Source organism: Somniosus microcephalus, unplaced genomic scaffold (genome assembly GCF_052327205.1).
Source record: "Somniosus microcephalus isolate GS21.2 unplaced genomic scaffold, FLI_Smic_1.0 unresolved_chr5, whole genome shotgun sequence".
Taxonomy (NCBI): Eukaryota; Metazoa; Chordata; class Chondrichthyes; order Squaliformes; family Somniosidae; genus Somniosus; species Somniosus microcephalus.
Window position 1 is genome coordinate 46,228,727 of NW_028225183.1, and position 72,089 is coordinate 46,300,815.

The 72,089-nt window shown below is 43.9% G+C and overlaps 1 protein-coding gene across 1 annotated transcript; it reads right to left on the minus strand.

Annotated features, from left to right (window-relative positions):
* Positions 1–19,496: 19,496 nt before the first annotated feature.
* LOC147088129 (putative G protein-coupled receptor 139) lies at positions 19,497–32,934 on the minus strand. Its single transcript, XM_085977792.1, has 2 exons — positions 32,820–32,934; positions 19,497–20,398 (listed from the first exon to the last, which is right to left on the minus strand). The coding sequence occupies exons 1-2, from the start codon at positions 32,932–32,934 to the stop codon at positions 19,497–19,499; spliced, it is 1,017 nt and encodes a 338-aa protein (XP_085833918.1).
* Positions 32,935–72,089: the final 39,155 nt, after the last annotated feature.

Consider the following 72,089-nt stretch of genomic DNA (forward strand, 5'->3'; position numbering starts at 1 on the left):
AGGGACAATTTGCACTACAAGTTGATCTGTGTTATTTGATCTGCGTAAATGGTATGTCCCAGATTCACTTCTCATGAGGTGTCCGGTCGGCCACACACCTAGTTGGCACCGGAAGGTTGTAAGCCTGGTTGAATGGCAGGTGCAGCAGTTACAGTGGCCCAGTATTGATCAGACTGTGAATGATATAATTAATGGAAGCCTCACCTGTGACCAGGACGATCCTGGCATTAAAAGGCTCTCCAGCCGAGTCCCAGCATCCATCGCCAGTGAAGAAATTTGCACTTTGATTGATTCGGCCCATTCAAAAGACTCAGAACGGTAAACAGAACTGCTTGTTTATAATTGACTGTTATTCCAAGTTTGGTTAAGTAACAGTCATCAGAAATTTAAATGGGTTTGGGAGTATGGCATTACATATGATGGAATAATGAACTGTGAAAAGGTAAACCCAGCAACTGCAGTCCAGTCAGTTTGATTTCGGCTGTGGGTAAGCTTTGATAAACAGTAATCAGGGACAACATTAACAGTCACTTGGATAGGTTTTGATTAATTAAAAAAATTAACCACGGGCTTGTTAAATGCAAATCGTGTTTAGCCAGCTTGATACAGTTTTATGAGATATTAACAGAGAGGTTTGATGAAGGTTATGCGTTTGATGTAGTGTACATGTATTTCCAAAAGGCGTTGAACAAAGGCTTGCCAGCAAAGTCGAAGCCCTTCTAATAAAGAGGACAATGGCAGCATGGATACGAAATTTGCCAAGTGACAGTAAACAGAGAGTAAGGGTGAACAGTTGTTTTTGGACTGGAGGAAGGTATACAGCGGTGTACCCCAGGGATCTGTTCTAGAACCACTGCTTTTCATTATATATATTAATGAACTGGATGTGGGGGTAAAGGACACAATTTCAAAATTTGCAGCTGATACAAAACTTGAATGTAAAGGGATGTGAGTTAGTAAAGTGCCCACTCAGAGTTCTTGGACAAGACACAGATAGGCAGCAGCATGTTTGTAGAATAGATCAGATTTATTAAGCTTACAGCGTAATCAAAGCTTAACATTCACAGAATCACAGAAACCCCACAGTACAGATAGAGGCCATTTCGGCCCATCGAGCCTGCATCAACACATAACCCACCCGATCCCCGTAACCCCTACACCAACACATATCCCACTCTATCCCCACGTATATAATCCCCCTAACACAAAGGGTCAATTTATCATAGCCAATCAACCTAACCCGCACATCTTTGGATTGTGGGAGGAAACCGGAGCACCCAGAGGAAACCCACGCAAACACGGGGAGAATGTGCAAACTCCACGCAGACAGTCACCCGAGGCGGGATTTGAACCCGGGTCCCTGGCGCTGTGAGGTAACAGTGCTAAACACTATGCCACCGTGCTGCCGTTAGGTGAGAGAAACAAATAGCTCGCAGCCCTTGCTTTCTGGAGCACTTCGGACACAGGCATCGTCGTCGCAGGCCTGTTCCTTATCTTCGCAGCAAAACTCTGCGTGAAACTGTTCTTTGAATATCGAGGTTTTTACCCATTCCTTATCAACAGTTCGTTTGGCCAGTGTCCATATATGGTCTATAACAAAATCACCTTTTTTAATTGGTTCTAATCGTCAAAATACCATTGTCACTCAGATTAAGGTTAATAACCTGGCCAATCCGTTTCCAGTACATTTCCAATAACCCTGTTCTGCTGTCGTTTTACCTTGTTTAAAGCTTTTCACCCCATTGGAATTTACCATATATCTTTCCTTTTATGCCGCAACCAGTACATGGCCTTTATGCCAAGGGCCCAGATCATTTCAACGCTGTTTCACTTGTCTTGATATATCTAGATTATCTTACTTTAATCCACCAGATAAATACCTTAACTTCAATGATCTCTCTCATTTATTGGAATTTATACTAATTATTCTTTACAGGTTGTAGCAATTATTTTTGTTAAGCAAATTCTCAGTTCCAACAGCATTATAATATGTATTTCTTAGCAATTTAATTATTTGACATTCACTTGCAGATTACAGGAAGCGGCAGGGGGAGGGACACACCCCAATCTACATCGAAGGGGCTGAGGTGGAGAGGGTCAGCAGCTTCAAATTCCTGGGTGTATTCATTACGGAGGACTTAACGTGATCCCATCACATCGACGTTGTAACCAAAAAGGCATGCCAACGCCTGTTTTTCCTCAGGAGACTGAAGAAATTTGGAATGGCCCCCCAGATTCTCACCAACATCTACCCGTGCACCATCGAGAGTATCCTGTCCGGCTGCATCACTACCTGGTATGGCAACTGCACCGCAACAGACTGCAAAGCTCTACAGAAGATAGTGAAAGCTGCACAACACACTATAGGAATTAAACTACCTGCTGTGCAGGATATCTACCCCGAGAGGTGCCGGGGGAAGGCCCTGAGAATCATTAAAGACGTGAGTCACCCCAGCCACAACCTCTTCGCCCTGCTCCCGTCTGGTAAGAGATACCGAAGCATACAGTCTCGTACCAATAGGTTTCGAAACAGCTTCTACCCCCAGGCCATAAGACTCATGAACGATTAATTTATTATTAATTATTACTTTTGGTTTATTTATTATTACTGTCTTTCTATTAGTATTTCTCTTCGTATTTTTATCATTGTTATGCCATATTTATTCCAATGTTGGGAGAACTCGTAAAAATCAACATTTCATTGTGCAGTACACACGTCTGCTGCATATATGACAAATAAAATTGAATTGAATTGAATTGTGGCAGTTTGTAATTAAAAGTTACTCAAAACTGGTTTTGAACTGTCTGCAACTACATTTTGAACAACTCTTAGCGTTCTAGTTACCCAGGAGTAATTATGTGTAATATTATTTGGTCAATGGCTACAATAAAGTTATACATGTATGATTCTCATCTACTAAATATCTTACAAATCCCCACCTCGAGGATGAAATATTTTAAACGTTGATTCCTCGACTAAATCAATCTAGTTTCTACCAAGCATTGCTGTTTTCTAAATTATGCATAGTTATAGAACGCCTAGAAACCCTACCGATTAGCCTATGCAGATAACATATCATAATCATTACATTAAACGTTAATATCATTTGGTTGGGTAGGATAGGAACCTGTGCATGGAGACAGAGTAAAGGGAAGCAAGGCTAGAAACAAAAGAGAGGAAGGAGAAAAGCAAAAGTAGAAGGCAGAGAAATCAAGGGTGTAAATCAAACAGGGCCATAGTAAATAAGAATTCTAAAAGGACAACGAGTTTTAAAAAATGAAGCCTGAAGGATTTGTGTCTTAATGCGAGGAGCATTCGTAATAAGGTGGATGAATTAGCTGCACAAATCGATTTAAACGGATATGATGTAATTTGGATTGCAGAGACATGGTTCCAGTGTGACCAAGACTGGGAATTCAAAATCCAGGGGTATGCAATGTTCAGGAAGGACAGGAAAAAGGAAATGGAGGTGGGGTGGCATTGCTGGTTAAAGAGGAGATTAACACAATAGCAAGGAAGGATATTAGCTCTGATGATGTGGAATCTGTATGGGCAGAGCTGAGAAATACCAAGGGTCAGAAATCGTTAGTGGGAATTGTATACAGAGCCGTAAACAGTAATGCTGAGGTTGGGGAGAGCATTAAATGGGAAATTAGAGACACGTGCAATAAGGGCTCAGCAGTTATAATGGGTGACATTAAACTACATATAGATTGGGCTAACCAAATTTGTAATAATACTGTGGAGGAGGAATTCGTAGAGAGTATACGGGATGGTTTCCTGGACCAATATGTCGAGGAACCAACTAGAGATCAGGCCATCTTAGACTGGGTATTATGTATTGAGAAAGGATTAATTAGCAATCTTGTTGTGTGAGGCCGCTTGGGGAGGAGCGATCATAATATCATGGAATTCTTCATTAAAATTGATAGTGAAGTAGTTGACTCAGAGACTAGTGTCCTGAATTTCAATAGAGGAAACTACGATGGTATGAGGCACGAGTTGTCTAGCATGGATTGAGGAACATTACTTAAAGGGTTGACGGTGGATAGGCAATGGCAAACATTTAACGATCGCATGGATGAAATACAGAATTTGTTCATCCCTGTTTGGAATAAAAATAAAACAAAAAAGGGGACTCAACCACGGCTAACAAGGGAAATTAGGCATAGCATAAGATCCGAGGTGAGGACATATCATTTGGCCAGAAAAAGCAGCAGACCTGAGGATTGGGAGCAATTTAGGATTGAGCAAAGTAGGACAAAGGGATTAATTAAGAGGGGGATATACATTATGAGAGTAAGCCTGCAGGGAACATAAAAACTGACTGTAAAATTGTCTAAAGATATGTGAAGAGAACATGTTTGGTGAAGTCAAGCGTGGGTCTCTTGCATTCATAATCAGAGGAATTTGTAATGGGGAACAAATAAATGGCTGACCAATTAAATACATCTTTTAGTTCTGTCTTCACAAAGGAGGACACAAACAACCTCCCAGAGATGTCGGGGAACATTGGGTCTAAAGAGAGTGAGGAATGGAACGAAATCAGTATTCATAGGGAAATAGTCTTAGGGAAATTGATGGGATTGAATGTCGTTAAGTCCTCAGGGCCAGATAATCTATATCCTAGGGTACTTAAGGAAGTGGCCCCAGAAATAGTAGATGCATTACGAGTCATCTTCAAAAATTCAATAGACTCTGGAACAGTTCCAATGGATTGAATGATAGCTAATGTAAACCCACTATTTAAAAAGTGTGGTAGAGAATAAGCGGTGAATTACAGACCAGTCAGCCTGACATCGGTAGTGGGGAAAAAGCTAGGGTCCATTATAAAAGATGTAATAGCAGAGCACTTGGAAAACAGTGACTGGATCGGACTAAGTCAACATGGATTTACAAAAGCTAAATCATGCTTGACTAATCTACTGACATGTTTTGAGAATATAACTTGTAGAATCATAAGGGAGAACCAGTGGATGTGGTGTATTTTGACTTTCAGAAGGCTTTTGATAAGGTCCCACATAAGAGATTAGCCTGTTAATTTAAGGCACATGGGATTGGGGGTATGGTACTGTCCTGTGTAGAGAAGTGGGTGGCAGACACGAAGCAAAGAGTTGCATTAACGGGTCTTTTTCTGAGTGGCAGGCTGTGACTAGTGGGGTAGCAAAAGGATTGGTGCTGGCTTTCACAATATATATAAATGATCTAGACAAGGGAACTAGATGTAATATCTCCAAATTTGCAGAAGGCACAAAGGTGGGTGGGCGTGTGTGTTATGAGGAGGATGCAGAGAAACTCCAGTGCGATATGGACAGGTTAGGTGATTGGGCAGATGCATGGCAACAGCGGTTTATTGTGGATAAATGTGAGGCTATCTACTTCGGTGGCAAAAACAGGAAGACAGATTATTATCTGAACGGCAATAGATTGGGAGGAGTGGAAGTGCAATGAGACCTGGGTGTCCTTGTGCACCAGTCGCTGAAGTTAAGCATGCAGGTGCAACAGGCGGTTAAGAAGGCAAACGGTATGTGGGCATTCATAGCGAGAGGATTTGAGTACAGGAACAAGGATGTCTTGCTGCAGTTGTACAGGGCCTTGGTGAGACCACACCTTGAATATTGTGTGCAGTTTAGGTCGCCTTATCTGAGGAAGAATGTTCTTGACATGGAGAGAGTGCAGCGAAGATTCACCAGACTGATACCTGGGATGGCAGGAATGACATATGAGGAGAGATTTGGTCGATTAGGTTTATTTTCGCTAGAGTTCAGAAGAATGAGAGGGGATCTGATTGCAACTTATAAAATTCTAACAGGACTAGACAGACTAGGTGCAGGAAGGATTTTCCCGATGGCGGGGAGTCCAGAGGCAGGTGTCACAGTCTAAGGATAAGGGGTAAGCAATTTAGGACAGAGATGACGATGAATTACTTCAACCAAAAATGGTGAACCTGTGGAATTCTACACCACAGAAGGCAGTTGAGGCCAATTCATTAAATATATTCAAGAAGGAGTTGGATATATTTCTTGAGGGCAAAGGGATCAAGGGATATGTGGAGAAAGCAGGGACAGGGTACTGAATTTGAATGATTAGACATCATCTCATTAATTGGTGGAGCAGGCTCGAGGGGTGAATGGCCTATTCCTGTTCCTATCTTCTATATTTCTATGATTGCCATTGAAATAATTCTGTACGGTGGGTGTTGTGCCACGTTATACGTGGTTTCCCACCAACTGCAACTCCCACGGGTCATAATCTCTTTCTGGGTTCTGTCATTGCTTTGTTGCATCTGCACTAAGTGTATTTGTGAAATCGAAGTTCTCTCTATAATGGCTTTAAGATTTAAGGATAGGGTTGGAATTGGATATCCGAAGTTAACCGCTGCTCTCAGGGCTTCTGATTGCATTGAAAAATTCACTCTTAGATAGGTAATATTATGAATGATTACAGGTACGAGGGTTCGAATGCCTATTCGGACCGTTTGTGTGGGTTTAAAGCAATAGGTAGGATAATCTATTGGACTGTCATCCTGCCCATGCTGGTAATATCTAGCACGATTGGTGAGGCAATAGGTGCCCATTTGTAGATAAACGTAGTTCATTCGGTCTAATCCCCACCTCTGCACACTCATACTCCCGAGGGGTGAGTCTGAGTCTAGTGTGAAACCACAGACTTGGTGTCCTGACATCGCAACTGCACATGTAAACCCCACTATATCGGTGCAACACCCCATATGTGGACTGTCCCCGGCATTACTTCATTTAATCAGAGTGATGGGGGGTGGGGTGATGCAAAAGACTTATGGAACCTTCCTTCTAGCATCCCTATCGATTCTACCTTAACTACTTCCCAAGGTCTCATATTATGTACCTGCTGCAGCTACAGTAAGACAGGAACGATTGGCTGACTGTCATAATCCCCATTTCCTCTCACTAAATATATTAATCCCTGTGTTCTTGCCTCCTGTACATTGTAGTCCTTATATAATGGAGCCACTTTCCAATCACGGAATCATTGACAAATGAGGGAACTCGGTTATGTTCTATTTCACTTAACACTGCCATCACTTGGTCCATCATGTAACTCCCATAAATTTAACATATCATAGCCCTTGAGATGTCTTGTTCTGCTTTACGAATCCCTCTTGTCGCATTGTTAAAATGAACCTGCATTTGTCTGTATATTTCTGTTTTGTCTTGTGAGGTTATCAGCATATTCTCCAATTCCAGTATTCATGTTAGATAGAAGGCCTGTCAACTGTCTCCTCATTACCTCGTCATGTTCCCACACACTTTCTATATCTACCCTGTTCAAGGCAACGGTTCCTGCGGTGGGTCCTATCCCTAGCCATTCTCCCAGGCCTCTCTTTGTTCTCAAGTGGCTAATATTATGACCTGAAATGTTGACCATTACGTAAGTCCGTTCGACATCCCACGAACCCCATCTGTCTGGGGCATTCTTCTTATCTAAAACATCCTTAACCATTTTCCTCAACAAGTGGTCATTTTATCTGTGGTGTCCTGCAGGGCATACATTTCCGAGAAAGGGAATACCTGTAAAATTGAAGATTACCGGGATAATTTCGTACCGAACATCACTATACTATTGTTTGTAGGTACGGGTGACATTCAATCCGTTTGATGGTCCATTTGTTATTTGCTATTTTTATGTTTGTCGCATTTCCTTTGTAACCTTATCTCCTCTGTTCTTCCCCTGATTTCCATCTGTAGTACTTCTCCTTGCCTGGGTCTCTCTTTGTGCTCCACATTAAAACATCCTATCATTCCTCTATGTGTTTTATCTATTTTGGTCCAATTCAGTGTATTCAAACTCTGTCCCAGGTATGGGATCCACACACTATCTGGTGTAATCTCAACCGCTTCGTCGAATCTGCACCCTAGATTTACAAACTATCCTTTTCCTAATTGAAACTTTGAGGTTACTTGATTATTTTCTTTAATACATAGACACGCTAATTTAAACCCTTCGCCCTCCCAGGCCCATAAACAGGTGGTCCCATTGGTCGTATTATCGGGTTCACAATATTCACAGTACACATTCATATGGAATTCATCTCCTGAAGCCGCTCCTCATTCCAGTGATGACGTATCGTCGGTTGGCATCTTGACTCCTTTCCGGATGATGATAAAATTCAAAGTCTGGTACATACCAACGAGCATCAGAAGTCCCACTATGTGTCTGAGTCCTGCCATTTTGGCAACCTGGAGGACATACCAGTGCAGTATTTATTCGTTCACAGTCTTTAACTGATTGATATGATACCATTTAATTACTTTTCTCTTTTCCACTCTCCCTTTACGTTACTCATCCAGATACATGGCTAGATTCAATGTATCCACTATTGAGAAGGATGCCTTCCATTTGGCGTCAAACGCATTTTCCTTTTTCCCATAATTTAATACCATGTCTTTATCACATATGTGATATTCAAAAGGTCAAATCTTCTGGTCAAATAGTTTTTGATTCGGTTTTTAGATTTCCTTAAATTCTTTTTGCCATGCGTAAGTTAACTTCATTAATATGGGGCCAGCAATTCGGGTCGGAGGCTTCCCGTGGGTGCCTGCTTTTTCCATGCACAGCTGCTAGGGACATACCCGCGTGGAGAAAGCTGTAAAAAAATCTGAAGTTGCAGGTCTACACGCTGCCAATCCGGCGCACGCAATTGACCTCCGAACCCCTTCCTTCAAGGGAACCGAAGTTCCGGTTTCCAGCACATGCGCAGTGCATGCACAACACCAGCACTTCCGTTGGCCTTACCGGAGAGACCCAGCGCGTACTCACCCGTGGGGGCCCGAATTTCTGGCCCATGGTCTACTCTGCGCTCCAACTACGAGTGGTTACATGGTTGTTGCATGTGTGGGGTAGTGCCCGTCAAAGTTAGATGACGTGGAGTCATCATCAACCTCCCAGCCAATGCCTGGTAAGGTGATATCCCCGTGGTCCTATGTGGCTTGGACAGAATTGCCATTAAACACATGGGCAACATATTGACCCATTGAGTGGGGTGTTCTGTACACAATTTTCCCAACATGGATTTCAGTGTGCCATTCCCTCTTTCCACTATCCCGGATGATTGGGGATGGTGAGCTATATGTAGCTTATGTTAAATTCGCATAATTTCCTGTAATTTGGAAAAGACTTTACCAGTGAAGTGCGTGTCCTGATCACTGTCAACTTGAAGTGGCAGTCCCCACCTACAGAATACCTCTCTCAATAACAATCTGTCCTTGGTAAGCGCAGTGTTGGAATAGGAGGGGAAGGTCTCAATCCATTTAGTGAACTGATCGATAACAACGAGGGCATATTCAAAATTGCCCTGCGATGGTGGGAGGGGACCAACAAAATCAATTTGAACATGAGTCCAGGGCTCATCAGGGCCTGGTTGACTTCGAAGAAGGGTACAGTTGGAATAATGGGAGCCGTTCTGCTGCAAACAGGGTATGCATCGGGTAAAATATATCGTTATAGTTTCCTTCATATTAGGCCACCAGGCTGTGGTGGCAATCATTGTGAAAGTGACTCCTGCCGAGTAATGACATCCTACAGGGTGGGAGTGGATTAGGAACAAGAGTTCTTCTGCCAGGTGTGGGGGAATGCAGACAACCGGGTAGTTATCTGGGGCATTTTGATACATAATAATGGTTGCGAACCCTTTGTCATAAGAAGGATCTTGGGGGCCGATGCGGTGGGTGCCAGTAAGGGTTTACCTTGGTCATGCCAATTGATGCCCATCTGATAGGGGCTATACTCTGTTTGAAGGGAAGCCAAATCGAGAGCTTTGCTAAATGCAGCAACTGCGATTACCTCCTCAAGTTTAGAGGGAGGGGATCACCGGTTAGCGCTGCTTCATTAGCAGCTATATCTGCCGCATTACTTCCCAGGGTGCGAGTGGACTCGACTCTCTTGTGGGCATTAAGCTTGCCAATGTGACAAGGCATTTGTCGTGACTTTAGGGCCTGCAATATGAGAGTTAATCATGGCCCATGGGTTAGGGGTTTACCATCTGACGAGAAGTAGGAATTCTTTTGGTAGAGGGGAAGGGACAGCATTGCATTGATGGCATAGGCAATGTCAGACCACTGTTTGTCGGGTAGCCAGAACTTTCTTGATCGGCGATGAGAAGGACCAAAATCTCTTCATATTGGCTTCAGTGTTTGTTACTTTTAAACTTGAGAGTCTTCTCAGGTAGGACCACAGCACATCCGGTATGAGGTGAGCTCTATGTGGTAGGAGGAGCCATCCACGTATACTTCAGAAGCTCCTTCTATTGGTGATTGCAAAACAGGATCGTACTCAAGGTCTATTAAAGGCAGTGGACACTTGTGAGGCTGTCCCTCGTACGCAAGCATCAGTGGTAAAAGAGTAGTCAATTTGGATGTTATATCAATATCGCCTTGTAATAGTTCTGAAGTCCATTTGCTGATGCGTTGGGATGAGATCAAAGAATTGCCTGGTTTGATAAGGAGGTTCAGTGGGGTGTGAGGGGAATGCAAGATGGTCCTCTGTAAGCCCATATTGTAGGTACAGTGTTGACTGGACGAGAGCGTCGCCAGTAGGTGGCGCTCACACGCTGGCTAAGTCCGTTCGCCCTGTGAAAAAGCCGTGAGGCATATAGAGCGGTTGTAACCTGTCCAGTCATTCTTGACTTATCACCGCAGTCAGACTATGGTCGAAGGATGCGAACTCGAGATGGAAAGGCTATTTCGGGTCGGCTGATATCAACCAGGTAGCCTGCATAACACCTTGTTTTACTTTCTTAACTGCAGAGGTGTGATCTGACACCCACAAGGTGGAAATTTGATCCTATTTTCCTTTTAGCAGTTCATAGAGGGGCTTTGCAAGCTCTACAAATCCAGGAATAAAACTATGCTGGTATCCCACTCGTCCCAAAATCGATTGGAGCGCTGTCCTGGATACAGGAAGCGGGAGTCGTTGAATGACCTCTATCTTGTGCTCGTCAGTACTTAGACCCTGTGGTGAGATTGTCACTCCCAAATAGGTGACCTGTTCCTGAACAAGCTGAGCTTTTCGAGCGTTAATTTTCAAGCCTGCACTGCTTAACGGTGTTAAAATTCATCTAACAGTTCAAGGTATTCCTCGATTGTACTAGTAACCAGTAGCAAGTCGTCGGCACACTGAAGCAGACACTGCGGCTTAGAAAAAGCTTTCAGGATCCGTACCATTCTGGTATGGAAAATGGTCGGGGCGTTGTGCAAGCCTAGGTGTAGGCACGTCCACGTGTAACTCTGGTCCTCCAAGATGAAAGCACATTTATATTGATCCTCTGTTCTGACAGGAATACTCCAAAAGCCATTCGCAATGTCTAGGGTGGAGTAATATTTAGAATCTTTTGGGAGTTCTGATAATAAGGTCGGCGCATCCTTAACGATAGCGGTGCTCTTGGGCTTAACCTTGTTAAGACTTTGGTAATCAATAGTGAGCCGCCAGCTATCATCTGGGTTCCGAACTGGCCAAGCTGCTGGATTAGTCGTGAAAGTGCCTGTTCTCAGAATGCCCTGTGATAAGAGGGAGTCAATGATGTCCATAATATAGGGATGACTTTCTTTGGGAATTGGTTATTGTTTAACAAAGGAGTGGGGCGGGCCATTAATCATCTCCTCACACTCCATTCGACCGCAGTCATGCTTACTAGTGGAGAATGTGGGTGAGTGCTTTTGAATTAATACTTTGACTCGCTCATCTGTGTGACCTAGTGCCTCGTGCAAGCAAGTCCACTTAATCGCAAATACGGAGTGGCATCCGATATTTCGACCAATTCACTACCTCCTGTCCCGATCCAAATACACCTCTGGTTGCAATCAATAATTGTCCCCTAAGTTTCCAAAACATCACTTCCCAATATGCCCCTTCCATCAGGAGGTGTCATCAAGACAGAATCATCAACATTCAAATCAATCTCGTTTTTTACAAATAGTTATCATTTCTCCCTTAAAAGCAGAGGTTGACCTCCCATCAAAGCCTTGTAACGTCAAGCAGCCCTTGCCCGCCGCAGCATGGCGTTCAGGGTGTGGGGAATGCATGATGGTAACGGATGATTCGGTGTCAATAAGCATCATTTGTTGTCGGCCCCCCGTAGAACAACCAACATTTCTGGTCTCCAGTTAAGCATCACATCGGAACCCCACTTCAGACAAAGAGGGGGGCGGTGCCCTTCATTGGGCGAATGCCTGGGATCACTGTGGCTGGTCTCTAGCCGGATCCGAGATGGCCGCCACCCGATTAGCTTTTGTAACTAGTTGGGTGTTCGGAATGGCTGTTGCTTTACTCATTTCTCCGGGCAATTGATCTACCTTGGTCTCCAGGGGATCAGCGGATGTTATTGGTGGTGGTGGGGGTAGAGTTCCTTGAAAGAGTGGGTACCGTTGGCCCTGATTTCGGGGTTTCTTAAAAAATTTAGAATAGTGCCCAGGTCTCCCACAATTGTAACAATTTCCTTCTTCGACGAGTGTAGGGGGGGTGCAGTGGGCATAACTGGCTCTTCTACCACACTAACAGGTTTATCTTCCACATTGAGTTTTTTATACTACACTAACAGGTTTTTTTTTACACTCCTCCCTTGCAAAAGTCCATGCCCGATTGGGGCTCTGGAGTAGTTCAGGCCACTCAGTCACAGGTGAGAGCGTGTGTGCTAGCGCGTGCCTCAATGAGCTTTGTAAGCCATTCAAGAATTGTTTCTTGAAGGTTACCTGGTACTTCCCTTCTTCATCGGAGTCAGGAGCAACCTTTTGGGTTCCCCATAAACCGTGTAGAGCCAATCACTCTATACAGTGGGTGATTCTACTGATCTCTGTGTTGTTTGATAAAATTGCTTAGTCATAGCCTTGCTGTTAATGCCTAACTGTTCCTGAATGGATCCATGACTACTGTCGAGGTAGTGCCAATATTAAAAACCAGGAACGGATGATTTTGCCGTGTCTTGTGGTTGGTGGAAGCGAGGAGGACGCGTTTCAAATCGGCGTCCTCTAATTCGCTGTGTCCCCGCCTCCAAGCAGTCCATCGAACTTTAACGTCGATGGGGCACTCGGATCGTGTTATGGGGCCTAACTGATGAACACAAGATTTTACTTCGACAGCATTGAGGGGAACGGAGCGCTTCTCGGAGTCAGTTTCCACCCCCTTGTCATTATAGGCCTGGATTCTAACTATGACACTCCCAGGGACCGACTGCCTCTCCTCATGGATGGAGTAAAACCCGGGGTCTCCCCAACCATCGTGTCGGCCGTGCTGATATGTCTTGCATTCGAGTGCATCCCGGTCTATCATTTCTCCTCCTCCTGTTGCTCCCACAGCTGAAGCATACGACCTGGCAGTAACAGCAGCCACAACAGCCTCCCGTTTTCCCAGCTTTACCTCTTGTTCGTATATTTTTAACCTACACTGAGTGTGATCCATCTCTCTATAAGGGCGCTGGTGAGCTTCCCTCAAGGTGCCTCTGCCATCTTGTAGATCATGTGTAAGATTCTCCCTCTCTATCTCACAAGATTGTAACGCCTGTCTGGTTTCTTCGAGTTCACGCATGGAGCTGACTGCCTGGACTGCACACACGCTCTTCTTTAGCAGAACGATTGCAGCTTGAGAGGTCTGGCTCTCTAAGTCAGTAATTCGCTTTTTCAAATCTCCCACTTCCTGAACCTGATTTCTCTATTGGTCTTCCCGCTCCAGCTCTTGCTGCTTCCTTAAGTCCACTATCTCCTGCCTATGATTTTCTTTTGACTCATTGTTTTGTGCTCTTAGCTCTTCTACCTCTTTACTTTGTTTCTTTGAGTACTCATCATCTCTATGAGCACAGTAAAATACTGCATAGGCGAGTATCCTAGTCGCCTTATCACTTTTAATCTTTTTTAGATCCACACGTTCCTGAATAAAATTTATCACTTCGTCAAAGATAACTCGGTCTTCTTTGCATAAACACTCCGCCAATATTACCGGTACTTGCTCCTCACAGGCACCTCTTTCTAACTTATTCTTGTACATGTTAACAAAACTTTTATTAGTCATCTTGTTGTTTTCTTAACAGATCTCTAACATCTATAACTATCGGCGCACAATTCACGGGCACTCCCCACGAAGGGTTATCACTCGCAAAGAGAAGCAGCTGATCAGGAGGCTACTCTCGAGATCTGGTCTATTAAACAATACTAGCCGCTTTGTCTCGTCCCATCTGGGGTGCCACCTATGAGTCTTCAGTATGAACTCTCAGAGTTCTTGGACAAGACAGAAATAGGCAGCAGCCAGTATGTTTGAGCAATAGATCAGATTTATTAAGCTTACAGCGTAATCAATACTTAACATTCGGCGATAGTAACGAATTGTTCGCAGCCCTTGGTTTCTGGAGCCCTTCGGACATAGGCAACATCGTCCCGGTCTGTTCCTTATCTTTGCAGCAAAACTCTGTGTGAAACTGTTCTTTGAATATCGAGGTTTTTAACCATTCCTTATCAACAGTTCGCTTGGTCAGTGTCCCTATATGGTTTTTAACAAAATCACCTTCTTTAATTAGTTCTAATGGTTAAAATACCATTGTCACTCAGGTTAAGGCTAGTAACCTGGCCACTCCTTCTCCAGTACATTTCCATTAACCCTGTTCTGCTGTCGTGTAATCTTGTTTATATCTTTTCACCAATTAGAATTTACCATATCTCTTTCATTTCATGCCTCAAGCAGTACAAGGCCTTTCTCGACACCAAGGGCCCAGATCATTTCAGTGGTGTTCCACTAATCTTGATGTATCAAGACTATCTGACTTTTATCTGCCAGATAATTACATTATCTTCCATGACCTCTCATTTATTGGAATTTAAACTAATTATTCTTTAAATATTGTTGCAATTATTTTTGTTAAGCGAGTTCTAAGTTCTAACGGCATTATGATATGTTTTCTTAGCAATTTAATTATCTGACCTTCACTTGCAGCCTGTGGCTGTTTGATATCAAAACATAATCAAAACTGCTTCTGAACTGTCTGCAGCTATAGCTTTCTAGTGACCCAGGTGTTACTAAGGGTAATATTATTTTGTCAATGGCTACACTTAAAGTTATACATATATGATTCTCATCTACTAAATATCTTTAAATAGCAGCTATTCGTACATTATCACACTCTGAAACACACACCACCCTCACTGTAACTCTGATATACCCCACACACCTCACTGTAACACTCTGATATATCCCACACCCCTCACTGTAACACTCTGATATACACCTCACCCCTCACTGTAACACCCTGAAATACCCACACGCCTCACTGTAACACCTCAATATACCCCACACCCCTCACTATAACTCACATATAGCCCACATCTCTCAATGTAACACGCTGAAACACCCCACAGCCCTCATACTAAAACACTGATTTCAAATATCACACCTCAGTGTAACACACTGGTATAACCCACACCCCTCGCTGTAACACTCTGCTATACCCCTCACTATAATGCTCCCTTGCATATACCAAACCTCTCACTGCAACACAACGATATACACCACACACATCACTTAACATTCTGATATACCCCACAGCCCTCAATGTAACACTCAGATATACCCCACAACCCTCACTGTTACAGTCTGCTATACCTCACACCCCTCAACTGTAACACTCTGATATGATCCACACCCCTAACTGTAACACTCTGGTACACCCCACAACCCTCACTGTAATACTCTGATATACTCCACACCCCTCACTGTAACACTTTGATATAACCCACAACCTTCACGGTAACACACTAATATACTCCACACCCCTCACTGTAAGACTCTGATATAAACCACAATCCTCACTGTAACACTCTGCTATACCGCACACCCCTCAGTGTAACACTCTGATATACCCCACAGCCCTCACTGTAATACTTTAATATACTCCACACCCCTCACTGTTACACTCAGATATATGCCTCACTCTGGTCTGTTACTCCCCACATCAGTCACTGTTGTCATTGCCACTGTTATCCCATTGGCTTCAATTTTGGTAATATGTGATAGATTATCAACCATATTTTGTAAGGATAGGCAAATTGGGAAAGCGTGAGTGGTATCAATCATAGAACCATAGAATTAGTGGACCAAGTTGTGTTGACAATTTGTTTACGGAGTTTGATGCCCCACTCTGATCCTGGATTCAATCCAAGAATTACAGAATCATTGATGTTATTCCTATTTTATTATTTCTATCTATTTGTTCTCAGGATATGGGTGAGGCTGTCAAGGCCGGTATTACCTGCACATCCCTATTTACCCATGAGACAATGGTGGGCCTTCATCTTGAGCTGCTGTGGTCCGTGTTGTGAAGATGCTCCCACAATACACTTTCAGAAGGAATTTCAGGCGTTTGAGACAGTGTCGATGAAGGAACAGTGATATATTTTAATGGTTATGTAGCACAGTGGTTATATTGCTGGACTAGTACAACGGATGAATGATCCAAAGTTCATAAATCCCACCAGCTGGAGAATTTAAATTCAATTAATTCAACAAACCTCGAACAAAGAGCTAATATCAGTAATCGTGACCATGAAAGTACCGGAATGTCGTAAAAGCCCATCTGGTTCACTGATGTGCTTTAGAGAATGAAATCTGCCGTCCTTACCCGGTCTGGCCGAAATATAACTCTCGACAATGTGGTTGCTTCTTCACTGCCCTCTGAAAAGGCCCAGCAAGGCACTCGTTAGTCTCAGGTGGCTCACCACCACCATCTCAAGGGCAATTATGCTGGGCAATAAATACTGGTCTTGTCAGCCTCACTCACATCCCAAGAATGAATTCTTAAAAATACTTATTAATTTTCATAATTGTTTAAAAATGCCTCTTAATGATTTATTAATCGTCATCATGATTTATAAAGGGTTATAAAGATTTGTAAAGTTTTGAAATGATGCCAGGCATCCTCCAGGCTGCTCGGGCTCCTGTCGCTCGGGCCAGGCCGGGCTGCAACCCCTCGCAGTACCATCACCATATCCGGCCTCCATTTGATGCTGCCCTACTGCTGCTCGGCTGTCGCCGCCAGAAAAAGGCCCGGAGTGAAATTCGACATTCTTGTGCAGGGCCATAGAGCCACCATTTCATGCGGGGTCCAGGGGCAGCCATCTTTCTGCGGGGTCCCAGAGCAGTCATCATTCTGCGGTGTGCCAGTGCCGCCATCTTGCAGCGGTGCGCCGGTGCCACCATCTTGCAGCGGGGTGGATGGCGGGTCCCGCTGCTTTGTTCAGTGAGCAGCGCCACCATCTTTGTCTCGGCAGGGCGGCCACCAACTTAATGCGCACGGGAGTTGTGCTGCTTCCGGTGGCTCGTTAGGGGCGGCCATTTTTGTTTAGGACACTGGTTCCTTTCCAGAAGGGCCTGACAGATGGCTGCGTCCCTCAAAGGGATCCCAGTGTAGACAGTTTGTGAGCGAGCATGTGAATGTCCCCGAACACCGGCCCGGCGGGTGGCCTGGGGCAGAGAGGCTCACCACAATATAAGGCTCAGGTAGCCCAGTGTAGAGAGTGTGTGATTGGGTGTGTAAATGTCCCCGATCACCGGCCCCACGGCCTGAGGGAGAGTGGCACACCCCAGTGTCAGACCCAGGGAGGCCAGTGTAGACAGTGTGTGAGTCAGTGTGTTAATGTCCCCGATCACCGGCCCCGCGGGCGGCCCATGGGAGAGCGGCTCACCACAATATCAGGCCCAGGGAGCCCAGTGTAGACAGTGTGTGGGTGAATGTGTTTATGTCCCGATCACTGGTCCCGTGGCCTGGGGAGAGCGGCTCACCACAATATCAGGCCCAGGGTTCCCAGTGTAGAACGTGTATGACGGAGTGTTTGAATGTTCCTGATCACCAGCCCCGCGGACGGTCCGTGGGAGAGTGGCTCAGCGCAATATCAGGCCCATGGAGCCTAGTGTAGACAGTGTCAGAGTGAGTCTGTGAATGCCCCCGATCACCGGACCGATGGGCAGACTGCAGGAGAGTGGCTTGCCGCTATATCAGGCCCAGGGAGGCCAGTGTAGACAGTGTGCGTGTGAGCGTGTGAATGTCCCCTATCACCGGCCCCATGGGAAGCCCGCGGGAGAGCGACTCACCCCAATATCAGCCCCAGGGAGCCCAGTTTAGACAGTTTGTGAGTGAGCATGTGAATGTCCCCGATCACCGACCCCACGGGTGGCCCAGGGAGAGCGGTTCACCACAATGTCAGTCCAAGGGAGCCCAGCGTAAACAGTGTGTGAGTGCGCGTGTGATTTCGCCGATCTCATGCCCCGTGGGCGGCTTGGATGTGAATGCTGGTTAACAAAATTGAGGTTCATGGTTGAATGGGTCAGTGACAGCTTTGTAAGGATTTATCTTAAGGACAGAAATCAGCGAATTGTGGTAAATGGCTTTTTTTGAGACTGAGGATGGTAGACAGTGGTTTTCCCCAAGGGTCATTGTTGAGGCCACTGCTTTTTGATATACATAAATGACCTAGATATTGGAATACAGAGTAGAATTCCTAAATTTGCTGATGACATCAAAGCGAGGATGATAGCAATCAACTGCAACATGGCATAGAAAGTCAAGCAGAATGGGCAGACAAGAGACAGATGGAATTTAATACAGAGAAGTGTGAGGTGATGCATTTTGGCAGAAGGAACAAGGAGAGGCAATAAACACTTAATGGCACAGTATTGAAGTGTGTGCAGGGACAGATGGACCTGAGAGTTAATGTGCACAGCTCCCTGAAGGTGTTTGGACATATTGAGTGAGTGGTTAGCAAAGCATTTGGGAGCTTGTGCTTCATAAATAGAGGTATTGAGAAAAAAGTAGAGAAGTTATGCCGCACCTTTATAAAGCGCCGGTTCCATATAGAATACACCATAAACACTGCCCATAACAGGATGAAATTGCCCGAGATAACAAGCAGTAAAATGATGGATTTCCTGCGGCTCTCCAGGAGTATTGCGTCCAATTCCGATCACTTCACTTTGGGAAGGATGTGAAGGCCCATGAGTAGGTGCATAGGAAATTTACCAGAATGGTTCCTGGGATCGGGGATCTTAGCTATAAGGTCAGGTTGGACAAGCTGGATTTGTTTTCATTACAGCAAAGGATGCTGAGGGTGATTTGATAGAGGTGCACAAGAATATGACGGGTTTGGATCGGCTGGGTGGGGAAAGGCTGTTCCCACCAGTTGATAGTACAAGGACTAGGGAACACAGATTTAAGGTATTGGACAAGAGATACGGGGTGACGTGAGGAAAAGTGTTATTGCACAGCGAGTGGTGAGGAGCTAGAACTCGCTGCCGACGTATGTGTTGGAAGCGGAGACACCCAATGTTTTCAAGGGGAGACTGCATAGTCACTTGAGGGAAATAAACTTGCATGGCTACGGGGATAGAGCGGGGGAATGGGACTGACTGGATTGCTCCACAGAGAGCCGGCATGGAATCGATGAGCCAAATGGACTCCCTCTGTGCAGTTATGATACTATGATTCATCTCATTCTTTAATGAATTTTACAATCAGTGTAAAGGGATATTTCACCATATTCTTCATCTGCTCTCTGAACTTAGTCTGGGTCACGCCATAAATCCCCGTGTTTGTGCAACAACTCAGCAGCTGCAGCATGAATCCCATTTCCCGTAAATAAGAAGGTGGAATTGCATACACATCCCCGAAATACAGCATCCGGTTCCATATAGAATACACCATAAACACTGCCCATAACAGGATGAAATTGCCCGAGATAACAAGCAGTAAAATGATGGATTTCCTGCGGCTCTCCATCTCTGGGTCTCTGGGAGTCTTTCCACTGTTGGGACCCCGGAGTCTCCTGCGGGCTCTGCTGGCCACTAAAATGTGTCTGACGGTGACAGCATTGAGCAGCAGAATCACAACAAATGGGACAAACGGGGTGAGAATATAATGAAGGAGCTCGATTGATGTCCAGAATAGTGACACCTGAACATCAAATTTTACATCACAGAACCAGGGGACGTTCATAAGCCAATAATAAGCGGTGAACATAAAATACCAGGTGATGTTCTTTAAACAGCTCAGCACAGTCACTGTTCCCAGAACCACAACCTCTGTTTTCTCGCTGCAATATTTAGTTTTCAGCTTCTGGCAACAAATGGCCACAAATCGATCAAAGGTGAAAGTGACGGTGAACCAGACAGAAGAGTCTGTCGCTGCATAAAGCATGACGGCGTGAATATTACACACGGGGATGGACCGCAAGAAACTAAATTGTACCCAAGAAACAATCGGAATGTGCCGCAATATCAGATCGAGGATAACGACCAGTAGATCCGCCGTTGCCATGGCCACCAGGTAGCGAGTGACACATTTGGAGAGACCGCACTTTCCCCGAGACAGGATCACAATATTCATTAAGTTCACTGTGAGGAAGGGAAATATACAGGGAAATTATTCATCATTCTCGGAGCAAAAGCAGCAGTTTGATGGAATTCGGGGTGAAATCTGCAACTCACTAGCTCCATTCAATAACATAATCTAAATCTATTACCAGTGGAGCTGAATACAGGGTTCATTGTAAGAAAAAGCGGGAATGTATTGTGGAATCAAGAAATCAAATGGGGATATATACAACAGCAAAGTATCAGATGTTTGATCAAGGAGAGATTAACCGATAGATTTACCTTTCGCCCAGCAGGCAAATGCATTGCCAGAGGTACCAGGGACACAAAGGACCAGAACCTCTCAGGTAGCCGTCGTGTCCCGGGAGCAGTCAGCATTTGGAGCGGTGCAATTCGCTTCTGTGCCCCTGTGTTAGGGAGGTGGAAATCCCATTCGGATTCCTGCTCCTGGTTAGAATATCCATTGGCCCAGAAATTCGGGTCGGGGGTTTCCCGCGGGTGTAAGCCCCCGACCTGCACTTACCTAGCGCGTCGGCCGTTGAGATGTGGGCCCCCGTGGAATTCTGATCCTGGACCTACTCCAGCTGCCGGCGCGCAGTGCTTGCATATCCCAGGGGCGCAGTTAGTTTGAAGCATCCCCTGGGATCACGTGGGCCACGGGGATCCAATCGGAGCAGGGACTGCTCCATTCATAGGATTGACAGGAAGACCTGTCAAAAGTTATGATTAATACGGCCCCAAAACAGCACTAAAGCTTAAAATACATTTTTAAAAAGTCACATTTTTAAATAAACTAATTTACATGAAATAACTATTTTAAACAATTATCCATCCAGATCAGGGATTTTATCCTCTTTGAATTTGATTAGTTTATTTATTATATATCCCCTCTTTTATTTTAAATGCACTTATCTCATTACTAATCTCATCATCAAATGTAATGTTCTATCTCCTTGGTAAATACTGAAGCAAAATAACTATTTAGTGTTTCTGCCATCTCTCTATCAATACCTGTGGTATCATCCTGTCTATCGCTTTATAGCCCTATTCCCATCCGAGCCTTCCTTTTTTATTGATGTGCCTGCAAAATATTTTACTATTTTGGTTTATATTCTTGATAATTTAAGTTCATAGTTTCTCTTTGCTTATCGATTTTTTGTAAATTCTCTCCTAATCTCTTCATATTTACCCTTATCGTGCACTCCCCTGCTGTCTATGAACTTAATGAATGCTTCTTGATAATTTAAGTTCATAGTTCCTCTTTGCTTTTCTATTTTTTTGTAAATTCTCTCCTAATCTCTTCATATTCACCCTTATCATGCACTCCCCTGCTGTCTATGAACTTAATGAATGCTTCTTTCCTTATTCTCAATAGTTCCCTTATGGCTTGTTTCATCCAGGGTGTCTCATTAGTGTTTGGCTTTTTCTTTCCGTTTCACAGAATATATAGTTCCTACTCCCCGTTGAACACTGTTTTAAATGTTTCCCATTGTCTGTCTACTTCGTTAATTGCCAATATTGTTGCCCATTTCATTTTCCCAAGTTCTATTCTCTGCTCGTCAAGTTCTGCTATTCTGCAATCAATGAACCTGGTTTTCGTCATACGTATGTCCTTCTCAATTATCATCTAAAAGCGTATTACATTATGGTCGCTATTGCCCAGATGTTTCCCTAATTTTCCTTCACTTATCTGCTCTGGTTGATTCCCCATTACTAGATTAATAGCGAATGGTAGGACACTGAGTAGTGTAGATGAACAAAGGGACCTTAGATTACTTGTCCACAGATCCATGAAGGTTGCAGGCCAAGTCGATAAGGTGTTTAAGAAGGCATACAGAAAGCGTGCCTTTATTAGCCTTGGCAAAGAATACAAGAGCAGGGGGTTATGCTTCAACTGTATAAAATAATTGATAGGCCTCAGCTAGACTACTGCGTGCAGTTCTGGTCAACACATTACAGGAAAGATGTGATTGCACTAGAGACGGTACAGACGAGATTTACAAGGAAGTTGCCGGGTGTAGAAAATCTTAGCTATGAGGAAAGACTGGATAGGCTGGCTCTATTTTTTTTGGAGCAGAGGAGGATGAGGGAAGACTTTATTATGGTCTATAAAATTATGAGGGGCATAGATAAAGTAAATAGAAAGGACCTAGTTCCATTAGCAGAGAGGTCGAAAACCAGAGGGCACAGATTTAAAGTAATTGGGGGACGGTTTAGAGGGGATTTGAGGGGAAATCTCTTAACACAGAGGTTTGTGGGGGTCTGGAAGTCACTAAATGAAAGTGTGGCAGAGGTATGAACCCTGGCACATTTAAAATGTACCTGGATGTGCACTTGGGGTGCTCTAACCTGCACGGCTACGGAGCAAGAGCTGGGAAGTGGGATTAGACTGGAGAGCTCGTTGTTGGCCAGCGCAGACATAATGGGCCGAAATGGCCTCCTTCCATGTTGTAACTTTCTAGGATTCATTGATTCTAGAATACTCCCAGCTGGGCTTCTTGCAACGCAGTTACATAGAAACAAAGAAACATAGAAGGCAGGAGCAGGATTAGGCCATTCGGCACCTCGAGCCTGCTCTGCCATTTAATGAGATCATGGCTGATGATCCAAATTCAGTACACTGTCCCTGCCTTTTCCCCATATCCCTTGATCACTTTAGCCTCAAGAAATATATCCAACTCCTCTTGAATAAATTTAATGAATTGGCCGCAACTGCCTTGTGTGGAAGAGAATTCCACAGGTTCACCACTCTCTGGGTGAAGAAATTCCCCCTCATCTCAGTCCTAAATGGCTTACCCCTTATCCTTAGACTGTGACCCCTGGTTCTGGGCTCCCCCGCCATCCGGAACATCCTATCTACATCTAGTCTGTCTAGTGCTGTTAGAATTTTATAAGTTTCAATTAGCTCCCCTCTCATTCTTCTAAACTCTGGCGAATATAAGCCTAATCGAGCCAATCTCCCCTCATACGTCATTCCTGCCATTCCAGGTATCAGTCTGGTGAATCTTCGCTGCACTCTCTCCATGGCAAGAACATCCTTCCTCAGATAAGGCGACCAAAATTGCACACAATACTCAAGGTGTGGTCTCACCAAGGCCCTGCGCAACTGCAGCAAGAATTCCTTGATCCTGTACTAAAATCCACTCGCTACGAAGGCCAGCATACCATTTGGCTTCTTAACCGCCTGCTGCACGTAGATGCTTACCTTCAGCGACTGGTGCACAAGGACACACAGGTTTCGTTGCACTTCCCCTTTTCCCAATATATTGCTAATCTGTCTTCCTGTTTTTGCCACTGAAGCGGATAACCTCGCAATTATCCACATTTTATAGAATTTGCCATGGATCTGCCCAATCACCCAACCAGTTCAATTCGTACTTGAGTTTCTCTGCATCCCCCTCACAGCACACACGCCCACCCAGCTTTGTGCCGTCTGCAAGCTTGGAGATGTAACATCTAGTTCCCTTGTCTAGATCATTTATATATCTTGTGAATAGCTGGGGTCCAAGCACCGAATCCTGCAGAACCCCACTAGTCACTGTCTGCCACTCGGAAAAAGATCTGTTTATTCCAACTCTTTGCTTGGTATCTGCCCACCAGTTCTCTATCAAAGACAGTACTTTAACCCCAATCCCATGTGCTTTAAATTTACACGCTAATCTCTCATGCGGGACATTATCGAAAGCCTTCTGAAAGTCCAAATGCACCACATCCACTGGTTCTCCTTATCTATTTTACCAGTTACATCCTCAAAATATTCCAGTAGATTAGTCAAGCAGGATTTACCTTTTGTAAATCCATGTTGACTGTGTCCAATCCTGTCACTGTTTTCCAATTGCTCTACGATTAAATGTTTTATAATGGACTCTAGCATTTTCCACACTACCGATGTCAGGCTTATCAGGCTATAATTCTCCGTTTTCTCTCTAACATCTTTGCTAAATAGTGAGGTTAAAATAGCTATCCTCCAATCCATGGGAACTGTTCCAGAGTATTATAGATTTTGGAAGATGGCCAACAATGCATCTACTATTTCTCGTGCCACTTCCTTAAGTACCCTAGGATGTATATTATCAGGCCCGTAGGATTTTTCGGCCTGCAATCCCGTCAATTTCCCTAACACCTTTCCTCTACAAATACTGATTTAATTCAGTTCCTCCCTCTCATTAAATGCTATGTTCCCCGACCTCTCTGGGAGGTTAATTGTGTCCTCCTTTTGAAGGCAGAACCAAAGTATGTATTTAATTGACCTGCCATTTCTTTGTTCACCATTATAAATTCCCCTGATTCGGATTGCAAGGGACCTACGCTTGACTCCACCAATCTTTTTCTCTTCACATATCTATAGAAGCTTTTACAGTCAGTTTTTATGTTGCTTGCAAGCTTACTCTCATACCCTATTTTCCCCCTCTTAATTAATCCCTTTGTCCACCTTTGCTGATCCCTAAACTGCACCCACTCCTCAGGTATGTTGCTTTTTCTGGTCAATTTTAATGTCCTCTCCTGGATATTATGCTATGCCTAATTTCCCTTGTTAGCCACGGTTGATTTATTTTTATGCCAAACAGGGTTGAACAAATTCTGTAGTTCATCCATGCGATCTTTGAATGTTTGCCATTGCCCATCCACCGTCAAGCCTTTGAGTAACATTGCCCAATCAATCTTACCCAACTCGCACCTCAAACCATCGCAGTTTCCTTTTTTTAAATTCAGGACCCTACTTCACTCTCCATCTTAATGAAGAATGATATCATATTATGATCGCTCCGACAAAAGGGGCCTCGCACAACTAGATTGCTAATTAATCCTTTCTCATTATATAATGCCCAGTCTAAGATGGTCTGATCTCTAGTTGGTTCCTCGACCTATTGGTCCAGGAAACCATCTCGTATACACTCCAGGAATTCCTACTCCACAGTATTATTACTAATTTGGTTAGCCCAATCTATATGTAGGTTAAAGTCACCCATGATAACTGCTATGCCCTTATTGCACACGTCACTACTTTCCCGTTTAATGCCATCCCCAACATCCGCATACTGTTTGGAGGTCTGTATAAAACTCCCACTAACGTTTTCCACCCCTTGGTATTTCTCAGTTCTACCCATACAGATTCCACATCATTAGAGCTAATATCCTTCCTTTCAATTGTGTTAATCCCCTCTTTAACCAGCAATGCTGCCACACCTACTTTTCCTTATTGCCTATCTTTCCTGAATATTGAATACACCTCGATGTTGAGTTCCCAGCCTTCATCACCCTGTTTCCGTAATCCCAATCATATCATATCCGTTTACCTCTATTTGTGCAGCTAATTCAACCACCTTATTACGAATGCTCCTCGCATTAAGACGCAAGGCCTTCAGGCTTGTTTTTTAACAATCTTACACATTTAAGAATTATTATTTACTGTGTCCATGTTTGATTTATACCCTTGATTTCTCTGACTGCCACCTTTATTTTTCCACTTCTTTTCTTTTGCTTCTATCCTCGTTTCCCTTTCCTCTGTCTCCCTGCTCAGGGTCCCTACCCCCTGCCATTTCAGTTTACATCCTCCCCCAGAGCAGCAGCAAACACTCCCCCTAGGGCATCGGTCCCGGTTCTGCCCAGGTGCAAACCGTCCGGTCTGTAATCGTCCCACCTCCCGCAGAACCGGCTCCAATGTCCCAGGAATTTGAATCCCTACTCCTTGCACCATTCCTCTAGCCACGTATTCATCTGAAATGGCCTTCTATTTCTTCTCGTACTAGCACGGGGCACTGGGAGCAATCCTGAGATCACTAGCTTTGAGGTGATATTTTTTAATTTACCTCCTAGCTCCCTATGTTCAGCTTTTAGGACCTCATACGGGTTTTTACCTATATCTTTGTTACCTATATGCATCAGGACAACTGGCTGTTCACCCTCCCCTTCCAAAATGTTCTACAACCGTTCTGAGATCTCCTTGCCCCTTGCACCAGGGAGGCAAAATACCATCCTGGAGTCCCGTTTGCGGCCGCAAAAACGCCTATCTATTCCCCTTACAATATAATCCCCTATTACTATAGCTCTGCCACTCTTTTTCCTCCCGTCCTGTGCAGCAGAAGCAACCCATCCTGGAGTCTCGTTTGCGGCCGCAGAAACGCCTATCTATTCCCCTTACAATATAATTCCCTTTTACTATAGCTCTGCCACTCTTTTTCCTCCTGTCTTGTGCAGCAGAAACAACCCACGGTGCCCGGAAGTTGGCTGCTGCTGCCTTCCTCTGAAAAGTGATCTCCCTCACCAATATCCGAAGCGGTATATCTGTTTGAGAGGGTGATAGCCACAGGGGACCCCTGCACTATGTGCCTGCACCTACAACTCTGCCTGGTGATCACCCATTCCCTTACTGCCGGTGCTGCCTTTACATGCAGTGTGACCAAATCCCTAAACATGTTATCCAAGATCTCCTCATCATCGTGAATGGTCCAGTATGTATCCAATCACAGCTCCAGCGCTGCAATGTGGTCTGTTATTAGCTGCAGTTGGAAACACTTCCTGCACACATGGTCGTCAGGGACACAGGAACTGTCCCAGATTTCCCACATAGTGCAGGAGGAGCATATCATGTGGCCGAGCACTCCTGCCATGGAGTACCCTTTAATGAATTCAAATTAAATTAAATCAAATCAACTCCACCAATTACAATACAATTAAATGATATACATAAGGGCCTTGGTTTACCAGCAGTCCCTGCTACACTACAGACACCCTAAAGACTAGAAACCACAAGATTTAATTTTGGAAAAAATGAGGAAGAGAGAAATACTCACCAACCAATCACTTACCTGCTTTCTGGTGACGTCACACTTCGATTACTTTTTACTTCTCTCTCTCCGTCCCTCTGAGCTCGGAGATTGGTAAGCCTACCTGCTCCTTCCCTCTTTATATCACCGCCGCCGCCTCGCTCCACTCAGGTACGCTGCCCCCACCGCTGTGGGGCATACCTGCGCCACTCCCACTCTTTAAATCGCCGCCGTTGCCTCGCTCCACTCAGGACCGCCGCCGCCACCGCTGTGGGGCCTACCTGCACCTCTCCCACTCTATATATCCCCGCCGTTGCCTCGCTCCCCTCAAGTCCACTGCCACCGCCAACTTGCCACTTGCCCTTGGATCCCATGGGCTTTTACTTTTTTGAGTCACATGCCATGTGGGACATTTTCAACGGCGTTGTTAATATCTATGTGGACTGCATTAAATGCATTACCCATAATGAAACTCCTCGTTACCTCTGCAAAAAATGCAGTCAGACACGACCTTCCATTAACAAATCCATGCTGATTGTCCTTGATTAATCCATGCCTTTCGAACTGCCGATTTATACTGGCCATCAGAATTCGTCCAGCAATGTTTCCACCACCGAGCTAAGGCTGACTGGCCTGTAATTGATCAATCCCTTTCTCCCTTTTTAAAAAACTTCATCCGGGTCTTGAGTTTTATCTGCATTGCATGACACTAAACTCCTTAAATAACAACAGAAAATGCTAGAGATACTCAGCAGGCCAGGCAGCATCCGTGGAGAGAGAAACAGAGTTAACGTTTCAGGTCTGGGACACTTCATCAGAACTGGAAAAAGCTGGAAATGTAATAGATATTAAGCAGGTGCAGAGACATTGGGGGGGGGCGGTTTAGGAGGGGAGGAAGGAATTGAAAGAACACCCTGTACTTTTGTAAGAGGCAGGACAGATAAAATGTTGCAAATGTTAATGGCAAAAATCATTCTCTCTTCAGCAGCACCAATGCATTCTATTTCAATGCTGTCTGGTCCACAGTTCCATTTCATCCTTCGACTCATCTGACGCTTCAACAAAAAACATTTTTTTTCCTTTCTGATGTCAGGGATCGCAAGCTTCATCAACTCATGGACACCATAGCCCCCGCGCCGAACTTTCTTCCCCGTTACTTTCCTCTGATCCCATCTCTTCCAAACTCACCCCCTGGCATGTTTTCACTATCCCCTCTAACCTTCCCCTCTCCGACCACGAACGATCAGTCCTCAGCAAATGCCTGACCTTCATTCCCTTACGCCCCCTTCAGAATGAATTTCGAGCTCGGCACGATGCTGAGCTCTTCTTCCATCGCCTTCCTCTCCATGCCCACTTCTCTGGCCAGGAGTCTTCCCCCCCACGGCTGATCCTTTCTCCCGCTTTCTAAATTCTCGTTCTACTTGGACCCCTCCCTTTGGCCACTTACCCTCTCTAGATCTTTTCATTGCTAACTGCCGATGTTACATCGGCTGTCTCCATTTCTCTGCTCCCCTCACTCACTCCTACCTAACTCCTTCTGAACTTGCCTCACTCCATTCTCTCCGATCCAACCCTAACATTATCATTAAACCTGCTGAAAAGGATGATGCTAATGCTGTTTAGCGAACCGAGCTCTACCATGTGGAAGCTGAACGGCAACTCTCCAAAACCTCCTCCTATCTCCGCCTGGACCATGACCCCACTAGCAAACATCAAACCATTGTTTCCAAGTGTGTCACTGACTTCATCTCAAGTGGAGATCTTCCCTCCATGGCCGCTAATCTCATAGACTCCCAACCCCACACAGGCCACTTCTACCTCCTTCCCATGATGCGTAGACCGGACTGCGCTGGTAGACCCATCGTTTCAGCCTGTTCTTGCCCCATGGAACTTATCTCTTCCTATCTCAACTCTATTTTTTCTCCCCTTGTCCAGTCTCTTCCAACCTACATTTGGGACTCTTCCGACACCCTCTGTCACTTTAGCAGTTTCCAGTTTCCTGGCCCCAACTATCTCTTTTTCACTATGGTCGTCCAATCCCTCTGCACCTCCGTCCCCCACCAGGACGGCCTTCTGGCGCTCCGTTTCTTCCTTGAACAGAGGCCCAACCAGTCCCCATCAACTACCACCTTCCTCCACCTGGCTGTACTTGTTCTCACATTGAAGAAATTCTCCTTTGACTTCACTCACTTCCTCCAAATTAAAGGTGTTGCTATGGGAACCCGCTGGGCCCTAGCTATGTCTGCCTGTTCATGGGATATGTGGAACATTCTTTGCTCCAGTCCTACTCAGGTACCCACCCTCACCACTTTTTCTGGTACTTCGGTGACTGTATTTGTGCCGTTTCCTGCTCTCGCCCTGAACTAGATAAGTCCATTCACTTTACTTCCTATTTCCACCCTTCTGTCACCTTCACATGGTCCGTCTCTGACTCTTCCCTTCCCTTCCTTGACTTCTCTGTCTCCATTTCTGGCGATCAGCTTTCAACAAACATCCACTACAAGCCCACCGACTCCCACAGCTACCTGGACTACACTTCCTCCCACCCTGCCTCCTGTAAGGACTCTATTCCATTCTTCCAGTTTCTCCGTCTCCACCGCATCTGTTCTGCCGATGCCACCTTCCATACTAGTGCTTCTGACATATCTTCCTTTTTCCTCAACCGAGGATTCCCCTCTACCGTGGTTGACACCGCCCTTGACCGTGCCCGTTCAACTTCCCGCACTTCTGCTCTCACCCCTTCACCTCCCTCCCAGAACCACGATAGGGTTCCCTTTGTCCTCAACTTTCACCCCACCAGCCTCTACATTCAACCGATCATCCTCCGCCATTTCTGCCACCTCCAACGTGAACCCACCACCAAACACATCTTCCCCTCACCTCCCCTTTCAGCATTCCGAAGGGACCGCTCCCTCCGCAACACATTGGTCCACACATCAATCAACCCCAACAGCACATCTCCTTCACCTGGCACCTTCCCGTGCAAGCGCAGGAGATGCAACACATGCCCTTTTACCTCCTCCCTTCCCACTGTCCAGGGCCTCAAACACCCCCTCCAGGTGAAACAGCGATTTACTTGTACTTCCTGCAATGTAGTATACTGTATTCACTGCTCCCGATGCGGTCTCCTCTACATTGGGGAGACCAAACGCAGATTGGGCGACCGCTTTGTGGAAGACCTCCGTTCAGTCCATAAGGTTGACCCTGAGCTTCCGGTCGCCTGTCACATTAATTCACCGCTTCACTCCCACTTTGATCTCTCTGTCCTCGGCCTATTGCATTGTTTCAAATAACCTCAATGTAAGCTCGAGGAACAGCACCTCATCTTTCGATTGGGCACTTTGCATCCTGCCGGACTCAACATTGAGTTCAACAATTTCAGCTAATTCTCCCTGCCCCCATTTTTCATGCAGTATGATATTTGCCATTCCCATTTGCATAATGTTATCTTTCCTGCCTCTTACAATTCCTTCCTCCCCTCCTAACAGCCCCCCCCGCGTCTCTGCACCTGCTTAATATCTGTTACATCTCCAGCTTTTTCCAGTTCTGATGAATGGTCCCAGACATGAAACGTTAACTCTGTCTCTCTCTCCACGGATGCTGCCTGGCCTGCTGAGTATTTCCAGCATTTTCTGTTGTTATTTCAGATTTCCAGCATCTGCAGTATTTTGCTATTATACTAAACTCCTTAATAGTTCCTCTCTCACTATGTATCTCATCTAATATTTTACACTCTACCTCCTTAACAACAATGTGTGCCTTACCCCAGTGCTGTGAAGACTGATGTAAATTGTTTATTAAGATCTATACCCACGTCTTCTGCCTTCACACACATGTTAGCTTTATGGTCCCTAATATGCCATACTCTTGCTTTAGTTATCCTCTTGCTCTTAATGTATTTATAAAACATCTTTGGGTTTTCCTTGATATTGCGTGCCATTTTTTTATGACCTTTCTTTTCCTTCCTAATTGCCTTTTTAATTTCAATCAGGCACTTTCGAAAGTCCTCTAAGCTTTCTGTAGTATTGAGCTCTCTGTGTCTGACAAAGGATTCCCTTTTGTTCCTTCTCATATCCTGTATGCATCTTGACATCTAGGGGGCTCGAGATTTGAAAATCCCACCCTTTTCTTTCTGGGAACATATTTGCTCTGAACCCTCGCTATATCCTCCTTGAATGCCTCCCACTGCAAAGACACTCATTTCCCATCAAGCAGCTGCTTCCCGTCCACTTTTGCTAAATCACTCCTCAGCTTAGTAAAATTGGCCTTTTCCCAATTGAGAACTTTTACACCTGGTCTATCTTTGTCCTTTTCCATAAGGGGAGAATTAATATCAATCTTCCAAATCATGATCTGTTTGATAGAGTAAGTAAGTCTATTTCTAGTGGCAGAATCGTCAGTAACCAGAGGACACAAATTTAAGGTAACTGGCAAAAGAAAGAGAGGAGAGATGGAGGATTTTCTTTATGCAGTGAGTTGTTGTGATCTGGAATGCTCTGTCAGAGAACGTGGTGGAAAAAGATTCAAAAGCAACTTTCGAAATACTATTGGATAATTAGTTGAATGGGAAATATTTACAGGGCACTGGCAAAATATTAGGACTAATTAAATAGCTCTTTCAAAGAGACAGCACGGACACGATGGATCGAATGGTCTCATTCTGTGCTGTACCATTCCATGATTCTATGAGCAAGAGACAGAGAGAGAGAGAAAAGAGGTAAGGAGAGAAAGTAAAATAGAGATTGACAGACTGGGAGAGGTACAGAGGGACATAAATTAGCTTTAAAAGGGGAATTGAATAAATACTTGAAGGGGAGCAATATGCAGGACTATGGGAATAATTGGAGTGGTGAGCCCATGATGGATTTGATCAAAAGGATGAGAATATTATAATGGAGGTGTTGCCGGATCGGGAGCCAATGTCAGTGATCATAGTAGCGATGGCTGAATGTGACTTGGTGCCTGTTCGGATATGGGTAGCATTTGGACTCCAGTTTATGGAGGCTTGTAACGGGGAGGCCCACCAGGAGAGCATAGGAATAGTCGAGCCTGGATTTAACGAAGGCACGGATGAGGGTTTATGCAGCAGAAGGGCTGAGGTGGTCGATATAATGGAGGTGCTAGTAGGCAGGCCTGGTGGTACAGAGGATACGAGGTCGGAACCGAGCTCAGGGTCAACGAGAACGCCGAGGTTGCGAAAATCTGGTTCAGCCTCTGACGTTGGCCAGAGAGTGGGTCTGAATGGCTAGATAGGGAATGGATTATGTGACGACGACATAAGAAATGGTTTTGGTTTTCCCAAGATTTAAAGGACAAGCACAATAATGCAGTGGTAAATGGTTACCAGATCTAACTGCTGGATACAGAGACTTACCAGGAACAACATCCGCAGCAAGGAGGTGAGAGTAAATCAGAAGAAGAGTAATACAGTAAAACATGGTTAATAGAACAGACGGATAGAGAGACTTACCAGGAACACCCACAGCAGCAAGGATAGGATAATAAATAACAACACAGCAATACAGTAAAACATGGTTAATTGAATTAACAACAGAAAATGCTGGAAAAAATCAGCAGGTCAGGCAACATCCGTGGAGAGAAATTTGAGTTGACGTTTCGGGTTTGACCCTTCTTCGTACTAATGGTTAATTGAATAGTTGGTTAGAGAAACTTACCAGGAACACCAAACGCAGCAAGGAGAGGATAGTAAAAGTGTTGAATAATCACAAGTGCTTCATAGATCCGGCTTTGTAACTGTAGTGTATCATAATTTGCATCAATATATTCCATCTCCCCGATGAAAGCCCTACCCATTGTTGTAACATTCCAATCTACTGTTGTTAGGTTCTGACCCATTGTTTTAACATTCCAATCTACTCTTCTCATATTCTGACTCCCTCTCTGTGGAGCAGTGCGCTGATCCCTGTCAGTGCCGGAGTTGATGCTCACATTGACACTATGGGATAACACATTGAATGGTGTCCCTTTTAATAGAAGAGGGAAACACTGCACTGATACAATTAGAGTACCCAGAGACTGACACGAATTACAGTCAGTGAACAAACAGCTTCAGTTAACCCGTGGAGACTGACATTAATTACTGTCATCGAACAAACAGCTTCAGTTAACCCATTTCATATCTGCACTTTTTGTACCACAGAAAATTAGAACATTTACCCAGACCATATGAGGGTTTGTGAGGGAAGGAATGGTAGAATATTGCCGGCACTGGCCACAATCTTTCAAACCTCCTTGGATATGTGAGTGTTGCCAGAGGACTGGAGCATTGCAAATGTCACACCATGTTTAATAAAAAGTGAGGGATAAACCGTGTAACTGCAGGCCGTTCAGCCTAATGTCGGTGGTGCAGAAACTACAAGAGGCCATATTACGGGATAAAATTATCTGTCACTTGGAAAAATATGGATTAATAAATGACAACCAGCAGAGCTTGTTTTAATGTCTCAATGTGTCTGCCAATCCTGATTGAGTGCTTTGATGAGGTAACGGAGAGGATTGATGGTAGTTGTGCATCTGGACTTTCAAAAGGCATTTAATGAAGTGCCACGTAATAGACTTGATAGAGAATTCCAAAATGATTCTCAGCATAACAAAAATGGTGGGGGACCAAGATGCTATTGAGGGTGAGGAACTTAATATAATTAATATAACTGGTGAAAAAATAACAGAGAAACTAATGGGACTAAAAGCTGACAAATCCCCTGGACCTGAAGGCCTAAATCCTAGGGGTCTAAAAGAGGTGCCTGAAGAGATCGTGGATGCATTATTTTTGATCTTCCAAATTTCCCTAAATTCCAGAATGGTCCCAGCGGATTGGAAGGTCACAAATATAACACCGCTATTCAAAAAAGGAAGGAGTGAAAAATCAGGGAAGTACAGGCCAGTTCGTCTGGCATCAGTCGTCGGCAGATTATTGGAATCCATTGACAAGGAAGTGGTTTCAGGTCACTTAGAAAATCATAAGGTGATTAGGCAGAGTCAGCCTTTTTTGTGAAAGGGAAATCGTGCTTGACAATTTTATTAGAGTTTTTTGAGGATGTAATTAGTAGGGTAATTAAAGAGGAATACGTATATGTAGTATGTTTGGATTTCCAAAAGACATTCGATAAGGAGCCAGAAAAAAACTTACGACACAAGATTAGGGCTCATAGGGTTGGGGGTAATATATTATCATGGAGGGAAGATTGGTGAATGGACAGAAAACAGAGAGTAGGGATAAATGGATCTTTTTCAGCTTGGCAGGTACTGTAGTGCCAAATGGATCAGTGTTGGGGCCTCAGCTATTTACAATCTATATTAATGACCTAGATGACTCGACCAAGTGTAATGTATCGAAGTTTGCAAATGATACAAAGCTGGGTGGGACAGAAAGCTGTGAGGGGAACACAACGAGTCTGCAAAGGGATATAGCTAGTCTAAGTGAGTGGGCAGTAAGGTGGCAGATGGAGTATATTGCAGGGAAATGTGAGGTTATTCACTTTGGAAGGAAGAATAGAAAGACAGAATATCTTTTAAATGGTGAGAAATTTTAATTGTTTGTGTTCAGAGAGATTTTGGTGTCTTCACGCAAGAAATACAGATAGCTAGCATGCAGGTACAGCAAGCAATAAGGAAGGCAAATTGTATGTTGGCCTTTATTGTAAGTGGGTTGGAATATAAGAGTAAGGAAGTCTTGATACAATTGTACAGGGCCTTGGTGAGACCACACCTTTAGTACTGTGCACAGTTCTGATCTCCTTATCTAAGGATGGATATACTTGCCGTGGAAGCGGTGCAGCGAAGGTTCACTAGGTTGCTTCCTGAGATGAGAGGGCTGTCCAATGATGAGAGGTTGTGTAGAAAGGGCCTATTGCAATGTGCTGTTGCATTTCAACTGACTATGATATTGCAAGGTGATATTCCACTGCAATGTTCTATTGCATTGCAAATTACTATTATAGTGCAAAGTGATATTCCACTGCAAAGTTCGACTGCATTGCAAATCATGATCATATTACAAAGTGATATTCCATTACAATGTCCTATTGCATTGCAAATGAATATTATATTGCAAAGCGATATTCCATTGCAATGTCCTATTGCATTGCAAATGACTATTATATTGCAAAGTGATATACCATTGCAATATCCTACAGCATTGCAAATCATTAATATATTTCAAAGCGATTTCGTTTGCAATGTTCTATTGCTTTGCAAATGATGATCATATTGAAGGCAATATTCCATTGCAAAGCGCTATTATATTGCAAATGACTATTATATTGCAAAGTGATATTCCATTGCAATGTTCTAATGCATTGCAAGTGGCTATCATACTGCAAGGCAAAATTCCATTGCAATGTGCTGTGGCATTGCATCTGACTACTATATTGCAAGGTGATATTCCATTGCAATGTGCTATTGTATTGTAAATGACCACTAATTTGCAAGGTAATAGTTCACTATAATGTCCTATTGCATTGCAAATGACTATTATATTGCAAAGTAATATTCCATTGCAATGAAGAATTGCATTGCAAATGACTTTTATATTGCAAAGTGATATTACTCTGCAATTTTGTATTACATTGCAGGTTACTAATATATTGCAAAGTGATATTCCATTGCAAAATGCTACTGCACTGAAAATGACTACTATATTGCAAAGCGATGTTCCATTGCAAAGAACTATTGCATTGCAAATGCCGATCATATTGCAAATTGATATTCCATTCCAATGTTGCAATGCATTGCAATTAGTGTTATATTGCCAAGTTATATTCCATTACAATGTAATGTTGCATTGCACATGGCGATTATATTGCAAACTGATATTCTAGTGCAATGTTCCATTGCATTGCAATGACTATTACATCGCAAGTTGATATTCCATTGCAATATTCTATCGCACTGCAATTGACATTAACATTGCACTCAAATTCCATTGCAATGTTCTGTTGCATTGCAAATTCCTATTATTTCCAAAGTGATATTGCATTACAATGCTTTGTTCATTGCAAATGACGATCATACCCATTTCAATGTGCAATGCATTGCAAATGACTATTATAGTGCGAGGTAATATTCCACTGCAGTGTTCTATTATTTTGCAAATGACTATTGTATTGCAAAGTGATGTTCCATTGCAAAGTCTTATTGCATTGCAATTGACGATTATATAGCAGTGATATTCCTTTGCAATGTGCAATTGCATTGCAAATGATTATTATACTGCAAAGCAAAAATCCATTGCAATGTTCTAATGTAGAGCAAATGACGATCATATTGCAAATCGATATCCCATTGCAATGTGCTGTTCCATTGCAAATGACTTCTATATTGCCAAGCTTTATTCCATTGCAAGGTTCTATTGCATTTCAAATAACTACTATGTTGCAATGTCATATTCCATTGCAATGGTGATCATAATGCAGTTATATAATCCATGGCAATGTGCTATTGTATTGCCAATAACTATTAGATTACAAAGTGATATTCCACTGCAATATTTTATTGCATTGCGAATGACGATTGTCTTGCAAACTGATATTCAAATGCAATGTTGCATTGCATTGCAAATGACGATTATATTGCAGTGATATTCCATTGCAATGTTCTATTGCATTGCAAATGATTATTATATTGCAAACTGAAATTACATTGCAATGTGCTATTGCATTGCAAATGACCATTATATTGCCAAGCGATATTCCTTTGCAATGTTGTATTGCATTTCAAATGACGATTATAATGCAGTGATCTTCCATTCCCCACTTCTGCTGCATTACAAATGACTACTATGTTGCAAAGTGATATTCCATTGCAATGGCCTATTGCATTGCAAATGGCGATCATATTGCTGTGCGATATTCCATTGCAATTGCTATTGTATTTCAAATGACCATTACATTGCAAGCTAATAGTCCATTACAATGTCCTGTTGCATTGCAAATGACTATTTCTTTGCAAACTAATAGTTCATTGCAATTGCATTGCAAATGACAACTATATTGCAACGTGATATTCTTTTGCAATGTTCTATTGCATTTCAAATTACGAACACGATGCAAGGCAATATTCCATTGCAATGTTCTATTGCATTGGAAATGACTAGTATATAAGAAAGTTATATTCCAATGCAATTTTAAAGTGCATTGCAAATGACGATCTTATTGCAGGTCAATTATCCATTTCAATGTGCTATTGCATTGCGCATGAGTATTATATTTCGAGGTAATATTCCACTGCAATGTTTAATTATATTGCAAATGAATATTGTATTGCAAAGTGATATTACAATGCAATGATATATTTTACTGCAAATGACGATCATATTGCAAGGTGATATTCCATTTCAATGTGCTATTGCATTGCAAATGACGATCATATTGCAAACTGATATTCCAATGCGAGGTGCTTTTGCATTGCAAATGACTATTATATTGCAAAGTGATATTCCAAGTCAATATTATATCGCATTGCAAATGACGATCATACTACAAAGTGATATTCCATTGCAATGTTCTATTGCATTGCAAACCACGATTGCATTGCAGTATTATTCCATTACAATGCACTACTTCATTGTGTATATCACTGCATTATAATCGCCATTTGCAATGCAAACGAAAATTGCAGTGGAATATCAATTTGCAATATAATACTCATTTGCAATGCAGAACACATTGCAATGGAATATCACATTCCTACATAATTCATTTACAATGCAATACCAAATTGCAATGGAATACCACTTTTTAATATGACAGTCATTTGCAATGCAGTACCACATTGCAATGGAATATCACTTTGCAATATAAAAGTCATTTGCAATGCAATTGAACATTGCAATGGAATATCACTTTGCAATATAATAGTCATTGCAATGCATTGGAACATTGCATTGGAATATCAGTTTGCAATATAATCGTAATTTGCAATTCAATGGAACATTGCAATGGACTATCACTTTGCAAGATGATCGTCATTTGCAATGCAGTAGAAGATTGCAATGGAATATCAATTTGCAATGCAATAGAACATTGCAATGGAATATTGTTTTTCAATATGATCGCCATTTGCAATGCAATGGAACATTGCAATGAAATATCACTTTGCAATATGCTCGTCATTTGCAATGCAATAGAACATTGCAATAGAATATCACGTTGCAATGTAATAGTAGTATGCATTCCAATGGAATATTGTTTTTCAATACGATCGTCAATTGCAATGCAATGGAACATTGCAAATGATTATCACTTTGCAATATATTAATATTTTGCATTGCAATAGAACATAGCAATGGGATATCACTTTGCAATGTAATAGTCATTTGCAATGCAATATGGCATTACCTTGCAATATAATAGTCATTTGAAGTGCAACAGCACAATTGTAGTGTCCGTGTGTAGATAAAGACACTGAAGACAGGAGTTGGTTCATAGGTATTTACTAAGCAATTCTGGGGGGGGGTTTCTAAAGGATATACACAATACACAGGCTTATATAGCCCAAGTGGCAATTACCGGCATTAGGCACACCTGGGGCTCTTAAAGGCACATACACCATAATTGCTCTTAAAGGCACATACACCACAATTCCTCCCCTTCTAGCTAACTAGTACATCATATTTTAAGTAATTATTAATTACATGTTATATGCAAAATAATATACATTGCTGTATTAATTAATTATAAGTTAGTTTCTCAGGAGGCTTCCTGACTCGGTCCGGATAACGCCTCGGGGGTGTAGTAGTTTCTGGTGGTGTAGTAGGTTCTTCTGGCAAGGCTGATTTGGCTTGAAGGCCAATGTCGGGTTCATCGGGCTCCAGTATCACCGGATCGGAGGTAGATATGGCTATCTCTACTTCATATTTAGATGTATAGAGTGGTGGTGTAGGTGATCCCTTTTCGGATGACTTGATGATTTGGTCAGCATGGCGCCTTATTATGCTGTCTCCAATGTCCACGGTATACATCAGTGGTCCTAATCGTGTGCAGATAGTTCCAGGCTGCCATTTCTTGGTACGGTAGTCCCGGGCCAAAACCGGTTGGCCTATCTGGAAGTCCCTAGTTGGCCTTTCATTCATGCCCTAAAACTGCTGGTTCTCCACGTCCCTTCGGATGTTGGGCTTCACCAAATCCAGCCGGCACCTTAGGTTTCTTTTGTAGAACATCATGGCGGGAGTTTGGTTAGTAACCATATGCGTTGTATTCCTATATGCAAATAAGAAGTTATCCACCTTGTGCTGAAGTTTTATGTCTTCATTACCCATGGCCTTGATGGCCTTCTTGAAGGTCTGGACAAACCTTTGAGCCAATCCATTGGTGGCGGGATGGTATGGGGCGGACGTGTAGTGCTTTACCCCATTGTTCTTTAAGAACTCTCTGAATTCTTCGGACACAAATTGTGGTCCATTATCAGAACATATCTGCTCCGGCAGCCCATTCCTGGCAAATATGGTCCTTAATACTGTGATGGTTTTTTCCGTGGTGGTGGAGGACATCTTTATTACCTCCGGCCACTTGGAGTGTGCATCAACTGCGATTAAGAACTTTGAGTCCATAAATGGACCAGCAAAGTCGATGTGCACCCTTTGCCAGGGAGATGAGGGCCACTCCCATGGATGTAGAGGGGCCTGTGGTGGAGCATTTTGGACCTTCTGGCATTCTAGGCAGCTCTTGTTCATGTCTTCGATGTCTCCATCGATACCTGGCCACCATACAAACGCCCTAGCTAGTTTCTTCATTTTCACTCCACCCAGATGCCCCTCGTGAAGCTCCTTTAGCACTTTATCCTGGAGTTTAGGTGGAATCACCACTGTGGATCCACACATCAAGGTTCCTCGGCACACTGACAGCTGTTCTCTTCTTTGCGAGAATGCTGGCAACAGTGGTTCGCCATGTGCTGGCCATCCCTTCCCTGTTAAATCATAGACCCGTGAGAGGGTAGGGTCATTTCTTGTCTCCCTTTCAATGGCAGAATTTGTCACCGGTAGACATTCCACTATGGTAGAGTGGAATATCTCTACTGGGTCTACTGTAGGTGCCTCTTCTATCGTTGGCAAAGGTAGGCGTGATAAACCATCAGCATTCCCATGCTGTTTTGACCCTTTGTATTCAATGTTGTATTGGTGTGCCCCTAGAAAAAGGGACCACCTCTGTAGTCTTTGTGCCGTCATAATGGGGACACCTTTTATAGGGTTGAATATGAAGATGAGGGGTTGATGGTCAGTCAGCAAGGTAAATTTTTGTCCATGTAGGTAATGGTTGAATGTCTTCACTCCCCATACCAGGCTGAGTGCTTCCCTGTCTATCTGGGCATAGTTACGCTCAGCTGAGTTCAATGAGTGTGACGCAAAAGCTATTGGACGTACCGAGCCATCAGGGAATCTATGGGACAATACCGCTCCTATGCCATAAGGGGATGCATCGCAAGCCAGTCTGATTGGTACTGATGCGTTGTAATGAGCCAAAATTTTCTCGGATGTGATTAAGTCTTTACATTTATGGAAAGCACGTTTACAGTCTTCGTTCCATTTCCAAATCACTCCTGTCTGTAGAAGATCATTAACAGGGTGTAGAATAGTTGATAAGTTCGGTAAAAAATTATGATAGTAATTTATTAATCCCAGGAATGACCTTAATTGTGAAACATTTTCAGGTGCTGGGGCTTTTATATCTGCTTCAATTTTTTTCAGGTGACTTATGCAACCCTTCCTTATTAATTATGTGGCCACAAAATGATATCTGATTTTGGAAAATTCGCACTTGGGGCAATTTGCTCGTAGGCCCCGTTCTTTCAGCCTAGTGAGCACCTGCTCCAAATTGGCAAGGTGCTCGTTGTCGTTTTCTCCTGTTATAAGGATATCGTCTAGGTAGCATTGAGTCCCCGGAATCCCTTGCAGGACTTGCTCCATAACTCTTTGCCAGATAGCTGGAGCTGATGCTATTCCAAAAACCAGTCGATTGTACTGGTACAGGCCTTTGTGTGTGTTTATTGTGAGATACTTTTTAGAGGTCTCCTCAACCTCCATCTTTAGATATGCCTGTGCCAAGTCAATTTTTGTGAAACGTTTCCCTCCGGATAGTGAGGCAAAAATATCTTCTATCCTCGGAAGAGGATACTGTACCATGTGAAGGACCGGGTTTACAGTCACCTTAAAGTCCCCACAGATGCAAATGTTTTTCTGTTCCTCATAGTTATTTTTCAATGTTTTTTTCATGACTGGAACGATGGGTGTTGGCCATTCGCTCCAATCTATTTTGGATAATATGCCTGCCTTTTCCAATTTCTTCAGCTCTGCCTCGACTGCCGGACGTATTGCGTATGGCACCGGTCTTGCCTTAAAAAAGTTTGGAATTGCTGTATCTTCCACTTTTATTGAGGCGGTGATGCCTTTCAAGGTTCCTAGTTTCTATTGAAACACTTCTTTGGCGTTGGCCAAGATGTCTTTTAATGGTTCAGGTATGATGTCATCATTGTTTTTTTCCTTACTGGTCACCGTCAGTGCCTGAATGGAGTGCCAGTCTAAACGTATCTTCCTTATCCATTCACGTCCCAACAACGGTGGACCACCATCTTGTAGAATGTATAAATACAACTTTTGTATTTCTTTGCCGTTGTATACCACAGGCACCCTTATTTTTCCTTTGGGGTAGACTTTCTGCCCCGTATATGTTTTTAAGATAATGGATGTGTCTTTTAGAGGTATATGCGAAAATTGCCTCTCGCAATCTCGTCGATTTATTATGGTTAGAGCTGATCCTGTATCTAGCTCCATTTTAACTGGGGACCCTGCTATTGTGAGGGTAACCCAAATGGTTTGGTAATCCTCTTTGGCAAGTACATTATGTAATTTGAGACAGCTTAGTCTCTTGTTTCCGGAGTCGCTATCGCTGTTCTGGTCTTCGGAGCTATTGTCCGTCATCATTTGTACCTTCCTGTACTTTTCTTTATTGATTTTTTGTTTTCTGTCAGTGGATTTATTTTGTCCAGATTGGCATACCCGTGCAATGTGTCCAATCTTACCACATTGCCTGCATGCTTTGCCCTTGAACCAGCAGTCGCTTTGGTTATGGGTGGATTTGCCGCAGCGATAACATCTTCCGAACTCCTTGTCATTTTATGGGTGCCGAAGTCCTGTGTCTCTTGTTGTATCTCTGCAGCTCCTTTTGCTGCTGCTTCGTATGATACAGCCATACTGAAAGCTTTGTCCAATGTTAAATATTTTTCAGAAAGCAGTCTTTTTTGTGTTCCTTCACTTAAGAGACCGCAAACAAATTTGTCTCGAAGATAATCCGATAGTTCTGCTCCGAATTGGCAGTACTTTGATAGCTTTCTTAATTCGGTTAGGTAATCAGCGTTACTTTCATTCTTGTGTTGATTTCTCTTGAAGAACTTGAATCGTTCCGCTATCAGCAGCGGTGTTGGGTTTAAATGCTCCTGCAGGGTATCAACAATTTCTTTAAAGGTCTTGTCCTTTGGTTTGGCTGGAGTGATTAAATTTCGTAACAGCCCATATGTCTTCGCGCCCATTATGTTCAGAAGTACTGAAGCTTTTTTTTATCTGTTATTCCATTTGCAGTGCAATAAACCTCTACTCTTTCCACGTATGTGGTCCAATCTTCTATTTCACCATCAAAAGCCTCAATATTACCAGATTTAGGCATTTCAGAAAAGATATGGCGCTTCCCGCGCTTTTTTTTTTCTCTCTGTAGCAACGATATGGCGCTTCCCGCGCTTTCCCGCCACTGCTACCGATAACAACGCTGTTTTACTGTGATTTCTGTTTATTCACTGTTGGAGACTCGTTCCCGATGGAGGTCTAAACGCTGACCTGCTTGCCGCGCCGGCTGTCTCTCGAGTGCACCCTTCCAGTCCTTTATTGCTTGCCTCCGATTTTGCTGCCTGTCTCAGCTGTTGAGCCCGCCGCTGGAGCTCCAGCCTGACGCCCAGGAAGGATTAGCGCAGTACCTGTCAGCAGGTTGGCCAGCTAGTGAAGCCACAGTTTCTCTTACTTCCTTGAGTCTTCTGGACGCTAGAGGAATCGATGTCCTTGAGGTGCTGCCGAATTGCAGTTAAGTCCATTTCCATTTCATCGCCACTGTAGTGTCCGTGTGTCGATAAAGACACTGAAGACAGGAGTTGGTTCATAGGTATTTACTAAGCAAGTCTGGGGGGGGTTTCTAAAGGATATACACAATACACAGGCTTATATAGCCCAAGTGGCAATTACCGGCATTACGCACACCTGGGGCTCTTAAAGGCACATACACCATAATTGCTCTTAAAGGCACATAAACCACACCAATGCAGTGGAATATCACTTTTAAATATAAATCGTTTGCAAAGCAATAGCACATTGCAATTGAATACCACTTCGCAATATTATAATCATTTGCAATGCAATATGGCATTTCAATGGTCTATTACCTTGCAATATAATATTCATTTGCAAAACAATGGCACATTGCAATGGAATATCGCTTTGCAATATAATCGTCATTTGCAATGCAATAGCACATTGCAATGGAATATCACTTTGCAATATAATATTCATTTGCAATGCAATAGAACATTGCAAAGGAATACCAGTTTGCAATATAATAATAATTTGCAATGCAATGACATATTGAAATGGAATATCGCCTTGCAATATGATCATCATTTGCATGGAAATAGAACTTTGCAATGAAATATAAGGTTGCAACAAAATAGTAATTTGCAAAGCAATAGAATATTGCAATGCAATATAAATTTGGAAATATAATAGTCACTGCAATGCAATGCAACATTGCAGCAGAATATCAGTTTGCCATATAATTGGCATTTGCAATACAATCTAACATTGCAATGGAATAAAACTTTGCAATGTACCAGTCATTTGCAAACAATAGAAAATTGCAATGGAATATCGCTTTGCCATCTCATCGTTATTTGCAATGCATTAGGACTTTGCAATTGGACCTCACTTTGCATTGTTGCTGTCATTTGCAATTTATTTGCACATTGCATTGGAACATCACTACAATATAATCGTCATCTGCAATGCAATTGAACAGTACAGTGGAATATCACTTTGCAATACAATAATAATTTGCAATGCAATATAACATTGCAATGGATATCACTTTTCAATATAATTCATCTGCAATGCAATAGCACATTGCAATCGAATAAAACATTGCTATATAATTGACAATTGCAATGCACTAGAACATTGTAATGGAGTATCAATTTGCAATATAATAGTCATTGCAATGCAATGGAACATTGCAATGGAATAGCAGGTTGCAATATAATCGTCATTTACAATGCAATAGAGCTTTGCAATGAAATAAAAATTTGCAATATAATAGTCATTGCAATGCAATGGATCTTTGCACTGGAATATTATTTTGCAATATAATAGTCATTAGCAATGCAATAGAACATTGCAGTGGAATGTCGCTTTGCAATATAGTCATCATTTGCAATGCAATGGCACATTGTAATGGAATATCGCTTTGCCTTCTGATCATCATTTGCAATGCAATAAGACATTGCAATTACACCTAACTTTACATTGTAGCAGTCATTTGCATTGCAATTGCTCATTGCAGTGGAATATCACTGCAACATAATCCTCATTTGCAATGCAATAGAACATTGCAGTGGAATATCACATTGCAATATAATCGTAATTTGCAATGAAATAGCACATTTCAATGGAATATCACTTTGCAATATGATTGACATTTGCAATGCAATAGAACATTGCAATGGAGTATCAATTTGCAATATAATCGTCATTTGCAATGCAATAGAACATTGGAATGTAACATCGCTCTTTAATAAGATCATCATTTGCAGTGCAATAGAACGTTGTAATGGATTATCACTTCAATATATTTCTCATTTGCAATGCAATAGAACATTGAAATGGAATATAATTTTGCAATATAATAGTAATTTGCAATGAAATAGAGAAAGAAAAGGAAAGTGGGGGGACGGAAAACCCCAAAAAAAGGGGTGGAATAAAAATATAAGTAAAAATGTAATTGAGGCAGAGGTTATGATCTGAAATTGTTGAACTCGAGATTGAGTCCGGAAAGCTGCAAAGTGCCTAATCGGAAGATGAGGTGCTGTCCTTTGAGTTTACATTGAGCTTCCATGGAACAATGCAAGAGGCCAAGGACGGTGAGGTCCGAGTGGGAATGGAGTGGTGATTTAAAATAACAGGTGACCGGAAGCTCGGGGGCACCCTTATGGTCTAAATGGAGGTGTTCCGCATAGCGGTCACCCAATCTGCGTTTGGTCTCCCCAGGCTCAAAGGGCTGAATGGCCTACTCCTGCTCCTATCTTCTATGTAGAGGAGACTGCATCGTTAGCAGCGAATACAGTATACTAGTTTGCAAGAAGTACAAGTAAATAAATCTCTGTTTCACCTGGAAGTGGTGTTTGGGGCCCTGGACAGTGGGAAGGGGGGAGGTATAGGGGCAGGTGTTACTTCTCCTGTGCTTGCACGGGAAGGTGCCAGGCGAAGAGGAAGGGCTGTTGGGGGTGATAGAGGAGTGGACTAGGTTGTCTCAGAGGGAGTGGTCCCTACAGAATGCTGAAAGGGGAGGGCAGGGAAAGTTGCATTTGGTGGTGTGATCACTTTGGAGGTAACGGAAATGGCGGAGGATGATCCGCTAAATGTGGAGGCTGGTGGGGTGACAGGTGAGGACAAGGGGAACACTATCGTGGTTCCAGGAGGGAGGGGCAGGGGTGAGGGCCGAAGTGCGGGAGATAGAACAGACACGGTCGATGGCCGTGTCAACCAGGTAGAGGGGAATCCTCGGTTAAGGAAAAAGGAAGACATGTCAGAAGCACTGGTGTTGAAGGTGGCATCGTCGGCGCAGATACGACGGAGATGGAGAAACTGGGAGAATGGAATAGAGTCCTTACAGGAGGCAGGTGGGAGGATGTGCAGTCCAGGTAGTTGTGGGAGTCTGTGGGCTTGTAGTGAATATTGGTCGATAACCTATCACAAGAAATGGAGATGGGGAAGTCAAGGAAGGGAAGGGAAGAGACAGAGATGGACCATGTGAAGGTGAGGGAAGTGTGGAAATTGGAGGCAAAGTGAATGAAATTGTCTCGTTCGGGGCGAGAGCAGGAAGCGACGCTGATACAGTCATCAATGTTTCAGAAAAAGAGGTGAGGGAGGGGACCTGACTAGAACTGGAAGAAAGTGTGTTCCACATATCCCATGAAAAGGCAGGCATAGCTAGGCCACAAGCAGGTACCCATAGCAAAACCTTTGATTTGGAGGAAATGAGTGGAGTTAAAGGAGAAATTGTTGAATGTGAGTACAATTTCAGCCAGGCGGAGGAGGGTGGTGGTGGATGGGGACTGGTCGGGACTCTGTTCAAGGAAGAAGCTGAGCGCCCTCAGGCCATTCTGGTGGGGGATGGAGGTGTAGAGGGACTGTATGTCCATGGTGAAAAGGAAGCGGTTGGGGCAAGGAAACTGGAAACTGTTAAAGTGGTGGAGGGTGTCCAAAGAGTCGCGGATGTAAGTGGGAAGAGGCTGGACAAGGGGTGAAAAGATACATTCGAGATAGGAAGGGATATGTTCCGTGGGGCAAGAACAGGCTGAAATGATGGGTCTACCAGGGCAGTCCTGTTTGTGGATCTTGGGAAGGAGGTAGAAGTGGGCTGTGCAGTGTTGGGAAACTATGAGGTTGGTGGCCGCGGGGGGAAGATTTCCAGAGGAGATGAGGTCAGTGACAGTCTTGGAAACGGTAGTTTGATGTTCGGTAGTGAGGTCATGGTCCAGGTGAAGGTTGGAAGAGGTTTCGGAGAGTTGGCGTTCAGCTTCCGCTAGGTAGAGGTCAGTTCACCAAAAAGCAACAGCACCACCCTTGTCAGTGGGTTTAATGACAATGCCAGGTTTGGATCTAAGAGAATGAAGTGCTGCAAGTTCAGAGGGAGGTAGGTTGGAGTGAGTGAGGGGAGCAGAGAAATGGAGATGGCCGATATCACGGCAGCAGTTAGCGATGAAAAGATCTAGAGAGGGTAAGAGGCCAGGGGGAGGGGTCCAGGGAGAATGGGAAATCTGCAAGTGGGAGAAAGGGTCAGTCATGCGGGGGAAGACTCCTGGCCAGAGAAGTGGGCACGGAGACGAAGGCGGCATAAAAAGATCTCAACATCGTGCCGAGCTCGAAATTCTTTGAGGTGGGGGCATAAGGGAATGAAGCTCAGGCCTTTGCTCAGGACTGATCGTACGGGGTCAGAGTGTGGAAAGTCAGAGGGGATAGTGAAAAAGTGGCAGGGGTGAGATTGGGAGAAGGGGGGTCAGAGGAAAGTGAAGGGTAAGAAGAGTTGATGAAGCTATTTCAATGGAATATCACTTTGCAATATGACAGTCATTTGCAATGCAATAGCACATTGCAATGGAATATCACTTTGCAATATAATTGACATTTGCAATGCAATAGAACATTGCAATGGAGTATCACTTTGCAATATAATCATCATTTGCAATGCAATACAACATTGCAATGTAAAATCGCTTTGTAATATGATCATCATTTGCAATGCAATAGAACATTGTAATGGTTTATCACTGCAATATAATCGTCATTTGCAATGCAAAAGAACATTTCAATGGAATATCACTTTGCAATTAACATACATTTGCAATGCCATCAAACAATGCAATGGAATATAATTTTGCAATATAATAGTCGTTGCAATGCAATGGAACATTGCAATGGAACTTCACTTTGCAATATAATGGTAATTTGCAATGTAATAGAAAATTACAATGGAATATCGCTTTGCCTTCTGATCATCATTTGCAATGCAATAGGACTTTACAGCTGAACCACACTTTGCATTGTAGCAGTCATTTGCAATGCAATTGCACATTGCAATGCAATATCACTGCAATATCATCGTCATTTGCAATGCCATACCACATTGCAATGTAATATCACTTTGCAATATAATTGACATTTGCAATGCAATAAATTATTGCCATGGAATATGACTTTGCAATATAATGCTCTTGGCAATGCAATGGAACATTGCAATGGAATGTTACTTTTATAATGTAATAGTCATCGCAATGCAATGGAACATTGTGCTGCAATTTCAGTTGGCGTTATAATAGTCATTTGCAATGCAATATAACATTGCAATGGAATATCGCTTTGTAATAAGATCGTCATTTGGAATGCAATATAACATTGCAGTGTAATATCGATTTTGCAATATGATCGTCATTTGCAATGCAGTAGAACATTGCAATGGAATATCACTTTGCAATATAATTGTCGTTTGCAATGCAATAGCACATTGCAATGGAATATTACTTTGCGATATAATACTCATGGCAATGTAATGTAACATTGCAATGGAATATTACTATGTAATATAATAGTCATTGCAATGCAGTGGAACATTGCACTGCAATTTCAGTTTGAGTTATAATAGTCATTTGCAATGCAATATAACATTGCAATGGAATATCGCTTTGTAATAAGATCGTAATTTGCAATGGAATAGAACATTGCAGTGGAATATCGATTGTGGAATATGATCGTCATTTGCTATGCAGTAGAACATTGCAATGGAATATCACTTTGCAATATAATTGTCATTTGCAATGCAATAGCACATTGCAATGGAATATCACTTTGCAATACAATAGTCATTTGCAATGCAATATGATATTGCAATGGACTATTAACTTACAATATAACAGTTATTTGCAGAACAATATCACATTGCAATATAATGTCGCATTTCAATATGATCGTCCATGGCAATGCAGTAGAACATTGCAATGGATTAGCGCGTTGCAAAATAATAGTAATTTGAAATGCAATAGCACATTGCAATGGAGAATAACTTTACACTATAATTGTCATTTGAATTGCAATAGAACATTGTAATGGAATTTTAACTTGAAATATTATATCCATTTGCAATGCAATAGGACTTAGCAATGGAATAGCATTTTGCAACATAGAAGTCATTTGCAATGCAACAGAACATTGTAATGGATTAACACTGCAATATAATCGTCATTTGCAATGCAATAGAACATTGCAATGGAATATCACTTTGAAATATAATCGTCATTTGCAATGCAAACAAAAATTGCCATGGAATATGACTTTGCAATATAATAGTCATTGCAATGCAATGGAGTATTGCAATGGAATATCAGTTTGCAATATAACAGTCATGTGCAATGTACTAGTGCATTGCAATGGAATATCAGTTTGCAATACAATAGTCATTTGCAATGTAATAGAACATTGCAGTGGAATATTACCTCGAAATAGGATACACATTTGAAATGCAATAGCACGTTGAAATGGATAATCGACTGCCAATAAGATCGTCATTTGCAATGCATATAGAACATTGTAATGGAATGTCGCTTTGTAATATGATCATCATTTGCAATGCAATAGGACTTTGCAGTGGAATATCACTTTGCAATATAATAGAAATTTACAATGCAATAAACATTGCAATGGCATTTCATTACAATACTTTCATAAGTTGCAGTGCAATAGAACAATGCAATGGCATATCAGTTTGCAATATAATAGGTATTGCAATGCAATGGAACATTGCAATGGAATATCAGTTTGCAATATAATAGTCATTAGCAATGCCATAGAATATTGCAATGGCACTTCACTTTGCAATATAGATCTCATTTGCAATGCAATTGCAGATTACAATGGAATATCACTGCAATATAATAGTCATTTGCAATGCAATGGAATGTTGCAGTGGAATATCACTTTGCAATAAATAGTCATTTGCAATGCAATTGCGCATTGCAATGGAATATCGCTTTGCAATATGACCGTCAGTTGCAATGCAGTAGGACATTGCAATGGAATATCGCTTTGCAATATAATAGTCATTTGCAATGCAATAGAACATTGCAATGTAATATCACTTTGTAATATGGTCGTCATTTGCAATGCAATAGAACATGGCAATGAAATATCACTTTCCAGTATAATATTTATATGCAATGCAATAGATATTGCAATGGAATTTTAACTTGCAATATTATATTCATTTGCAATGCAATAGCACCTTGCAATGGAATTGCAGTTGGCATCATAGTAGTCATTCGCACTGCAACAGAATATTGCAATGGAATTTCACTGCAAAACAATCGTCATTTGCAATGCAATAGAACATTGCAATAGAATATTCCTTTGTAACAGAATAGTCGTTGCTGTGAAATGGAACATTGCAATGGAATATCAGATTGCAATATGAATGTCATTTGCAATTCAATCGGACATTGAAATGGAACATGACTTTACAATACAATAACATTTGCAATATAATAGAACATTGAAATGGAATATCGCCTTGCAATACGATCGTCATTTGCAATGAAGAAAACATTGCAATGTAATTTCACTTGCAATATAATAGGAATTTGCAATGCAATAGAGCATTGCAATGGAAATTCAGTGCAATATTATCGACAGTTGTAGTGCAATAGCACACTGCAGTGGTGTTAGATTCGAATTTGGCAAAACCCCAGACGAAGACAGAATTGAGGGCAAGTTCAAAAGGGAGAGCCATCCAGCTTCCTCAAGGTACGGGTGCACTCTCGAGGGACAAGTAGCAGTTCATTCAAGTTATACAATTCTATAAGCAATGCCCACCCACTACAGAATGGGTGCGTACACGTACAAACAGTTTCACAGCAGTTACTCTTTATTGGTTTGTGTGGTTAGTCACTCAACAGTCGGGCCCACCCCTTGAACTCGGGTACCCTCTGACCATGCCAGCCACAGATGTTAGTTGTTTCATCCTACTCCACACATCCCATTGTCGGCATGGAGTATAATTTGAGAAAATATATTTTATCCTGAACTGTCGAACAAGCAGAATGGCTAACAGGCCGCAGTGATTCATGTACCCTGTGATTGGAACAATTTTCGTTGGTAATTGTACCCTTCTCTCCTGGGAGGACAGGCCGTGTTTAGACAATGGCTCTACTGAGGCTGTGAACAAAAACATTCCGAACTTTGATAAGTAAATGGTGTCTTGCAGTCTGCCAATGTGCTTCAGTCAGCTAAACCTACACTATGGGTAAATAGGGGGTTAACATAGTCAAGTATCCCAGAATTCATTAGGACGAAGCTGGACCTTTCAGTCCCCCATTCCAACCCCAGTAAAGGACCCTTAAAGCGGGATTGGAGGTTGTGCTCTCTACGCTACGATAGTGTGATAAGCTGGTGGGTTTATGGTATGTCAGAAACGCATATACGTTTTCCCAGTTCAAATAGCACGAATGATGACGGTTTTCCTGTAACCCCCCCAATTTGTTCTTTACTCCCCCCTACCCCCAAGGACTTTGGCAATTCCAGGTAGGCCGCACATTTGTTGCATATGGTCTGGTGTGAATCTGTCGGGGTGGCCACCCGTGGAGGAACAAGATATGCATCAGATCAGTAAAGTTAATACTTATGCATTCCCTGATTCATTATACGATTGCTTCATTATTCATACACATGATTTTTCCAACAACTTGTTAATGTCATCATCTGAAAGGCTTGGAGTAGGAGCAGTACAAGCATTAACATTTTTAACCATTTGTTTTGCAATTTGTTTCGCCCGAGGCCGTTTACATTTCCTGCATGTCATACCGAACAAGGCCAGGACAATTACTAACTGCACCACGACTAATGCATGTGAAATCAGTCGGATCCATGGCTGGATCTGTATATTTAGTTCCAAATGTCATCCACTCATGTGGACACCTTGATCGCGTCAATGTCTTTCTTCAAATCCGTGTTCCGTTGTTGCAGAGTGTAGTCGAACTTTTGGGAGAGCCGTATCTCCTTTCGTAACTGCCAATGGTGTTCGGACCTTAGGGGTATAGGATACTCAAATGTGTTGATGTAGTTCCATAATCCATACTTGATGTCTTCAGACACTTGAAGAGAGGTAATATTAAACTGGTGTATGCCCAGCAACTACTCGTGTCCAATCCGTACCGGAACTGCTGGTGTGATGCAGAACTCTGGACTGGGGATGTCGCAAGTTAGATTGACATATTCAAACGTCTCCAAGCTGTTCGTTACACAGTATTCGCCTTTACCGGCATTTGCCACCTGGGTGGAGTTAATCTCCATGCCTGTGTTATTGAAACCACAGTGGGCTTTGGCTGATTGCATGCGGGCACATGATGATGGCATGTCTGGTGACACATCCTTCCAGCTTGGTACCCACCCGGTTTCCCTTAACCATCATTGCGTAAGGTGACATATTGTGGAAAGATACATGTATGCCATCTTTTAGTACACCAATATTATGTACCTGATATACCTCCCGCCCTTGTGTCTCCGGTGTCATCACCGGGAAGACCAAAACTAAACCCAGGAACCCGCCACCCCCTGTCTGGTTTGCTTTCGACCTGCGTGGGGTATACCCGTACCATGGCTTGGAATTGACAAACTGTCATATTGAGGCTACTTAAGAGACGTTTGGCCGTACTGGCCCACGTCCATGAGCCAGGGTCCCTTTTAACTGTTGGTTGGTAATCCACAGGGGTGCCTCCCCCGCCTGTATCTGTTTCAAGTTATCTCGGCTTTGCTCCACCTTCCAATTCCCATATGTGCTGCAAGCGCCGTTTGCTGCTGCCTGCTGTGAGGCATTGTATTCCGCTTTAGTTAACTTATGTATAGTCTGCGCGTGTTTTTCTAATACATTAGCTATATCCTGGAGGTATACGATTAATGTCTGGTCCTCCTTTAACTCTTGGTCCTCATTCATATTCTGCTTTTGTAAGATGGCTTTAATGCGGGAACCCTGATCCCGGACGTTCTGATCTAAGGTAGCCGGATCAATGGCGTTAACAACCGATGTGCCGGTGTTAAAGACCGTCACTGCATCATTAACTAAAGATCACTTACGTCGTCATACCCGCCGGCTTTTCTGTCTGAGTCTGCCTCTAGTACGATCCAAGCCTTGTTTCAATACCTGTGTTAGAAGGCACTGGTATAAGTTGAGTTTCTGGTGAACACCAAGCAGGCAGTGTGGTGCTGGCCAGGTTCAGCACGACTGACACTAATTCATGATGCACGTTATCATACAATATATCCCCAGTACGGGTGGACACCAGCCCACTAGCAGGTCCCTCCTTCATGTGGGGGCAGGTCAGTGGCTCGCGCTCCATGGAGAATGGTGTCATGGAACCCACTGGGGGTGGGGGTGTGGGTGGGGACACTCCAGTAGCAGTCAATCACAAGTGGTAGCCCGGGCTCCTCATATTGTTCTGTAATCCCGAAAGTTTGACATCTCTCTAGGGTAGGCATACATAAGGGGTCCGAACGCCCCATATAATTCTGGCAGCATATCCTGTCCTTCCTTCCTGTGACTTTACTGGTACAGATCACCTTGTGTGTTTTCTGTGGACCAGTGGCCATCTCACAGAAAAAGGGGGCTCCCAGCCAGACAACGCAGAACCACAGCGCCGTGGTAGGTGTCGTTTGTTCGCTTATCAGTAACCCTATCATTCCCAAGATAAGCCATCCCATCGTTATCCTATACCACCGCCAGGCATAAGGAGTCCAGTCCGTTTAGCTATCTTGGCACTAGCTTGTTGTAAATAGCAGCCTTTATCTCTCTCTCCCTCTGACCCTCTGTCTGTCTCCAGCCCCCTTTCGGTCTGTCCTGTTATTAGCCGTGGGCACAAGGCTCGGAGCGGGGTTAAGGCTACTTCATACGTGCCGTTGAGGCGGAGGAGGTGGCCTTGTGACAGTGGCTCAATGTAACTTACCTGACTTATCGAAATTCGGTGAGGGTTAGCAGCTGTCGGACGGGAATGTGTGAAGACAGTTTGCACTGTCCTCCTTCAGAGGCAGGAGGGCCTATAAAATGGGGCGGATATCCCCTCGGGAAAGTCCTCCAGTCCCGACACCAGCAGTTCCCAAAGAGCAGCTGTGTCTCGCAACCGGTCTATCTCCTCTGCACGGGGTAGGGTAAATAAAAGATTCAGAGTTCTGTTGGGATGTAGAACGAGGGGTCCGGTAATCTTACCAGAAAAGGGAGATAATCGGAACTCTAGAGTCAAGGGATGAGTTCCGAGGAAGGTTAGAGTCGTATAGTAGTGAGAGATCGCAGGATCTCTGGTTAAGTCAAATAACTGGACTGTAGAAAGGTCGACAGCCCCGGAAGTGGTGGCAGTAATGAGGGCGGGTCTACACATCTGTAAGAAAGAGTCAGGTAAAATAGCAACCCGAAGAATTGAATTACTCCTTCAAAATGCGGTCCTGATCAAATATAGGGGAGAAAAGACAGGTTATACTCGTTATTATTTCCTTTGAATCATAGGGTCCCCAAGAGATGGGGAAATATTCTCCCGGGCTCCATCAACGGCTTGATCTGGCCCCAGTGTCTCCATCTTACATCCAATTTGTCCTGTAGGCAAACGGAGGTTCCTGTACTTAGGAGGATATGGAAGGTCCCATCCCACCGTAGCTCCAAGGTACCTCGAACCGATTGCTTTAACATCACCCACTGTCCTACCCGAGGGGGCGCTTCCCAAATTCCCCTTTGTCTTTTGGCATCATGTGCCTCCTGTAAGTGTTGAACCAAAAGTGGTTGGCCTCATTGGCCTCACTGATCAGGCGTTGATATGTCAGGAAAGTTGTCTCGAATTAGGAAGTGTCCCCCGTACCCTGAGGGGGTGCATCTTGGGGTAACACCATAGCTCGTCCAGTCATTAGATCTAACGGGGTTAAGCCAGTGCCTTTGGCAGGCGTGGCTCGTGTGCCCCAAAGAATGGCGTGGAGGATTGCGTGCCACCTTTTTCCGGTCTGTAACATGGCCTTAGTCACAGACTGTTTTAAAGTACTGTTCATCCGTTCCACCATTCCTGTGGATGGCGGATGGTAAGGGATGTGCAACCGTTGTCGAACCCCCAGGAGGGCTAAAGCATGTTTCATGGCCTTGCCGCTCAAATAGGTTCCCTGATCGCACACTCTCTGGTAAGGCACCCCGCATCAGGGAAGGACTTCCATCACTAGGATTTTCGCAGCTGCTTCGGCTGTATTCCTCCTAGTGTGGAAGACCTCGACACAACGGGTAAAAGGGCCGATGACTAAAAATACATGGTTATACCCGCCGCTGGGTGGTAGCGGTCCTGCGAAATCCATTTGTAAGTGCGTTCAAGGTCCGCTGGGCCGCCGGGCGTGCCCCATACGTAAACATATGTGACCCTTGATTCCCGTTTGGAGGCAAGATAGACTTAGGCGCCCATACTCATGGATCTCTGTGGCCATGCTGGGCCACCACCAGGTGTCAGCTATAATGTAATATAACTTATACACCCACAAATACGCGGGCTCGTGCTAAGATTGTATCAGGGCATGTCGAATCAATGTAGGAACGACGTACTGGGTCTCGTGACGCCAAAACCCACTAGGGTCTTTGTACGCTCCCTCACGCAACCAGAACTGTATATTCTCAGGGGAATCGGAAAGTTACGTGGTTAGGAGCATATCGTTCGGTGAATCGCCGGCCAGAGAAGTCTCTTCAGTTCATATTACTTCCTTAGGACTAAGGGCCATCACAGGGAGAGCCAACCCGGCCAGTCGGGCGGTCAAATCGGCAGCTCGATTACCCTGGATTTCCGGCGACTCCCCTGCCTGGGGGGCCTGACTCTTTACTATCACCCCCTGCGTGGGGCCATCTGCTGCCCGAAGGAGTTCCATGATCGCGAAGCATGTTTAATAGTGTTGCCTAAAGTCGTCAAATATCCCCGCTGCTGTCACTGGCGGGAGTAATCGTGGACGGCAGAGCAGGCATATTGGCTGTCTGTATAGATATTTCTGGTTGTTCCTCTTGCCAACTGAAGGGGTCCAGTGAGGGTGGTGATTTCCGCCAGCTGGGCGCCACCCATCCCCAAGCCCCTTGGGCGAGGTTCTGTCCTGATGGGCCTACTACTGCCCATCAGGACAGACTGCCCAATGAGTGCTTGAATCCTTTTGGGGGTCAGAGTCCTACCCTCTGGGGAGATGATCTGACCAAGGTAGGTAATCCTAGGAAGCCCAATCTGAGCTTTGATCTGATTCAGTTTGAACACCCCCAGAACTAAAGTCTCCAGGACACACGTCAGGGCGTCCAGATGAGCTGAGGCCGAGGGACTACCTATGAGAATGTCATCAACATATTGAAGACAGGCGGAAGCTTGCATTCGGTTATCTGTTTATGCTGGCTGTAGAGCCTTCTCCGGTCTCTCGTGAAAAATAGTAGAGGCATTGTGAAATCCCTGAGGCAACCGTGTCCAAATATACTGGGTGGATCAGACAGTGAAAGAAAAGCGCTCTTGGGATTCGGGATCCAAAGGACATGTCCTAAATCCTTTTTGGATGTCCAGTGCCGTGAATATGGACAGGGTTGGGTAGGAGGCCGTTTAAAATAGTGCTGGGTTTTGCCACTAAGGCATGGAGCTTAGGAGGTTCCCGATTCAGTGCCTTTTAATCAACGGTCATTCTCCAGGATCCATCTGGTTTCTGCACTGGCCATAGCAGGGACTTAGTATGGGAGCAGGTCTTAGTCACTACATCGGTTTCTAATAAGTCTACTACTATAGACTCAACAGCCCATTGAGCTTCTGATCGGAGGGGGTATTGTCGGTGGGCCTCGAGGTAGGGACTGTGGACGCTAACTGGGTCCATCTCCGCTCTGCCACAGTTTAATTTGTGGGTGGCCAATGTGTGAGAGTACGTCTCACAAAATCTCCCCCATAGTCCTTCCTTCGCCCATGTGAGAAGCTAAGTCTCAAAAACTCTCCCCCATGGTCCTTCCTTCGCCCATGTGAGAGGGTAAGTCTCAAAAACACTCCCACGTGGTCCTTCCACCGCCCATGTGAGAGGTTAAGTCTCACAATCTCTCACCCATGGTCCTTCCTCCGCCCATGTGAGAGGGTAAGTCTCACAAACTCTCCCCCATGGTCCTTCCTCTGCCCATATGAGAGGGTAAGTCTCACAAACTCTCCCCCATGGTCCTTCCTCTGCCCATGTGAGAGGGTAAGTCTCAGAAACTCACCCCCATGGTCCTTCCTCCGCCCATGTGAGAGGGTATGTATCACAAATTCTCCCCCGTGTTCCTTCCTCCGCCCAAGTGAGAGGGTAAGTCTCACAAACTCTCCCCCATGGTCCTTCCTTCGCCCATGTGAGAGGGTAAGTCTCACAAACTCTCCCCCATGTTCCTTCCTCCGCCCATGTGAGAGGGTAAGTCTCACACCTATCCCCCATGGCCCTTCCTCCGCCCATGTGAGAGGGTAAGTCTCACAAACTCTCTCCCATGGTCCTGCCTCCGCCCATGTGAGAGGGTATATCTCACTAACTCTCACCCATGGTCCTTCCTCCGCCCATGTGAGAGGGTATATCTCACTAACTCTCACCCATGGCCCTTCCTCCGCCCATGTGAGAGGGTAAGTCTCACAAACTCTCCCCCATGGTCCTTCTTCCACCCATGTGAGATGGTAAGTCTCACTAACTCTCCCCCATGGTCCTTCCTCCGCCCATGTGAGAGGGTAAGTCTTACAAACTCTCCCCCATGGTCCTTCCTCCACCCATGTGAGAGGGTAAGCCTCACAAACTCTCCCCCATGGTCCTTCCTCCGCCCATGTGAGAGGGTAGTTTCTTACAAACTCTCCCCCATGGTCCTTCCTTCGCCCATATAAGAGGATAACTCTTACAAGCTCTCTCCCATGGTCCTTCCTCCACCCATGTGAGAGGGTAAGTCTCACAAACTCTCCCCCATGGTCCTTCTTCCGCCCATGTGAGAGGGTAAGTCTTACAAACTCTCTCCCATGGTCCATCCTCCACCCATGTGAGAGGGTAAGTCTCACAAACCCTCCCCCATGGTCCTTCCTCAGATCACGCGCATTTAACCGGGCGGGGGGCTTGTACTCTGCATTTTCGGGCTTTATATTCCTGGAAGGGACATCCCCCACCCGGCCCCCGTACATCCAATAGGTGGACACTTAGCAGCAACTTTGCCTCTATCTGGTGCAGGACATCTATACCTAAAGTCAGGCACTCGCTGTTGGGACCTACCCAAAGAGTGACCCACCAGCTACCGCTTCCTGGGGATAATTGCAGAGGAATCGGAAAAATCTGTTGGAGGATCGCGCTTTCTCCACTAGCCCCACTTATTTGGATGTTTCGAACTATAGTGGGAAATTCTGAGTCGGTTATGTGATCAGCTACCGGACTCGATTCTTTCCAGCCATTCCTGATCATTTCACTTTGGTATTTTAAATTAGCCTCTTGGACCCGTTTAACAACAGTGACACTGGTGGCCATAACTGGAACGTCCGGTGAAAAGGTTTCCCCCTCATCACCCATGTCAATCGTTACGTATATCCTTATGCTCTATCTTATACTTTAACTTGCTTACTTCACACTAATCTTATACTTTAATCGGCACAAACATATTACCTTAGACTCTAAATCAGGAATACACATTCAGGTCTAGTCTATTCCGTCAACCCGTGGTCTCCGTGAGGAATAATTTAACTATGTGAATAATTTTAATACTGTGGCAGGTGCTTCCGCCAAACCTTGTCTCTAATGGCGAGCCTATCCCCTTTCTGCCGAGACACGCATCTCAATTCCATAGGCTACAGACGTTGCCCACAAGGGCTTTATACAGAAAACCTCCCTGTCTCGAGCACAGGGCCGAACGCACTACATCAAACTCCACCCTTCAATACAGGACCCGTTTGAGCGTCCTACCCGAAGCACAGTATCCCACTTCTGAAACCAACTGTTAGACACGAATTTTTGGAGCAAAACCAGACGGGGAGACGGAACTGCTGATAAAATTAAAGTTTACTAGAAAACGACCGGGAGGCCATGTGCACAAAGGGAGGGAGACGAGCTTCCTCAAGCTCGCAGCTAACTCTAAAAAGAAAAGCTGCAATACAAGCATATTTATACCTTTAAATGGGCAACACCCACCGGTTACAAAATGTGGGCGTACACATACGATCAGTGTCACTACAGTTACTCTCTTATTGGATGATGCGGTTGTCATTCAACTGTCAGGGCCCGCCTTGAGGTGTCGTGTGACACTAAACATCTCACACTAGTTGTAGTTACTTTTTAGCAGTAAGAGCATAGTTTCCAGACATTGAGACTCCACAAAGTAGCTTTTAGCAAGGCCGCAACCATGCTTATCACCCCTGGTGTAATTGTGCTAATCCTGGAGATGTGCAGTTACTTCTTTAATCCCTCGAGAAAAGCTTGTTGTGATAATCAATGTCAGCTCGAGCTTCGAGCAAACATTCCAAAGCGAGATAAGATGTTTGAAGCAAGGATTGACTCAGAAAAGGCTGATTCCATTTTGTGTTAACTTGGTGGCCACAACTTGTTGTGGGATTTTAGGGACTTCTCTTACAAATGTTGTATAACCCAATTCTACAGTAGGAGCTAGGGCCTGAAGGATTGTAGCTCCAAAAGTGACATGTGTCTCCCCTAACCATGGAGCAAACAAATCAAAAAGCCATATACTCTGTGGCTAGTTCTCTTTACCTCTTTGAAGGGAAAGCTATGTTGAACACTGCTTCTGTAAAGCTGGTAACAACGTTCCAGAATGTTTAGAGATACGTGGGGTGGCATCAAGCAGTCTGGCGAAGCTGCTTTGGTCAGCTATTCTACAGTACTAGATAAAAAGCGTTAATATATAACGGTCAAGCATCCCATCATGCTTTGCAGCTATCTAAATGCTACATGTACGCTTTTACTACCTATATCTCTCAATAATGTAAAGCTAATCATCCTTTAAATATGATTTCTAGTATTACAGCCTAATGGTTTATGTGTTAGAGACTGGAGGATTCAAGCTTCGGCTCATAGGCGTAATTTTGCAATCCAACAGTGTCCATCCAGTTAAACATTATTTTCCGTGGTGAAATGAAATCAGCAGATTGTACAAAGGAAGAACATATAAATTAGTTCAGGGCTTGACTTGGCGGGCGCTGTGAGGCTGTTTACCCTGGCTTTGGAGTCCAGAACTGGGGGTCAAAGTTTCGGAATAAGGGGCCGGTCATTTAGGACTGAGATGACGAGAAATTGCTTCATTCTAAGGGTTCTGAAACTTTATAATTCTCTACCGCAGAGGGTTGTGGCTGTTCAGTCGTTGAGTGCATTCCTAACCGAGATGGATTTGGACATTACTGAAATCAAGGTATATGGGGCTGGGTCGGTAATTTTCAGTTCAGGTAGCGGATCAGTCGTGATCATATTGAATGGCGGAGCAGGCTCGAGGGCCGCATGGCCAAATCCTGCTGCTATTTCAGATGTACTCATGTACCGATCTTGGCCAGCAGGGTTGCGAACTGTGGCCGGTCTGGCTTAGTTCGTTAAATAAGCATCGCAGTAGGAAGCAGCATCAACTGGAAGATGGCTGCGCGGACGTTGTGCATTTTTTTCAATGGGTTGCTAAATAAACATTTTCGACGGTTAAAATTGCTTTTACGGTTTCAAGAGCTTTAAACAATGTATTATTTCTCCTGTCGCCCAGGCCTCTCGTGATGCCGTGACGTAATAATGGGATAAAATGCTTGTTTTACTTTCTGCTTGAATGCGTCTCGGCACAGGAACCGAAAGGCAGCAGTTCAAATTAATAATAACAGATCATTTAGGACGACGTCCTCGTTGCCGTAGTCGGCAGGATTGGAAACTTCGCTGGAAATACCCAATTGATTACTATTCCATCGTCTTAAACACTATGCCACGAGTTCCCCGACGGTGCACTGGGCCCACGCAGCTTCTCATTTGCTGCGAAATCGAGACCACCCAGGGACGTGAGTAGCTTATAATTTTTGCAAGCATATCTATTGTATAAAAATGGAGTCTTAGATTCCATGAAAGGAACAGTGGTGTGCATAATGCTGCTGCCTTCCTGCTTCCAATGGGAGCAATCGGTTCATCGATCAGTCTTCTGCCAGGCTGCCTGGATATTCTATTTCCCTTATTCCAATATTCCAAGTGCATCGTTCTTGCATGAAAATCCAGCAGGGAAATCGGCCACAGTAGTTATTCCATTCTGAAAACCATTTTCTACTCTTTCCTCAGTTTTACACTTAAATGGATTAGAACGGAAAGCTTGAAACAATTACAATTGCCAGACAACTTCAGCTTCCTTGCATCGCCCCCGCACCCGGAACGCGTGACAAGAACCAACCAATCACATAGAGCGGCGCGAGAGCTCCACCATTGAATATGCCCAATCAGGGCCTGAGGATTTATCTGATCCGTCACAAGCAGCTCCAGTAGGTTAGAGGACTCGGCTGTGAGCGGATAGCTTCTTCCTGTCGCTGCCGCCGCGGCCGAGAAGCGAGCAGCCCCTGCAATCTCTTGTTTTCAGCCAAATGATAGAGGTATGAATTTCTAATCAGAAATTCTTTGACGCGAGCTGATTTGGCTGCTGTTTTTGAATGCGGTTTAGTGCCTCGCACGGGCCTTGATCTTTTCTTGTTGCGTGCGGTTTGCAGTGTGTGAACGCTTAACGTATTGAGACTGAAATGAAGTGCAATGTCTGATTCAAATTGTTGCTTCATATGGCGTTCGGTCACATTGAGGCAATTCGACACTACGATCGGGATTCAAATCGCCTTTTCTCTCGTGTGCTGCTTTATTCCTTTTATAAGGCGTGTGTGTGTCAGAGAATATGGTTGGCGGATAAATCTGCGGCTGCATTTTATTACCTACTGCTTGTCCATCCAGTTAAACATTGTTTTCTGTGGTGAAATGAAATCAGCAGACTTTACGAAGGAAGAATATATACATTCTTTCAGGGCTTGACTGGGCGGATGCTGAGAGGCTGTTTACCCTGGCTGTGGAGCCCCGAACTAGGGGTCAAAGATTCAGAATAAGGGGCCGGCCATTTAGGATTGAGATGAGGAGAAATTGCTTCATTCTCATGGTTGGGTATCATTGTAATTCTCCGCCGCAGAAGGCTGTGGCTGTTCAGTCGTTGAGTACATTCCTAACCGAGATGGATGGTACATTACAGAAATCATTCTATATGGTGCTAGGTCGGTAATTTTCAGTTGAGGTAGAGGATCAGCAATGATCTTACTCAATGGCGGAGCATGATCGAGGGCCGCATGGCCAAATCCTGCTCCTATTTCTTATGTTCTCATGTACCGATCTTGGCCGGCGGGATTGAAAACTGTGCCTCGTCTGGCTTAGTTCATTAAATAAGCATCACATTAGGAAGCAGTATCAGCTGGAAGATGGCTGCGCGGACGACGTGCATTTTCTTCAATGGGTTGCAAAATAAATATTTTCGACGGTTAAAATTGCTTTCACGTTTTCAAGAGCATTAAACAATGTAGTATTTCTCCTGTCGCCTAGACCTCTCTTAATGACGTGATGTCATAATAGGGTGACCTGCTTGTTATACTGTCTGCTTGAATCGTTGTCTGATTGTGGCTTTGAATCTCGGCACAGGAACCGAAAGGCAGCAGTTAAAATTAAGTGAAAACGGATCATTTGGGACGACGTCTTCGTTGACATAATTCGAACCTGCGCAGGCAAACCCCAAATAGATTACTATTCCATTGCTTTAACCACCCGGCCACGACTACCCCGACCGTGGGTTGGACCCACGCAACTATCATTTGCTGCGAAATCGGTGCCTCTGCTGTGAACGCTCTGGTACATAATCACTTGGGTTCCTGTGGAATAACTCCAGTTGCAAAGCTTTTCTTATCTGTCTCTGTGGCACAATGGGCCAGCGCGTTCGCCTGTTAATTGAAAGGTTGGTGGTTCGAGCCCACCGAAAAAGAAAAGCAGCTCTTAATTTTTGCAAATTTATCTATTGTATAAAATGGAGTCTTTGATTCCGTGAAATGAACAGTGGTGAGCATACTGCTGCTGCCTTCCTGCTTCCAACGGGAACAATCGCATCATCGATCAGTCTTCTGCCAGGCAGCCTGGATATTCTACTTCCCTTATACCAATATTCCAAGTGCAGCGTTGTTGCCACGAAAATCCAGCAGGGAAATCGGCCACAGCAGATAATCCATTCTGAAAACCCTTTTCCACACTTTCCTCAGTTTTACACTTGCATGGATTAGAACGGAATGCTTGAAACAATTACAATTGCCAGACAACTTCAGCTTCCATGCATCGCCCTGCACCCTATTCACGTGACAACAACCAACCAATCAAATAGAACGGCGCGAGAACGCCCCCATTGAATGTGTCCAATTAGGGCCTGAGGATTGAACTGCTCCATCACAATCAGCTGCAATACTTTGGAGGACTCGGCTGTGAGCGGCTGACTTGTTCCTGCCGCTGGCGCGGTGGCCGAGAAGCGACCAGCCCCTGAAATCTCTTGTTTTCAGCCAAATGCTAGAGGTATGAATTTCTAATCAGAAATTCTTTGACGCAAGCTGATTTGATTGCTGTTTTTGAATGCGGTTTAGTGACTCGCACGGGCCTTGTGCTTTTCTTTTTGCGTGCGGTTTGCAGTGTTTGATCGCTTAACGTTTTGAGACTGAAATGAAGTGCAATGTCTGATTCAAATTGTTGGTTCATATGGCGTTTGGTCACGTTGAGGCAATTCGACACTACCAACGGGATTCAAATCGACTTTACTCTCCTGTGCTGCTTTTGTCCTTTTATAAGGCGTGTGTGTGTCAGAGAATGTAGTTGGCGAATAAATCTGCGGCTTCATTTTATTACCGACTGCTTGTCCATCCAGTTAAACATTGTTTTCTGTGGTGAAATGAAATCAGCAGACTTTACGAAGGAAGAATATATACATTCTTTCAGGGCTTGACTGGGCGTATGCTGAGAGGCTGTTTACCCTGGCTGTGGAGCCCCGATCTGGGGGTCAAAGATTCAGAATAAGGGGCCGGCCATTTAAGATTGGGATGAGGAGAAATTGCTTCATTCTCATGGTTGGGTATCTTTGTAATTCTCCGCCGCAGAAGGCTGTGGCTGTTCAGTCGTTGAGTACATCCCTAACCGAGATGGATTGTACATTACAGAAATCATTCCAAATGGGGCTAGGTCGGTAATTTTCAGTTGAGGTAAAGGATCAGCAATGATCTTACTGAATGGCGGAGCAGGATCGAGGGCCGCATGGCCAAATCCTGCTCCTATTTCTTATGTTCTCATGTCCCGATCTTGGCCGGAGGGATTGAGAACTGTGGCTCGTCTGGCTTAGTTCATTAAATAAGCATCACAGTAAGAAGCAGTATCAGCTGGAAGATGGCTGCGCGGACGACGTGCATTTTCTTCAATGGGTATCAAAATAAATATTTTCGACGGTTAAAATTGCATTCACATTTTCAAGAGCATTAAACAATGTGGTATTTCTCCTGTCGCCTAGGCCTCTCGTAATGACGTGATGTAATAATGGGGTGACCTCCTTGTTATACTGTTTGCTTGAATCGTTGTTTGATTGCAGCTTTGAATCTCGGCACAGGAACCGAAAGGCAGCAGTTAAAATTAAGTAAAAGCGGATAATTTGGGACGATGTCTTCGTTGACATAATTCGAACCTGCGCAGGCAAACCCCAATAGATTACTATTCCATCGCCTTAACCACCCGGCCACGACTACCCCGACCGTGGGTTGGACCCACGCAACTATCATTTGCTGCGAAATCGGTGCCTCTGCTGTGAACGCTCTGGTACATAATCAGTTGGGTTCCTGTGGAATAATTCCAATTGCAAAGTTTTTGGCATCTGTCTCTGTGGCACAATGGGCCAGCGCGTTCACTTGTTAATTGAAAAGTTGATGGTTCGAGCCCACCGAAAGTGGTGCGTACCTTTTAATTTTTGCAAATTTATCTATTGTATAAAATGGAGTATTTGATTCCGTGAAATGAACAGTGGTGAGCATACTGCTGCTGCCTTCCTGCTTCCAATGGGAACAGTCGCTTCATCGATCAGTCTTCTGCCAGGCAGCCTGGATTATCTATTTCCCTTATACCAATATTCCAAGTGCAGCGTTCTTGCCACGAAAATCCAGCGGGGAAATCGGCCACAGCAGATAATCCATTCTGAAAACCCTTTTCCACACTTTCCTCAGTTTTACACTTGCATGGATTAGAACGGAATGCTTGAAACAATTACAATTGCCAGACAACTTCAGCTTCCATGCATCGCCCTGCACCCTAGTCAGGTGACAACAACCAACCAATCAAATAGAACAGCGCGAGAACGCCCCCATTGAATGTGTCCAATTAGGGCCTGAAGATTGAACTGCTCCATCACAACCAGCTCCAATACTTTGGAGGACTCGGCTGTGAGCGGCTGACTTGTTCCTGTCGCTGGCGCGGTGGCCGAGAAGCGACCAGCCCCTGCAATCTCTTGTTTTCAGCAAAATGCTAGAGATATGAATTTCTAATCAGAATTTCTTTGACGCAAGCTGATTTGATTGCTGTTTTTAAATGCGGTTTAGTGACTCGCACGGGCCTTGTGCTTTTCTTTTTGCGTGCGGTTTTCAGTGTTTGACGCTTAACGTTTTGAGACTGAAATGAAGTGCAATGTCTGATTCAAATTGTTGGTTCATATGGCGTTTGCTCACGTTGAGGCAATTTGACACTACCAACGGGATTCAAATCGACTTTACTCTCCTGTGCTGCTTTTGTCCTTTTATACGGCGTGTGTTTCAGGGAATGTGGTTGGAGAATGAATTTGCGTCTGCATTGTATTACCTGCTGCTTGTCCATCCGGTGTTTTCTGTGGTGAAATGAAATCAGCAGACTGTAGGAAGGAAGAACATATAAATTTTTTGGGACTTTACTGGCCGGATGCTGAGAGGCTGTTTACCCTGGCTGTGGAGCCCCGAACTAGTGGTCAAAGATTCAAAATAAGGGGCCGGCCATTTAAGATTGAGATGAGGAGAAATTGCTTCATTCTCATGGTTGGGTATCTTTGTAATTCTCCGCCTCAGAGGGCTGTGGCTGATCAGTCGTTGATTACATTCCTGACCGAGATGCATTTGTACATTACGGAAATCAAGGTATATGGGGCTAGGTCGGTAATTTTCAGTTGAGGTAGAGGATCAGTCATGCCATTATTTAATGGCGGAGCAGGATCGAGGGGGGCATGGCCAAATCCTGCTCCTATGTCTCATTTTCTCAAGTACCGATCTTGGCCGGTGGAGTAGAGAACTGTGGCTGGTCTGGCTTAGTTCATTAAATGAGCATAGCAGTAGGAAGTAGCATAAACTGGAAGATGGCTGTGCGGACGACGTGCATATTCTTCATTGGGTTGCAAAATAAATATTTTCGACGGTTAAAATTGCTTTCACGGTTTCAAGAGCATTAAACAATGTATTATTTCTCCTGTGGCCGACGCCTCTCGTAAAGACGTGATGTAATAATGGGGTGAAGTGCTGGTTTAACTTTCTGCTTGAATCGTTGTTTGATTGTCGCTTTGAATATGTCTCGCCACAGGAACCGAAAGGCAGCAGGTAAAATGAAGTAAAAACGGATCACTTGGGACGACGTCTTCATTTATGTAGCTGGCAGGATTCGAACCTACGCTGAAAAACCCCAATAATCTTCAAGTCCATCGCCTTAACTGCGCGGCCACGACAGTCGATTAGACCCACACAGCGTCTCATTTGTTGCAAAATCGGTACCTCTGCTGTGAACGCTCTGGTATATAATAACTTGGGTTCCTGTCGAATAATTCCAATTGCAACGTGCTTTTTGTATGTCGCTGTGGCGCAATGGGCCAACGCGTCTGGCTGTTAACTGACAGGTTGGGGGTTCGAGCCCTTCCAAGGACGTAAGCAGTTTTTACTTTTTGTCAACATAAATATTGTATAAAAATGGAGTTGTTGATTCCGTGAAATGCACAGTGGTGAGCATACTGCTGCTGCCTTCCTGCTTCCAATGCGAACAATCGTTTTATCGATCAGTCTTCTGCCAGGCAGCCTGGATTATCTATTTCCCTTTTACCAATATTCCAAGTGCAGCGTTCTTGCCATGAAAATCCAGCAGGAAAATTTGCTTCAATTATTAATGCATTCAGAAAACTCTTTTCTACACTTTCCTCAGTTTTATACCTACATGGACTAGAACGGAAAATTTGAAACAATAACAATTGCCAGACAACTTCAGCTTCCCTGCATCGCCCCGCACCCTGAGCAGGTGTCAACAACCATTCAATCACATACAGAGGCGTCAGAATGCCCCCATTTGAATGTGTCCAATCAGGGCCTGAAGATTGAGCAGCTCCGTCACAATCAGCTCCAGCACCTTGGAGGACTCGGTTGTGAGCGGATTTCTTTTTCCTGTCGCTGGCACCGTGGCGGAGAAGCGAGCAGCCGCTGCAATCTCTTGTTTTCAGCCAAATGTTGGTGGTATGAATTTCTAATCAGAAATTCTTTGACGCAAGCTGATTTGGTTCCTGTGTTTGAATGCGCTTTAGTGCCTCGCACGGGCCTTGATCTTTTCTTTTTGCGTGCGGTTTGCAGTGTGTGATCGCTTAACGTTTTGAGACTGAAATGAAGTGCAATGTCTGACTCAAATTGTTGCTTCATATGGCGTACGGTCAAATTGAGGCAATTTGACACTGCGAACGGGATTCAAATCGCCTTTTCTCTCCTGTGCTGCTTTTGTCCTTTTATGCGGCGCGTGTGTGTCAGAGAATGTGGTTGGAGATTAAATCTGCGGCTGCATTGTATTACCTGTGCTTGTCCATCCAGTTAAACATTGGTTTCTGTGGTGAAATGAAATCAGCAGACTGTACGAAGGAAGAATATATAAATTATTTCAGGGCTTGACTGGGCGGATGCTGAAAGGCTGTTTACCCTGTCTGTGGAGCCCCGAACTATGGGTCAAAGGTTCAGAATAAGGGGCCGGCCATTAAAATGAGGAGAAATTGCTTCATTCTCATGGTTGGGTATCTTTATAATTCTCCGCCGCAGAGGGCTGTGGCTGTTCAGTCGTTGAGTACATCCCTAACCGAGATGGATTTGTACATTACGGAAATCAAGGTATATGGGGCTAGGTAGGTAATTTTAAGTTGAGGCAGAGGATCAGCCATGATAACCACCTTTAACCAAATCCTTCCCCCCAATCCTTCTCCTTTCTCGCTCGGCGGTCAGCGTCTCCCTCCTTGTGGAAGCTTGGAGCTGTTTCCCTGAGGTTTGTCACACGGAAGGGAAAGGATAGATTTATCTTACTTAACTCAAGTTATTATTCTGTTCCTTGGCAGCAGAATTACTAAAAGTTTGATGCATGCTTTAAAAATTGTCTTTTTTGTGCAACATTTAATGGGACTTCTTTAATTATAATGGTTACTTAAGTAAGAAGCTTAGCCCTGTATTGACCAGGAATGTGAACTCGGGTTTCACCGCGTGGCATGCGAGAATTCTTCCCTGAACTACCAATGCACACCGAAAGCCGCGTTTCAATTGTCCTGTCAAATTCTTGTTTCTGCTATTGAAAGAATAAAAGACAAAGCAAAATAATGCAGAATCTGGAAAGTGAATTATTCAGAAAATGCTCTAAACACTCCGCAGCTCCGGGGTCATCTCTGGAGAGTAAACACAGGGTTACTGTTTCAGGTCGAGGAGCGCTCCTCAGATCCAAGGTTTTGCACCAATCAATGAAAGAAATTGCAGGTAATTTGATTAAAATTGATATGTCCACGCTCTCGTCAGTGTGATTTTACAGATACAGGGTTATTTTGTCGCTTAAATTCGCAAATTATAATATTAAGCTGGGAGTCCAAGCCAGAAACTCCTCTTTACTGAACAGGAAATTTAACCGACTAAGCCACGGAGCCAAAGCTACAGGTATTGTCTGTCCCTCTGGTTGTGTTCATTCATTCTCCACCTGTGTGTGGTTTCTGAATCCAGGAGTGTGTGCTGCTTTGTGTCTGTGTGGCAGACTTGAAGATAAGACCTGCCCGCGCTCCCAGGTTGACAATGTGGAAAATGTGCAGCAGGCTTCTGGAAACAGATGCATTTATATAGTTACCTCACAATTTCGGCACATCTGGGACTGATTTCCCGCTTTTAACAATAAAATCGCGTGTTTCTTGTTATACACTGGACACAGGGTCTGCACAGAATTTTTGGCAGTTATTATTTTAAGTGTTTTGCAATGTCGCCAAGCTGAGCGAATTGGGGATTTCTGGCTGAAAAGTGGGAAGCTCGTCCGTGATTTGGAACCTCGCCTCTCACATTTAATTCAGTTGATTTTTCTGTGTGAATTTCATACCCCTAGACCCCATCTCTCAATTTCTCCGTCACTTTCCACTGATTGACTTCTCAGGCTGACCTGAACTGCCGAGGCTGATCTAACCCGCAACACCATTAGAAAAGAGTAAAGAAAGAAAGATTGACTGTGATGGCGGGGAAGTAATTCAGAAAAGGAAAATTCGGACTCTCAAAACGAATCTGGGGAAGTGAGGCTATTATATAGTTGACTCGAAATGTTTCGTGTACCACATGATCTTGCTGTACATTGTATAATAAAGCGGGGGATTGGATGGACAGAAGCTGTACATTGTATAAGAAAGCGGGACTGGATGGACAGAAGCGGTACATTGTATAAGAAAGCGGGATTGGATGGACAGAAGCGGCACATTGTATAAGAAAGCGGGATTGGATGGACAGAAGCGGTACATTTTATAAGAAAGCGGGATTGTTTGGACAGAAGCGCTACATTGTATAAGAAAGCGGGATTGGATGGTCAGAAGCTGTACAATATATAAAAAAGCGGGAGTGGATGGACAGAAGCTGTACATTGTATAAGAAAGCAGGATTGGATGGGCAGAAGCGGTACATTGTATAAGAAAGCGGGATTGGATGGACAGAAGCTGTACATTATATAAAGAAGCGGGAGTGGATGGACAGAAGCTGTACATTGTATAAGAAATTGGGATTGGATGGACAGAAGCGGTACATTTTATAAAAAAGCGGGATTGGATGGACAGAAGCGGTACATTGTATAAAAAAGCGGGATTGGATGGACAGAAGCGGTACATTGTATAAGAAAGCGGGATTGGATGGACAGAAGCGGTACATTGTATAAGAAAGTGCGACTGGATGGACAGAAGCGGTACATTGTATTAAAAAGCAGGATTGAATGGAAAGAAGCTGTACATTGTATAAGAAAGTGTGATTGGATGGACTGAAGCTGTACATTGTACAAGAAAGTGTGATTGGATGGACTGAAGCTGTACATTGTATAAGAAAGTGCGACTGGATGGACAGAAGCGGTACATTGTATTAAAAAGCAGGATTGTATGGAAAGAAGCTGTACATTGTATAAGAAAGCGGGACAGATGGACAGGAGCTTTACATTGTATAAGAAAGCGGGGTTGGATAGGGAGAAGCGGTATTGTATTAGAAATCGGGATTGGATGGACAGAAGCGGTCTGAAAGGACGGCTGATCGGTTGTAAGTAGCAACAAAATTGTAAGGCTTCGATTCCAGAAACTCGTTCGTCTTGGGGTTTGATTCTCGCTGGGGGAGGGTTTTCATTGATTGACATGGGAGAGATTCACAGATCCATATAATGCCTTTTTTAGCGTTGCAGAAGGTGAGATTGACATCTCTAGAGAATGTTTGAGCTCCAGTGGACAGAATGCACAGGGTTTATCGACACAACACACGTGGAGTAAAGAAAATATTCCAAGCCGGTGCACAGACTGAAGCTGACAAATTGATTAATCACTATTAAACTGACCTCATTGGCGATTCCCATTCCTTGAAGGACATGCATGAACGAGTTGTTGTTTTGTTGCTGAAGCTCACCAGCGAAACCTGGCTAAACAGTGACTCTGGCGGGACTGGAGCCCACAACATTTAAATGCCATTCCGACCATTGAACTTGAAGTCCAATGCACTAATCATTGTCTTCCTCATTGCTTGCTGTACCAGGATGCGAACTTTATGTTTCTTCCACGAAGACACCCAAATCTCTCTGAACACCAACATTTAAAAATATTCTGGTTTCCATTCTTCCTACCAAAGTGAATAACCTCGCATTTCCCTACATTATACTCCATCTGCCACCTTACTGCCCACTCATTTAGACTATCTATATTCCTTTGCAGACTTTTTGTGTTCCCCTCACAGCTTACTGTCCCACCTAGCTTTGTATCAGCAGCAAACTTGGATACATTACACTGCATCCCTTCATCTAGATCATTGATATAATTTGTACTAGCAGAGTCCCTGATCCTTGCATCACAACACCAGTCACAGCCTGCCAACCTGAAAAAGATCCGTTTATCCCTATTCTGTGCTTTCTGTCCGTTAACCGATCCTCTATTCATGCTAATATATTACCCCAAACCCATGACCCCTAATCTTGTGTAATAACCTTTTATGTGGCTCCTTATCGAATGCCTTTTGGAAATCCAAATATACTACATACACTGGTTAATTTTTATCTACCCTGCTAGTTACATTTTGTTGGTGGTGAAATCGTATTTACTCCTTCAAAACCGAGTGCTCACATGCCTGTGCCTTATGCTTCGTAATTCAAACTGTCATCTTCTCCCAGCTTTTTCTTCCTTCCACAATTATTAGCCCTCCTTTACCTTCCTCCTTCAAATTCATTGTTACTTGCCTGCGGCACTGTCTTAATCTAACCTTCACTGTCATGTGCTTACAGCATTTAGTTTGCTCTGCTACCACCGCTTTTCCTAGTGGGCACATGTCCCATTCGCACCAATGCACATTAGTGCCTTAAAACCAGAAGATAATTTTAGATCTGCGGAACACGCGGCAGACAAGCGATGGGAAAGCAAGGCCGGTGTTCACAAGGCCACTGCCCAAACTTTCACGATGTTTTCCTGGGGGAATCTTGTGATAACGGGGATGTTAACTGAAGAACTGGGTTTTGTATTCATGTAGAAATGATAAGGTTAACCCTTTTTACAGCTCCCTCGTCATTTGCTTTTCCTGTC

Coding starts and splice junctions, on each gene's coding strand:
- LOC147088129 (XM_085977792.1), bottom strand. CDS start 32,934: ATGGAATATATTGATGCAAATTATGATACACTACAGTTACAAAGCCGG. Junction 20,399..32,819: donor TGCTGCGTTTGGTGTTCCTG/GTAAGTTTCTCT, acceptor CCTTCCTCACAG/TGAACTTAATGAATATTGTG.